Source organism: Quercus lobata, chromosome 3 (assembly GCF_001633185.2).
Source record: "Quercus lobata isolate SW786 chromosome 3, ValleyOak3.0 Primary Assembly, whole genome shotgun sequence".
NCBI lineage: Eukaryota > Viridiplantae > Streptophyta > Magnoliopsida > Fagales > Fagaceae > Quercus > Quercus lobata.
Window position 1 is genome coordinate 67,886,959 of NC_044906.1, and position 68,364 is coordinate 67,955,322.

A 68,364-nucleotide genomic window follows, 5' to 3' on the forward strand; every position below is an offset into this window, starting at 1 on the left:
ACATTTTTTTCTTTACTTTTCCTTGCTTTCTTACCATCTTTAGCCCATTGTGAGCATTGTCCAATCCATTGAAACCTAGTTTTCAGCCCACTCTTTAAAAATTCATTGTGTTGGGTTCTTTGGGCTTAAAGTCTTCTACCTTTTGGGCTTAAGAACCAAAACTTGCCCTTACAAGCATCATTTTGATTAGTACATTTGGCACATTCATTCCAAAATAACTGTTACTTGAACATCTTTCCCTTTGAACATGAGACCCCTTTGTATTTTTAATTCACTCAACTATTCTATTTTCCGAAAAAGAAAAAAAGAAAAAGGCTAACTCAAAATTAAATTATGAAAAATTTTGGAGTTAAAAAAGAATGTTTTTTAACTCCAAAATCCTGACTCACGTACACAAATACCATGGGAGTTCCTATTTTACAATCTTTTCTTCACAACTTTCACAACATCTTTTGCATGTGTAAGAAATTAAATACATACCCATCATTTCAATACACTAGAATAACTTTTACTTCACTTTTCCAAATAAAAACACCCTGAAATTAACCCCCCACAAACTTTACATGATCCAAATATTTCAAATAAATTTAATTATGAACAATATTTTTCCAAAACAAAAAAATAAGTTCCTTCTTTTTTCCTTCATTTATCCAATTAATCTTGGGCAGAAATTTACTAGTGAAGTTTGCAACTTTATCATGACCCTTCAACTAACAATATCTTAAAAAAAAAAAAAAAAAAAAAAAAAAAAAAAAAAAAAACCTATTTATACCACAAAAAAAATTCCCACCTCCCATTATCCCCTTTCTCTGATTAATACAAGTGACTAATTGAACCCAAAAACCAATCATAAAATTAATACCTTCACTTTTCATGGCTTTGCCAAGCCCATTAATTTATTTTGCAAATAAAATAAGGGTCACTTAAAGTAGCTTCAAATTCAACTATGCAGTGCAAGTAAGAAATGAGAGAGATTGTGCTCACTTCAGCAAAATACAGCAGCTGAGAGATGGGAGACCAAGAGAGCAAAGGGCTTCAAATGGAGGTTTCCAATGAAGATACCGGGCTTAAGACGAAATTCAAATTGAAAAAAAAAAAATTTATCAAAATCAAACGAAAAAATGCGAAACCCAAATTAGCATGAACAAGATGAATAATCAATTTGAAAAATCATAGAAAACTTACCGATTAAGACATAATTGGCAGTTGAGAAAATGAAGGAAAATTGCAAAATTTGAAAACCCTAATCCTCAACTTGAAATGAATAGTAGTGTCTGAGGGAGGGAGAGTTAAGAGGCTAAGAGAGGGTCTAGGATGGCTTGAATTTGGGTATTAAAAAAACCACAGCAAATTTACCGATTAAAACATGATTGGCAACTGAAAAAATGAAGGAAAATTGTAAAATTTGAAAACCCTAATTCCAATGTGAAACGATTAGCAATGTTTGAGGAGAGAGAGAGTCGAGAGGTTGAGAAAGGGGAGGGTTGGGTTGAATTTGGGTTTACTATTTTTGGGTTAAATGTGTCTAAATGGGTTTTTAGTTAAAACCCAATTATTACTAGGTCTAATTGGGTTAATGCCCATTCAACCCAAACAATAATTGGTGGGTTTGGGTTCAATTAGAATAGGTGGGTTTGGGTGGGCAAATGGGTTTGGACTTATTTTGCACCCCTAGTTAATTCCAAAAAACAAGGGTTATGTTTAAGTTGAAGTTCCCCTGTAGGTGAGTAAAATTTCATAGAGGAGACGAAACGGCAACACATATGTACTTTGATAGTTGCTTAACAATCATGAATCACTGCAACTTGATAGGTACCTTGAGGATAAAGAGAAACCTCAAATAGGCCTTCACCAACTCGGGGTTAGGGATTGGCCTAATGTATGGGTCAGTAAACCAGTGAATGAAGAAGAGAAGAGAATAATGACAAAGTATCAATGCCAGAGGTTGAATACCTTAATTAGCAAGATGGAGGGGGTTAGTTTTGGTGGGAAACCCCTTCCCCAAGACTTGCCAATTGGTACTCCCCTTAATTTGGCTAAGGGGACGTGTGTTACTATGTTAGGACAATTAATCCCAATTTGCAAGTAGACAAGATGTTGCTTAGTGAAATTAAATGTGATGGTTTGTTGTAGGGCACAATATATGTTGGTGCAATGAGGGTCAAAGGACACTTCTTTTGAGGTTTAATGTATTGACCAATTAACATATGTAGCCAACCTTAGCAGATGTCAATCAAACTACATCTTCGACAGAAGAAGTAAATAGTTGCGCTACGTTGTCTACATAAGAAGATGTTGTCCAAGCTTCGTGGATGACTCAGTAAACCTTTGGTCCTATCAAGATTGATCCCCCACGCCTATTCTTTGATTTTTGAAAAATATAGTGTCAAATAATCGAACGGTGTAAACATAGAGTTTTGTAATTTTAATGGTTATAGTTTTTAATGACCAACATTTGATAATATGCATGAATGACTTTCCTATGTTGCATGAGCTATAGAGCAATGGTATATTTGAGAAACAATAATAGAATCTTTCAACCAAACTTTTAATATCTTTGTACACAAAGATTCTCTCGTTTAAAATTCTCCAATTTTAAATGGAAAAGGAGCTTGAACCAAACTTTTATTAACTTTGTATGTAAAGATTTTCTCTCATTTATATTCTTCAATTTCTTTCAATTTTAACTAAATTTGAGACACATGATATTTTAAGAAATCCATGTAAATGCCACGTGTCTCACTTGAGTCACATTGGACTAAAAATTGATTGAATTGTAGGATTTTTAAATGGAAAGGGCACTTAAAACCTCCATTCCCCCATTCCCATTTTTACATATTCATTTGTATATAATATTTAAATAGGATATAGGTTTAGAGTCTCTCATACTAGAAGGAGTAGGCATCTTGTGAACTGAAGTAATAATTGTTGCACTAAATTCACCATGAAGCTTTGCTTGTTTGGAAGAAAGTATTATAATTTCGAGAAATGAAACAGGCATGCCTGCTTGAAAACAAAAAAATTAGATTGAAAGTTTTGCAGCTATTTATTTATGGTTGTCTGAATAAACTAATTGGCGTTAGAGATATAATTTTAGAAAAGTGATGTGATGGAACTTTATTTCGCCTGTGAAGGAGATGAAGTGATCATGCTCATCAATTATGGTTGTGGGTTGATTTAAGCAACCCAGGTTAACTTTGGTTATGATAATTGAACAACGTGCTTAGCCAAAAAAATAAATAATAAAAGTTTGTTCAGCAACTTGGGTTTTGATCTGAGATGTTATTTTAGGTTTTTTTTTTTTTTTTTTTAATTACCAATTTTGCAAGTTGAATAACACTTTTTGTACAAATTTTGCAACTTGAAAACCATAACGCCCAGTTTGAAGATATTTGGATTGCAATAGAGATACATTTGATTTGAATTATTTGGACCACATCTCAATAAGGATTTGAGACCAGCCCAATCCATCCGCTGATTTTTTTTTGAAAGAGCCCAATTAACTTGTTATTGAAGCCCAATTTTCTTTTTAAGGGTAAGCAGACATCTTGAGAAAAGTAAAATGGCAATGGAGTGCATATTTCAAATCCATTTGAAAATCCATGAATGTTTAAAAATTGAATTAGTCCAATCTAAATGCTAGGGAAATACAATTCCTAATTTCATAAAGATCTCCATAATAATTTTTATCAATACTCCCACGAATAATCGTGTTTGAGGATTTTTAGGCCAAAAACACAAAAACCATATTCAAAATCTATGTATGAAAGAGAGAAAATAGTTTGTATATTATGCTTATTTCTCACATAAACATGGAACCTATACACAAACTCGTAGTACACGAAATATACTAAACATACAGAGACTCGTATATTATGTTTACATGTAATATATTCCCATTCGACACTAAATCTCTGACCCATATATGATTAAAATAATCAATCTTGATAAGCTTGGTGAACTTTCTGATTTAATGATCAACAATTTGCTGCTAAAGATTAGGATGATCGATACCGTAGGTACCTATTATCTCAATTGACAGACAATCATGTCAATGACATGATAAACGATGCTACTTGTTCATGGTTGGATAAATGGCCCATTAAGTGAATCAGTTTGTCAAATTAAGTCAAGAACAATTGCTTTATTTTTTTTGGTAACAATTAAAATAAATTGTTCTTTTTCCTTTTGTTTTTGTAATTATGCAAATGTTTTTTTTTTTGTCACTTTGCTGTAAATGGTGTATTTTGTGCAGTTATAGTATCCCCTACCTGTTTTACTACTTTCTCTAACACGTGTTTAAATTAATTTACATAATTAATTAGGTTATGAAATTTTTTTGGGTAGGACCTTGAAAATTTTCAAGGATTAATTTCATTGAAGACTTTTCTTGCGTATCTATACATGGTTGGTAACATGCATTTTTATTCCACTATAGGTGATGTTGTTCAATAAGCATTTCCTAAGTACAATAAGAACTTGATCTCCCTCCCATTATACACTATCTACCAATTTCCTCACTAGTTGCTCTGTCACTCTGTTGCGTTAGGAGTCTACACAGGAGATCCATTTGCTACTATAGGAATTAAAGGTCCTTCCCTAAACCAGTCACAAAAAATGTGGAATGCTTGAGAAGCAGATTCTGAAACTAATCGGAGAATTTCTTGAAAGTGCTTGAGAATCACTTGGTATGAGCCATAAAGTAGCCACACAAGAACGGATACACATACAGCGAAGATGAACCATCCAAATGGAGGAACGAGGATCAGCAGCAGCAAATCACAGGCAAAAGCTCCAGAAATGAGACACACATTCTTGAAGAAAGTGAGATACCTTTGGTTGGAAATTTGAAGTACTATCATTACCAATGCTATAATGCAGACAAGTACATCTATTATTAAGAACAACATTATTGTACCATGTGTGTGGAATATAGAGACACTTGGGCTTTGATACTTCAATCCAACGAGGGTAAGTAGAAACCCAAAGAGAAGGCTGAATGCAGTAAAAAACCCAGTGAAGAAATGAAGTACTCCCTCATTCCTAGAAATAAAAGCATAGATTGCTTCAGATTACATTCAACATACAATTAAATAGTGTAAGCAAAGAATTAAAAGAACATCGTTCAAATCACATTTGCATTTTTGATGTTGAGTTTCTAACAAGTTTGTAACATGCCATGTTAGCATGTATGGTGTGAAGACAACCTCAAGTTTAATTAAAGTTTGACAAGGTTTGTAGAATCATTTCATGTTGTGCCAAAGTTTTTAATAATTGGGGTAGAAACAACACATTAAAGGATCTTAATTCAGTGAATCCCCTATATTCTAAATAATTGGAGTAATTTTACCTTGTATCATTATCATAAACTGAGTATGACTAATGCTATAAGGGGGAAATTACTAAAAGAAAGAAGAATTTAGCTTTAAAGTTGGAAGCTCTTACAAATTTATGAAAATGTGCATAAAGAATTTTGTGAATTAAGGGGTTAGCTCAGGTCCTAATAAAAAAAAATTTGGGTTGGATTTAAATTTAAAAAAAAAAAAAAAAATTGGATTGGGTTGGTGTTGGATTGGAAAAATTTGGGTTTTTTATTTTTTACCCATGCAATACATGCACCACACATGACACCTTAAGTCATAATCCTAAATTTTTATTTCCCATATCTCATTCTCAAGCCCAATACCTCAATAGTGTAAATTGCAATTATTTATTAAATAGTGAATTTAAATAGTTGAATTAACATCCAATTTTTTTATTTAAACTTTACAAAAAGCCTCAATCCAATGACTTATCTTACCAGCTGGGTTGGGCTTGCAAAGATGCCATAAGTTGGACTAGATTAGGGATTTCTTAACCTAATAAGTTTGACTCAGTCATGAGAGATACTTACATAATTCGATACATGCACATTTGGATTTGAAGATCCTTAAGGTATGGAAATCAATATTTGTTTTTATGATTTTAAATTATACATGCCTATCTCCATGATTTTGGGAAAACAAATAAAATTTTCAAGTACGCTAGCGAAAAAAGAAAGAGTAAAGGTCTTTTTTTTTTTAATTAAATTTTTTAATTTTAGGGCCAGTCCAAAGACTTACAAGTTGACCCAAAACACCCATCAATTATTGGGCCTATCTCCGACTTGCTCGCTCGTAAACTCAAGATTAAGCCCCCCCCCCCCGCCCCCCCCCCCTCTCTCTCTCTCTCTCTCTCTAATTAAAAAAAAAAAAAAAGTCATGGAATGGAATTTCTTTCCATTAGGAATGTGTGATTTTAGGAAAGAGTTGCAAAATAAACCAATTTAAAAAAAAATTATTATTCAATTATTATAATAAGTAAATGGGAAATTTGAAATATAATTTATTCTATAAAAAAAGATTTTAAAAAATCACTTACTTATAAGACTCATGACAAACCAAAATATTTTTGCTTGACATATTTGATAGTAATTTGAACAATATCAATTGATGGCACTTAAAAGCAATGTTTATTTATACATGAGGCAAATTGTTCCTGTTTGTATAATCTTTATCACGAAAATTTACTGCAATTATATGGCTTCGAACAAGCAGAATTCGTCATACAAAAGAGAAAAATGTAAATACTTAATAACATGAATATATGTCACGCTGAAACTTTTTTGTGTGGCTTTTATAAATTTTTTTAAAAAAAATTTAAAATTCTTTGTGCATTTTGATCTCTTTTCGAGGAGCAGATAGCAAAAGATGAGCCAGATCTTAGCCAAAAAAAAAAGAAAAAAAGATGTAGATTTGAAGGCATGATGAGCCAGATCTAAGATCAAATTAAATAAATAAAACATATAAAGAATAAATCTCAAATAAAATGGATATTGAAAAAATAAGGTTTACAAATAAAAATCTGAATATTATTCAGACCCACCCAAAATATATTGGGTCAGGCAGGTCAGGTTGTTCTGGTCTTGCTCAGCCGTAGGTGAGAGTCAAATCTGAATTGCACCTTAAGCTAGAAGTTGCCATGTGGCAGCTTATTTTACATATATATATATATTGCCCAAAGAGAATTTATTTATTTACAATTGTGCTATTGTATCTGGGTCGGGTTGTACGGACAATCCAAATGCTAAATGAATAACTGAACAACCCGGATCCAATTGATCTACACAAAAATTGGTTCCCGGGTTACCTGAATTTGAATCGGTTCCCAACTTACTGGAATTCAAGTGAAAACCCATAAACAAAAGTTTCTAAATATACACAGGAAATCAATACTCAAATCAACCAGTGGTTTCCAATTTCTTGAAGTCCAACACACTCACACGCACACACAGTGTCACCTATATTTATAACAAAGTTCAATGGGACAGTAATTGAAGCCACACATAATCAGTGCTTTATTTAGTACTACAACACTAAAAAGAGTTATCATTAATGACTAAGATATTGCAAGCTTGTGATAGTAAAATTAGTACATAAAAGATGGACTCGGAAGTGTAAAACTCTTAGCCAAATAGAAAAATGTAGAACAGAAACTAAAAATCAAAGAAATTTGTAATGGGTACTAACCCTTCTTGAAGACTAGAATGATTGTTGTTGTTGCTATCCATTTCCTCTGCTGCTGCCTTGTTTCTCTGAGACTCTTTGTGAGGAATTGAGGTATAGAAATGGTCTTTTCTGGTTTGTAATGGCTGTATCTATCTCATGCCATAAACTTATGGGGGGCTTTATAGAGGCTGGACAGTTGGCCTACACACTTTCTAAGAAGTTATGAAAAGTACCCAAGTCAAAAGTTCAAAGAAGGTTTAAGGTGAAAGAAAACAATGGCATTAGCATCTTATTGAAACGGGCGTATTGAACGGCCGTATTTTTCATTCATCCGGAAATGAAAAGACAAAACGTATTGTTATTGGTATAAACAATCGACTATCTGAACTAAAGAAGGGACATTGGACGTTCATATTAGTCAGCAATGAATTTCTTTTTGTTTTATGCATTCCATGATGTGCTTCACAAATCACGTCACTGTCACGGTCCCATTTTTGAATTTTGGTGCATGCTCTTATTATTCTATTAAAAATATAGAGTAATGATACTCCCATGTCTATTTTTTCACATCCATTTTCATGTTTTAAATATGAATATTTCCTTTTTGCATTTTAATATATATATATATATATATATATATTTATATATCTATATATATATAAGTGTATCAATTATAAATATTATGTAAAATAATGAAGGTAAAACTAGAGTAAAAGAATATTTTTTAAACCAATGCTAAACACACATTAAATTTATTCAAAGGGCATAGAACTACATTTTTTTTCTTATGAGTTTGCTACCTCTTCTCTTTTGTTAGCTTAAGGATATGTTGTTAAATCTTAGCAAGATTTCTCTATGCCTTTTTATCTTTTTATTTTTTTGGCTAAGTGGCAAATTAACTATATAAGGTATATATTTATGATACTTGTGTTTCTTTTTTAAGAAATAGTACTATGTATTTATGATTGGATATCTTACGGAAAGATAAATAAAGAACTTGAAAATAAATATATTTTATTAATTATTAGGGTCTTAATTAGAGTCTACCTAAATTAGTAGTTTCTCTCCAACAAAATAAATTGACTAATTCTCTTTCGTTTATTGAAAACTAAATGCCACCTATTCCTAACTACTCCTACAATATACATTATCTTAAAGTACAATAATAAATGTTTATGGTGTTCTAAATTATAAGTGATTGATCACTAAATTCAACAAAAACGAATTGCCATTGCATTTAATTTTCAATTCTAATTTTTTTTCCAAAAAAAAAAAAAAAAACTCTCAATAGCATTTAAAGTTAAATATTTATTCAACATCCAATCCTACGCTTTCCTTTATCATGTGATTAAATTGATTCGTGAATTTTGTATTTGTTTGGTGTAACACAATTCTCCTACATCTGGTTCTTGGGATCGATTTTGCAATTATGTTGAAATTATTTATTAATAATCGAAGAGTATACATTTTAAAAATAAATTGTAAGCCTTGAATTAAATCCAAAACTCCTTGAATAACATTGATTTTTGTTTTTGTTTTTGAAACAATAAAATAATTTCCTGACTCCATAAAAGCGGACTATGCGATGCATTGATTAACGAACACGAAAGCAAGTCAACTTGCATAGCCATCCTCTTGGGTCAGGTGGATTGAGTTTGGATTTAACGGGCATAAATTTGGGCCATAAATTGGCCGTCCTAGGTGATTTGTCTAATTGATGACTCTTATTCGGTCATTAGATGATTGGATCTATTATATACATTATGGCCCAAGTTAGCCCAAATTAATTGTAGGCACATGTACTTATAAGACAAGTATATTAATATTAGGTTAATTTATATTCGCTTACGGTTAGTTAAATATTCTCTAGTATATAAATCCAACAATGGGTTCATTATAATACAAGTGCCTAATCTAATATAATATAATAGGTAGTCGTCAAGGACTTTCTTACTATGGATGCAGGCTATTAGGCCGAATTACGTAGACCTTTGTGTGTACTTTCTCTTTCATGCTTTCATTCATCATTCAATCATCACTTAACAACTTTCACAAGATCAACCTAATATGGTCCATATTTTCTCACATGCCAAAAAAAATAAATAAATATATATATATATATATATATATATATATATATATATATATATATATATATATATAACTTGATAATATCTGTAGGGATAAAGGCCCAGGATAATATGTTGGGCCTTAGGCTTTTGTCCGAGGACGCTGAATGGTCCAAGAAGGGGCAAATAGTCATTTAGGGTCCCAATTTAAAGTCTCATGAGTAAGGAACGAATGAAAGGTAATCCGAGGAGGAATTACTCCTCGGATGTGGCATGTGCAGCTCAAATATGTATTCCAGCAAGTAGAATGACCCTCCAAGAAGCTGCAATGATAGGAACATGCTACATGAACATACAAGGCAGGAAGCCCAAAAATATCTAGGGGAAAGCTGCTGCCACCACATTAAATGCATGGCAGCTACTATTCTGGCTGTATTTATGTGGAAAATACCTCTAAACAATGTTATCTTGGCTACCACAACTCACAGAAAGCCAGAGAGAGTGTCTGATGGGACAGGTACTCAAGTGGAGGCTCAGATGATCAACAAGTGTAAAATCAAGATGTTCTAGAGGGAGCTATATAATGTGAGAGACCCTCCCTGAGAGGGGATGGAAAAAAAAGAGAGAAACAAGACTGTAGCAATCTAAATTGTTTTTGTATTCAATTGTGATCAATATATACAAGTGTGACATTCTCGGACTGAAAGTCTATTGATTTCAGAATCTCTTATTTAGTGTTTGACTACCATTTAATTCAGTACTAGCTGTTGTTCAACTCATTAGGGCCTAGTTCTTCGACCCACTCTCTACAAATTTATTGTATTGGGCTCACTGGTCAATATCCCATACGTTTTGGGCTTGGACTATAAATCGAGACCCTACAATATCTTTTTTGCGTCCCTTCCAATTCAAATAAAAGAAAAATAAACAAAAAAACTCAACAAAAATAAAAGCTCAATAATACATAAATTTCTAACTAATTGAAACCTTCAAATCTTGACCTTTTAAAGAAGTAATATGTGAGTCTTTATAAGAAGAAAAAAATTTAGAAAAAAAAGAGTTTTTTTTTTTTTTTTAAAGAACAAGAAGTGAAAGGTATGAAATAAGTTTACGTGTAGTCAGAAAACCAAATAAATAAATAAGGTCCAAAAAAATCCCTTTTGAAATAAAATTTGGTTCACTTAACATGACCCGCCATTTCAATGGGTCGGGTATGAGTTTATCCATTTTTCTCATAAGTCCATAAATCCCTACCCATATCCATATTTTCCTTCAAGTTATTGAACTAGTATCCAATTTGCCAAGTATAGTCATGGAAGTTTGAACTACTTTCTTCTGATCTCAAGGAAACAATAGGTTCTAGTTAAATAAATTAGTAAAGTCTTTTGTTGTCGAGTATGAGATTTGATGTTCAAACCTCACCTACATTAAAAATCAATTGTTATCTTAGCCTATTGACAATGAACAATCATTATAGAATGGAAACCATAGGTTTAAACTCTATCATATCTTCATATCTATCAAAATAAACAAAAAATAAATGTTTTCTTTTGAGCAATATGTAGGCACACCAAAATTTTCAATATTTTTTTACAACTTGTAAAAGTAGTAAGTTTAGATTGGAGTAACGTCGCTTTTACATGAGATTTTGCTAAAGACTCTAGAGAAATATTATTTTACAAGTTAATTCCATTAAACAAGGGTTATATATAAGTTGACGTCTGGTGAGCAAAATTTCGGAGAGGATACGAAACATCAACATAAACTTTGACGATAGTCAAACAGTTGTCGAGGGTGGTTTTTTGCGCGTAGTCACATGTCTCCTGCTAGAAGTGTGACTTTGCTAAACCCAGATTTGTTTTAGGGAGTTCAACCCGGAGCTCGACATTGGGCCGCATAGACCAATGGCTTTCGGTGTATTTTTAAGCCTACAAAATAGATGAAACCCAAAGTCTTAGAATCATAATAATGGTTAAAATAAATAAATAATATGCTTAGCATGATATCTTTGATTAAATGGTGAGTTGATACGTTATTATTATGTATATTAAGTAATGTCCAATATTAGAAAATAATTAATTAGGTATCAAATGTCCAATAATGGGATGAGTTCAATAGTCCATATCCAACTGCGGTTCATAGTTTATGTTCAACATAATAAGGTATGTCCGGCAATGGTCCATGTCCAAATAATATGTGTCCAATGGTAGTTCATTTCCAAAAAATGTGTCCAATGGTGGTTCATGTCCAAATAATATATGTGCGATGATTGTAAATCGATTTATTAATATGTATGTTCATTGATGAAGTATTAGTGAGATCATGTTCATTAAATAGTGAAATGATATTAAAATAACTTGCATCCAATAGTAAAATAATAATGAGTTAACATATACTTAACAATATAATTTCAAAGATGGAGAAAGTATTGACTTATCTATCGATTTATTAATGTATATGTTCATTAATGAAGTATTAGTGAGATCATGTTTATTAAATGGTGAGATGATATTAAAGTATCTAGCGGTACAATAATAATGAATTAACATGTACTTAATAATGTAATTTCAAAGATGGAAAAAGATTGACTTATCTTCATAGTTTGTAACTCCAACTGTAGAAAAGCAGTGGACTTATGACATTTCAACAGCGTGATAAAATGAGTCCAGTAGTACGATATGATATTATGAGTCCTTCGATGGTGACTTGATGATTGAATGGGAAAAATAGGTGCAACTGGAGGGAGAGAGAGTATGTATAACCGTGTGCATAGGTTGGTTGAGTCTATCCCCTTTCATCATGCACTTAAATGACTTTCTCCATGTAATGCTCTTTTAGTTTTTAGTTAAATATGAGTAATGTTGCCTTCCATGAGAATGACTTTTAGTATTATAAGTTTTTGCCTTTCATGAGAAGGGCTTTTAGCATTATAAATATATGTCTTCCATGAGAAAGAGCTTTTAGTAATAAGTTCTTGGAATAGTATTTGATATATTTTAAGATGTGTGGAGATGGTAATAAATATATATATTTTGTGAGATATGGTGTTTGTAATATGTATAGGAATTATATGTAGATACTTTGTTGGACATGGATCTTGTATATGTATACCTTGTGAGACATGGAGTTTAAAGATATATGAGAAGTATGTATGGGTATTTTGTGAGGAATGTGTTTGTAAAATATATGGAAGTGTGAGATAGATAATATGAAGGTTAAATATAGTAAATACATGGGATTATAGCTGCTGCTAGAGTGGTTTTTTGTGTTATGTCATGGGTTATGTTGCTATCTAAAAAGGGAGATTTTGTATGAGAAATAAAGAATGAAATGGAGATATGTTTTTGGGCAACAAAATGATGAAGCTTCAGAATATTAAAGTGTGAGAGAGATGGATAGTGTGTAATGGTGTGGTGTCATAGGTGTAATGTAATGATGTTATCTAAGAAGAGATATCTTTATAAGGGAGATGAAGAAGTATGGAGAAGTTTAGAGATATGTGCAGCAAGGTAAATGAAGTTTCACAATATTGAGGATGAGAGAGGGATAAATCCCCCCATGGTGTGTGGCTTGGTCCTCTTTATATAGAACCAAGCATGTAACTAGATTAGAACTAGCTGAAGGGAAATTTAGCAAATAAGGAAAAAATTTTGACAAAGTAAGTGGTTTCATTAGTGGGATTTTTTTTTTTAGCCAAAAGGAGTAAGTTTGAGACTTTAATGTTGCTGTCACAGCTGTTACAGCTGTTAGTCACAGTTGTTAGCTGTCAAATGATGTCATCTGAATGATATCTTTTGCTTGGAGGGAAAATATTTGGCATTAAATTCATGGTTTGGCTAAAAATGGTAAGATAATCTTTATGTGATCCTTCTATTTCTTTGGGTATGACAGCAAGCTGCTGGGATTGGGCATTAATGGGCAAGTGATGTCATTTTAGGACATGTGTCAACCTGCTGGAGCTACTGGAGCTGTTTATGCAGAAGCTATTGTGGCTTCTGCTGGAGCTGCTATTATTATTTTTGGCTAAGTTTCCTCTTTTGAAAAATTATATGTTTAGTCCACATATAATTTTGATAAGTAATAGACTAGTTGGTTAATATTTGATGAAGTTTTAGAGATGTAATTATGGTCTTTTTGTATTTTAACCAAATCTTGGAGAGTAAAGAGAGCATTTAATGTTAGATATGAGATATTAATATATATTTAGCCATGTGCTTGGAATTGATTTAGATGATAATAATATAATTTCTATGAAATACTATAATTACATTCTCAAACTTATATTATATGATGAACATTAATTTTTATGTAAAGAGCATGAGAGTTTTATCATTCTAAGTGTTATGTGATATGAGAGGCTTACCAAATGTTACCTATTACACACTGACCCGTTGAGTTCAGGGAATTGGGAAAGACATGCCAAGCAACATGCTTTCTTTTATCAACTTTGAACCATTGGAGCTTTACTGAACATACTTCTTGGCTTTCCAAACCATGACTCCCAAAATTCCCCCTATGGAACTCATGAGCATGGATTATGAGCCAAAAAAATGAGATGATGTGCTATGAGCTTGAACCATGGGCTTTGATGCCTTTTTGTGTAAATATGGGCTCTTTTGGGCTTTAGAAGAGATTTTCCCAAAATCCATGGTAGTGTTGACGTAGTGCAGGGCGCCATTGAAATAAAGCCATGTGATGTGAAAAATTTGTCCTCAACAATAGTCAAGAATCATTGCAACCTAATGGATACCCTATTAATAACGAGAAACCGTAGTTCGGTCCTAACCAACTCAGATGTTGGCAAGGGAGGCCTAATGGTTAAATCAATAAACTAGTTGAAGAAGAAGAGAATAATAACAACGTAACAATGCCAAAGGTTTCATACCTTATTCAACCAGAAGGAAGAGTCCTTATAAGTGTGTGAAGGTCGATTTTGACAGGGAAAACGCTTCCCCAAGACTGGCTAGTTGGTTCTCCCCTCAATATAGCTAAGGGGACATGTGTTAGAGCAATATATCCCAATTTGCAAGCAAATGGGATGTTTCTCAATGACATTAAATATAATAGTTTGTTGTAGGGCACAATATATGCTGATGCAATAAGGATCAATGGACATTTCATTTGAGGATTGATGTATCGACCAATCAACCTATGTGGCCAACCTTAATGGATGTTGGTCAACCAACATATTCAACATAAGAAGAAGCTCGCCACGCTACTTTGTCAACCCGAGAAGATGTTGGCCAAGCTTCATGCCTAACATCTGCGGTCCTGCCAAGATTGACCCCCTACACCTATTCTTTGATTTTTGAAAAATATAGTGTCAAATAATCTAATGGTGTAAACATAGAATTTTATAGTTATAATAGTTGTAGTGTTTAATTAATGATCAGTATTTGATAATATGCATGAATGACTTACCTATGTTGTATGGGCTTGGGAGCAATGGTATATTTGAGAAACACTAAAAAAATCATTCAACCAAACTTTTAATATCTTTCGTATGCAATGATTCCTTCTAGTTAAAATTTAGAATTTTTGCTATCTTTTACCCAAATTTGACAGACAATATTTTAAAAAGCTCACGTAAACCACAAAAATAAAACAAATGACTATCAAAATTTTATTTTATTTTTTAAAAATGCAACATGTCTCATATCTAACTAAAATTAGGGTTTTAAATAGAGAAGGAACTTGAACCAAACTTTTATTAACTTTGTATGTAGAGATTCTCTTTTATTTATATTCTTCAACTCTTTTTAATTTAACTAAATTTGAGACAAGATATTTTTTAAAAATCCACTTAAACCATAAAAAACCGAATGAATGACTATTGAATTTGTTTAAATCCCCCGTGTCTCACACGATTCACATTGAACTAAAAATTAGATTGAACTGTAGGATTTTAAATGGAATGGGCACTTGAACTACCCATCCCCATTGAAAAACAAAATGCCCTTTTTTAGATGTACATTTGTATATAATATTTATATTGGATATAGGTTTAAAGTCTCCCCTGCTAGAAGGATTGGGCATCTTATGAACTAAATTCACCATGAAACTTTGCTTGTTTGGAAGAAAGAATTACAATTTCTAGAAATGAAACATGCCGTGCTTGCTTGAAAAAAAAATGTGCATTGAAAGTTTTGCAGCTATTTATTTATGGTCGTATGCGTAAATTAATTGGCGTTAGGGATATAATTTTAGAAGAGTGATGTGATTGAATTATATTTGGCCTGTGAAGGAAATGAAGTGACCATACTCATCAATTATGGTTGTCGGTTGAGTTAAACAAGCCGAGTAAACCTGGTTATGTTAATTCAGCAATGTACTTAGCTAAAAAAGTAAAAATATATATATATATATATATATATATATATATATATAAAAGTTATTCAGCAACTTGGGTTTTGATTTGAAATGTTATTTTAGGTTCTTTTTGTACCAATTTTGCAACTTGAATGACACCTTTTTTGTACCAATTTTGCAACTTGAAATCCGTAACCTCCTGGTTTTGAAGATATTTGGATTGCAATAGGGATACATTTGATTTGAATGATTTGGACCACATCTTAATAAGGATTTGAGCCCAGCCCAATTCATCCACTGATTTTTTTTTTTTTTTTTTTTAAAGAGCCCATTTAACTTTTCATTGAAGCCCAATTTTCTTTTTAAGGGTAAGCAGACATCATGAGAAAGTAAAATGGCAATGGACTGCATATTTCAAATCCATTTGAGCATCCATGAATATTTAAAACTTGAATTATTCCAATCTAAATGGTAGGGAAATACAAATTGACTCCTTAATTTTGAACAGATCTCCAAAACAAGGTTATTCAGATTCATCTAATGCCAACCTTTTTTATCAATACTCCCACGAATAATTGTGTGTGAGGATTTGAAGCAAAAAACACACAAGCCATGTTCTAAATCTATGTATGAAAGAAAGAAATTATTCTATATATTATGCTTCTTTTTCACATAAACATGGAGCCATAAACAAACTCATAGTACACGAAATATACAAAACATACAGATACTCATAGTACACCAAATATACTAAGGAAAAACTATTCAACACTCTGAGATAATAATGGTGTGGTACTCTTTTCATATGAACAGTGGATCTCATTATATTATAAATTTAATTAGTGAGAGCCACATTATGTGAGAAGAGAAATTACCAAGTTATTATACTCTTAAAATATTCTATAATTATCCACGCAAGAAAGACAAAATTAAGGCGAATCTCCAATTAGACATCATTTGTCGAACCAAACACATGTTTCTCCTTCATGTTAGGAGTCGGCATCGAAGGTCCAGTAGATGCTTGGGAATGTGCTCTCCAAACTGAATGAAAACTCTGTAAGAACCATTCACATAAACTGTGGAATGCCTTAGAAGTGGAGTGCCAAATTGTTTTGAGAGTTTGTCGACAGCATCGAAGAATCTGTTTGTGTGAGCCATAAAGCAACCATACAAGAACAGATGTAGATATAATGAAGATGAGCCATCCGAGAGGAGGAATAAGGACCAACAAAACCAAGTCACATGCAAAAACTCCAGAGAAGAGAAACACATTCTTGAAGAAAGAGAGATGGGTTTTGTTGGAAGTTGGTAGTACTATTATCATTGCCAATGATATAGTGCAAGTACATACATTTAATATCACAAGCAATATGATTGCACGATGTGTGTCAAACACAGAGACACTTGGGTTTTGATACTTCCATCCGAGGAGTGTAAGCAGAAATCCAAGCAAAAAGCTAAAGGCAGCAAGCCATGCTGTGTAGGAACGGAATTCTTGCTCATTTCTGAAAAATAAAATATATAAATAGCTTCAAATTACAAGAACAGTATAAAATAAAGAAATTAAATCAACATCTGTCACATTGTATTTACATTAAAGATGCAGATATGTTATCTTATAATTGTACCAAAAAATATGGACTGAGATAATGTTACCTTCAATCAAGAATTGCATTGATCTTATGTATTGATTTTCTTAATTAAATTTGATTTTCCACTAAAAATTTTAAAGATTATACAACTTTAACTTTAAAAAGAGGTCTTTTCAAGCCAGAATATTGTCTCGGATCACAAAATCTAAGATCTGTCGGATGCTTAGATTGAAAAATATATTAAGAAAAAAAAATAGGAATTAAATATGTTTTAAAGGGAAGATAGGAAAAAGAGGATAAAAAGAACCATTGCAAATATCAATCAGAAACTCAAAGAATTATCAAAGTTACACACTTTTAATGGGTTGACTTGAGAATAAGGTTGACTCTCAAAGAATCATCCAGAATTTGATCAACCACAAATTGTAACTATTTCCCAGCTAAGAAAACATAAATCTTTATAAGATGCAAAGTTTTCCTTCAATTCCTATCTTCAACTTCTTGGTAGCCAAACAGAAAGTTTCTCCAGGTTCCCCCAAGAGAAAGAGAAATTTGGGGAAAAGACAACACTGTTCTTCATGAAGCTGTCAGATGGGTTGGAGTGTGGGGTTGTGAATAGAGAATATACGGCTTATTAAAAAATGTTCTATTCCAACCAAGACTTATTATATAAGGCTCAAATTTTAGAAGATAAAAAATGCGGTGCCGAAAATAGAAATGATGAAAAAAAAAATGAAAAACGAACAGTGGGTGAGATTGATAGACCGAATAAATAAATAAGTTATTGGTTCCGTATTATTCGTGTAAGTATGTGTCTATGTCCATCAGTTTTAATAAGCTAGAAGTTTGTCTTTATTTGAACTTTTTTTTTTTTTTGAACTTTAAATAAACTAAAAGTTTACTTTTAAAAAAAAAAAAGTAAAAGTTACCAAAATATATATAAGTCAAGATTTTTAGCAAATCCAAACCAAAAATGGACTCGGATTATTATTATTATTGTTATCTGATTTCAACACAGTCACACAAACAAAAATGGACTCGGATTATTATTAGTATTATTTTTGTTATCTGATTTCAACAGTCACACAAACAAAAGATGGAGTCCAGATTTCGTGCCAGTCTTCTTTGCTATACAGTGTTAGAAATTTTCCCACCAAACTATGCTTGAATACACAACAAAATTGGGACATTAATTTAAGGCAGGTAAAGCAATTGTTATTTATTAATGAACTAAAAAAGCAAGTAATCAGGGCACATAAGCAATGCATATGGATGTAAAACACCAAAAGAGATTAGTACCCTTCGGAGCTAAGATCAACAAATATAGAACAATTAATACTAAGCTGAATAGGACAGTAATTGAAGCCACATAATAGTGCTTATTTATACATAAATAAAAGATGGAGTTGAACACTTAGTATAACACTATATAACTCAAAGGCCAAAGAGTAAAATGCAAAACCAAAACTAAAATCAAAGAAATTTGTGCTAAGTACTAACCCTTCTGAACTCAGATTAGAAGGATTGGTGTTGCTGCTGTCCATGCCTTGTGTCTTTCTCTGAGTGAGGAATTTGAGGAAATGAACAAGTTTAGAGCTTAGAAGCTTATGTTTTCTAGTGTTGGAGGTAGTTCATTGTGGTTTCATTTTGCAGAATTATATAGGCGAGTGGGCCAGTTGCATTGGTCTTCACTTTCTTAGAAATTTATGAAAATGTTTTAAGACAAGTCCAACTCTAAAGTTTCCAAAGTTGTCTTATATTGGCGATTGGAACGCCCAGCGTACTAAACGGCTCCGTATTTTTTTGTTTAGTTCGGTTTAATGTGCGAAAGTTAAGAAACCTGAAGAGAGAAAGTGGAGCAGCGATTGTCAATTTGTCTACGCCGCATATTCTATGATGCATCACCACGTCAAAGGCCCACATTTTGAAACTTCTTTTTTTTTTTTTTTTTGGGGGGGGTCCATTTGAAACATTATTATAGTACTAATAAATCTATTCAAAGAATTTTGATGAGTTTGCTTTGCTACGCCTCTGTTGTTGGCTTTAAAGATATGTTGTTAAATCTTTTAGCAAAATTTCTTTTATGTCTAATTATTTGTTTTTGGAAAATGTTAACAGGCACTAAGAGAATTTATTAGTGAACAATTCTAACAAAGTTTTTATAGGAAAAGCCAAAGGAAAAAAAAAATTACTCTAGTACTAATATTTTGAGTTTTTATTTTATTATTTTATTTCTCATTAAAATTGTGTCAAAGCTTTTCTAAAATAGTGTGTTCACGATTGTCCTAAAAACATCCATTAGGAAAACCCTTTGTTTTTTTGGCTGTGACAAATTCACCATATTAAATATGTACTTGTGAGAGAAAGTCTTACATGGAAGATTGATGAACTTTAGAATTAACATTAAGTGATGTTCTTTGTATATTTTATTGATGTCTTAATTAAAGTCTCCATAAATTTGTTTCTCTTCAACGCACTAAAATTGACTTGGTTTCTTGGAAAATGTCACTTATCGGTTATTTCTAATATGTACATTATCTAGAAAGTAAAATAATAATAACTATTTATTGTGTTATGTAAGTGATGATTTGATCATTAAATTCAACAAAAACATATTACCATCGCATTTAATTTCCAGTACTGACATTAAAAAATAAATAAAAATCTTGATAGCATTGGCTAATTTTAATGCTATATTTATTCATGGGTTCAGTAAACGGATGTTCTTAGGACATTTGTTAATGAATTATTTTAAGAAAATTTATATACTATTTTTATCAAAAATATTAAAAAAAATGTCAAAAAAATCAATTACATTTTTCTTTTTTCAAAAAAGTTTTTTAAAATATTTTCTAAATCTATGACATTAGGTCATCCATTAACATTTCATTTTTTTTATAAGAACTTTTCCCTTTATTCATTATCCAATCCCACACTTTCCCTTATTACCTGATTAAACTAAACTGTTAATTTTGTATTTCTTTTATGTAACACAACGCTCAAACATTCAGCTTTTGGGATCCAGTTTGCACATAGGTAAAGAATTATGATTGGTTTTCAAAGAATATACATTTTAAAATAAATTGTAAGCCTCAAACTAAAAAATTTCTTTATCACTTTGATCTTTTTTTTTCAATATAATAATAAAATAAAAAAATTCCTAGCTCCATAAACCTTAAATGCATATAACAGATATTTTTAATTTTTTTTTTTTTATTTTAGCAGAACATAAAACAGGTTATGTGTTAGCAATCCAACAATCTCAAGAAATCATTTCCTTCACAAAACAAGTTACACCTGTTTCCATTGTAATTTCAAACTCAAAGTCAACTTTCGTAGCTATCCTTTCATATTGAGATTTCGCTTGATGGTTCCTCCAAGTATCAAAATGACTGTCTTTTATTTTGGGGCCTGTATAATACGGCTCCCGAATTTTTCTTTTTGATCGGGAACTACCTTACACATCATCCTTGATATAACTTTTTCTATATCATCATCGCATTAGAAAAACCATATCTATTTTTTTTCAAAAATTAAAAATAAAAAGGTTAGAGATTCATTCATTAGCTCAAAGAGTTTGTACGTGGATGTTAGAACAACAGAGAATCAAGAAGCCGAATTCTCTAGAAGCATTCATTACGAGAAATCCAAAACAATCAATCCAATTTTTATAGGCAATTGAATCGGGCCATTTTCAGTTTAAAAAAAAAAAATCTAGGTTTTTATTAATTTTGGCTACTTTCTATTGTAACGGAGACTCATTTGAAGTCTTCTTAACAAATGTTTAAGGGCATTGGTTAACAAAAGCCATTCTCTAATCATAGTGGCAATATTAGAGCATACTCTAATATGAGTTGCAAATAAAACAAACTCTATTCTCAATTTTGGTAACACTAGTTATGGTGGCACATGCTTGGTTCATAAGAAAAGTTCCATTGTATTAGAATAAATAACAGTAATTTATCATGTGGAATTTAAGGAAGATTAACTGTGATCATTAACAATGATACAATGATCAAAATTATATCATTTGGATACTTCAATGGTAATCCCAAAACATTTTTAAATGCTCCCAAAGGTAAGAATGAGTACATTATTAGCCAATTGAACTCTATAAACCAGTCCAAAAACTAACAAAGTCATAATGCAAAACCCATTGATAAAAGAATCACCAGACTTATTTAACTATAAACAATTCAAAATTAAAAGTTATTTCTTAAAAGTAAACCACTTTGCAAATGACATAATGCTTATCAATGAGTAAACTGGACTTTACACAAGGCAACTTGAGCTTTAATCTCAACTTCTTGATCTCTATGCAATCAATACGAAGGAGTGAACAGGAAATACTACACTGTGGTTTGTATATTTATGTGGTAGAACCTAAAATTGGATTCACGAATGAAAGATATAACAATCATTAAAAGCAAGGCAATTTACACAAAAGCAAAATCATAGCAATATAATTGTCTACACACACACAAAGGAAATGAAAGCGTAATTAATTTGTAAAACTTTTAAACATTTAACATCATTGTTTGAAATTTCTCTCCAAAAAAAAAAAAAAAAAAAATCATTGTTTGAAAATGTCAAATGAGTTTGAATAAAGGCTGGACAAATTGATCTATTGAGCTTGGTGGAAGTTGTGAATGCTGGATAGGTGCAATACTATGATAATTACCTTTTGTAAGACAAATACGGAAAACATAAATTCCTATTTTCTTCATTCATGTTGTTTCCTCTGTCTGGAAGAAATGGTAGAATAAAATCACTCAATTTTCTTCCTTCATGCATGCTCATCATTCTAGATTTGTATATTGTTCCCATGGTAGCTGGTACTTTTTGTTTTGATTTTTTTTTTTCCCTAGTGGGAGTGCTTGATCAAAACCAACAAAGAAGAATTCCAAGCCATGTATTCATGGCTGGTTCTCTAATGTGAGCTTCCAAGGATGGGATGTTGCTTAGTGACATTAAATACTGATGCAAGCAAGGATTGGTGTAATGACTGGTCAACCTACGTGACCAATCTTATTGGATATCTATCGATCTGTCTTCAACATAAGAAGAAGTTGGTTGTACTATATTGTCGACCCATGAAGATGTTGTTTGAGCTTCATGGATGACCTAATACACCTTATTTGCTGTAAACATAAGGTTTTATAATTATAAAAGTTATAGTTTTTAATTACAAATAGACACCCCAGTAGAATATAGGCATAGATGACTTATCTATGTTCCATGGTAGACACCCCATTTCATTCTGACCTATATCCAAGCCTCCCAGTCCCAATGACGAGAAATCAAATTGCTACCAAAATGATCAATGCCGTGTGTGGAACCCAATGAGGATGACAAGCTTAAACATGACCAAATACAGTCCAAGCTCAAGCCCAATTATGAAAATAGGTAGGAAACCCAAAGCCTAAAATACAATTTTGATCGAATTTGGTCCAAGCTTACAAAGAGTGCATATATCGGGTATATAATGTGTACGTACCCAATTTGTCGAGTACACATTCTCTGGATAGAGCCTAAAATTACTCCCTTTCCATTTTAATGAGATTATATGGTAACTAGCTTGATCAACTGGCTTCTTAAACTTGTCATCAAACCCTAGCTACCTATTTCCCCTATTAATACCCCCATTTTTAACATTCAAGAGGTCTAAAAATTAAGCCTTATCGAAACTCTACCAAAATTATCATAGAATACCAAAACCTAGAGTTTCAAGGCTAGAAGGGCAAAAGGGTTGGGCATTAGATTGATCTTCATATCCTTGTTGATTTGAAGGTAATCTCTTTCTCATCCATATTCGAATTCTAGTTTGGTTCAAGCTTGCAAATAAAATCATTTAGGGTATCCCATTTTACCCTAATCAAGTCAGACGACTCATTCTCCCACACATATAGCTATGGTAGTTGATTTCAATGAAGGGGCTATTTAAACTACATCACTATAAGTGCTACGATGAGGAGATGTGGATCTTTTCCATGACCCACATTCTCCTCCTTGATTCTTGTTTTTATTATGTCTATTGTTGTTGTTTTTAAGCCTTAAATATGTTGTTTTACATGTATATATTTTATACTATGTCTTTAATTTTGTTCATTCTGCTGTTTATGTCAAGAACATGTACGAACCCTAATCTGCTTCAAGATGCGTATACACAGGATGAAACGCATATGAGTCCATACCCCAGTGTATGCACTTTTCATGCAACTAGGGTTCTTGTTTTGGTTGTTTTTTGGAAATCTACCTTGAGTCTCAAGTGTGTATGCACCCTTCTTACAGCATACGCCAATTTGGGCCCAATCAAATTTATAGCATTTTCTGGTTTCATTTATCTTTAATGCCATGGTTTGTTATCTTGCCTTATCTACTTTTACTTGTTTTTAATGTATATTTTTTGTTTATCTTTGTTTTTGTTAGGAATATGAAATAATTTTTATAATCCCCTTAGTTAGGTAGTTAGCTAGTTGGTTGAGATTAAGTTGAGTTAGTTAGGATTTGAGCACATGTAGATCATTTAACACATGGCTTAATTCATAGAACACATGTTGAATTAACTAGCCAATTATCTTGAGCCATGTGAGCCAATAACATCAGAGCTAGTCTCCTATAAATACATGATTGTAATTCAACATTAAATATCAATTGAAGAATAACCCAACTCATTGCTTAGTGCATTTCTCTCTCTCTCAATATTTCTCTATGGAGGTTGGCTACCTCGAATTAAGTCAATTTTCCTATAATTTCCATCAATTCAACTATAATTTCTATTCATCCCCATTAGGAACCATCGGGTTCCTAACAAATGGTATCAGAGCCGTTCATCTTAAAGCTGTGGTTGAAACTAAATCTACAATACTTCTAGACGAAGCTATTTCCAACTTTGAAGAAGTTTAGAAACAACTTAGTATCATTTTGAAGAAATTATATAATGCAAAAACAAGAAAACAACAACCCCAAGCACCTCGATCCATTGAGAATTATATATCAAGCAATGCTCTAGCCATAACTTTTCCAAAATCAATCAAGGTTGATTTTCCTAGGTTCAAGGGTGAAGAACATGCTGCTTGGGTTTATAAAGCAAACCAATACTTCAACCATTACGAGACCCCATATCATGAAAAGCTTCCAATGGCCTATTTTTACATGGATGGGGAAGCATTGGTGTGGTTTGAAGATGCTGAAGATATTGGGTTATTTGTTAGTTGGATGCCTTTGTTCAAGTACTACAAGTAAGATTTGGATCTATTGCTTGTGACACTCCATTGAAGGCTACTATTCAAGAACCACTTGTTCTTATGAGTAATCCAATGCTCATTGGCGTTCGCCAAACTCATGTTTCACCAGATGGGTCTGTTCATACAATCAAGAATGAAGACGTAGACTTACCACATAATCACGTTGGGGGCCAAATCTCATTGCTTAGTGGTTGTCACAAAGCTAAGGAACTAGATGCTTCTTTTCTTGGAGATAGTTGTGGGATAAATGATGGATTCCATAGCCGAGATGATCACAATTTTTATAAGAAATTATGTTCTATATTGCTAAAGGTTAAGTTCAATACGACTATTTTGTGTTATGCTCTTATGTCATGGGCTGTGCTTTAGAGCTATTCGTGTAATCAACAGTCAAGATGCTTTGGCGTATTGGGTTAGTGGCTGGTTTCCCCTAATGAATGTGTTATTTCACAACAACACCTTGTGGGCAAGGTGTTTTCAAGGAGAAGGAAATCTTAAGAAATGAAATAATTGTTGTAATCCCTTTAGTTAGGTAGTTAGGTAGTTGGTTGAGATTAGGATGAGTTAGTTAGGATTTGAGCACATGTATCTCATTTAACACATGACTTAATTCATAGAACACATGTTGAATTAACTAGCCAATTATCTTGAGCCATATGGGCCAATGACATTAGAGCTAGTCTCCTATAAATACATAATTGTAATTCAACATTAAATATCAATTGATGAATAACCCAACTCATTGCTTAGTGCATTCTCTCTCTCTCTCTCTCTCTCTCTCTCTCTCTCTCTCAATATTTCTTTATAGAGGGTGACTACCTCAAATTAAGTCAATTTTCCTATTATTCCCAACAATTCCCTAATTCACTCTCTCTTTTCTTTCTCATCCAATCTTTAATTCTGATTCAAACTCAATAAGGCAACTAAAAGTTTTAGAAATAAATGAGGCAAACGTTTCAAATACAAAAGACTTAAATACTTTCTAAACTTAAAGTTAATAGTTATTTAGCAATTCATTGGAATCCAATTAATTATTCAAATATAAGGAAAATGTTTCAAAAGAGGCTTTAAAACAATTAAGGTAATTGATTCGATTTTAATTGGTAACATCATAAGTCAAGTCAATCAAATCCTAATCAATTAAAAATCTCTTTTAAGCTCTAAAAAGTGCAAGCTCTTAAAGTCAAATCAAGACAATTCAAGTCTAATAAAGGGAAAACAATCATCAATGAATGACGCTTTCACTTCAATTAATGACCCTTCCTCATAAGACTTAAGCACACTTTAGGAATAAGACTCACAACTTTGTTTGGTACCCACATGCATGCGCAAGGGCAAAAATCCAGTCACACATCATCGTAAACCCAATACAAAAGACTCAAATTGTATGTGTTTTTGATTTGATAGATATATATGTCATTGTAAACTATTCTGTCAATCTTCAACCCTTATTTCACTTTTTTTTCTTTTTTTTCTTTTTTACTTATTCTCTACGTTAGTCTTTTTTGTATTTTTTTACTTTTACTTTGATACTAACGTATTGTATTGCACACGCATAAATGAAATAATTTTTTTCCCTTATTAGTGTGAACTATTTGAATTGTATTTAAAATTATGAATGAGGTTTATAATTTAATATATTTGAGAAAATATGTTAATAGTTAACATGAAGTTATTTTATATGTGAAAGTTCACTTGGTGTGTAAAACACTAATGAATGTTTAGACCCCAACTTCAAAATAACCAACACAAGCTTATACTCAAACAATATATGTGCGAAATAATAAGTACAAGCTATACCCAAACAACCAAACTACTCTAAGCCATAATGTAATCACAACGCAACAGTAATTAAAAGTAAAGAGTAAGGGTTAGAGAAATCAAACACAAGATAACACCGGCACATGTTATCGAAGAGGAAACCAAAGAACTCGACAAAAAACCTCTCCGCCACCCTCCAAGCGGTAAAATGATCCATTAGAAAATCAGTTTGGATACATGAATAGCAATAGACCCTCCAAGCCTAATCTACCCGATGCACCTAAGCACTCCAAGCTTCTTGCTCCAACCGGGTTAAGCCTAACATTGTCTTCTCTAGCTTACCGAATCCCGCAATAAGCCCATTGCATCAACCAAATGAATTGGTCCCCTCTAAACTGCTTCCTAAGCACCAAATAACCTTCTCACTGATATGAATATGGTAAGGTAAGGATTTGGCTAAAGCTCCTCTCAAGAGTATGTCAATGGAGAGGGTGAGAGTAGAGAAATTTGAAGAGTCAAATGTATAAGATTGTGGATGAATCAATCTTGTTGTTCTCTAAGGTTTCTCTCTCAAAATTCTCTCTGGAAGCTTTCTACATTTCGTGAGTATAAGTGTATTTATAGTAGGGTATGTAAAGAATGTGAAAAGTCATTTTTCTGCAAAACAGGGGGTTTTGGCAATTCACTCGCGATTGGGACAAGTCACAAATTCCAGTCGCGAAATAACTAACTGGCCAGACTATCCTTTTTGTCCTGTAATGCTCCAGCTGTCATGACCCTTCAACTTCTAGCATGCTTCACACGTGTGGCACTTTAGTGAGTCATCACTCGTGAGTCACTTGTGAGTTACAGTTGTGAGAATGCTCTTGATTGCACACACACTTGAATTTTACACACTCTCTCATACACAACCCTTACATGATTCCCACCTAAATACAGGGTATCTAATTGTTGAATTATAAGCAAATTTAGCACGGAATAAAGCCAACACATGGTTGAATAAATTCAACTTTACAATCTCCCCCTTTGGCTATTGTTGGAAATAAAGAAGAGATAATACCTGAATTTTCCTTGGAAATTATACAATTTGATTTTACCAAAAGAGGTGATTGAGATGAGGCATGGACCAAGTTACTGTCTTAAGACAAATTGTGCAGTCTATGGTATATCCGATGTAGTTAGACAAATAGCTTTTGCACGTTGTCCCCAGGATACAACAGCCCAGCCACCTTTATTGATTATCCTTGCGAGCTTACACTACTCGTAGGGTATAAGCTCTCTATAGTACTTTCTTTTCCCATAAAATTTTGTAAAAGATAGAATATTTTTGTGAGTAGTAAGAAACAATAGATGGTAAGTGTTTCAGACAATAAAAAATTGTTTTTGAAAAGTCTACAACTTTTTAATTTGAAAATAAGAATTTGTGTTTTTGAAACTTTTATTTCTTTCCATATATATAAGGCCAGACCTGTTACTTGTCCTTAGCCAAAAAAAAAAAAACGTTTGCTATATTTAAAACTTTAAATGATCATAAAATTATTGAAATCAATGTGTGATCAATAGCTTTCTTTATATATATATAAATATATATATATATATATATATATATATATATATATATATAAAGTGTCAAAGGCTTCGGTACGTTGAGAACAAAAAAAGAAAAGAATCATGATGCTATGACATTAAATCTCCCATAAAGTGGCTAAAGATTAAAAGTCAAAGTGTGTAATACAATTTCAAATATGCAAAAATATTGTCATTTGCTTTTTACTTTCCTTAAACCAAATAGTAAACACTTGTGTATATATGGTAACTTATTATAACATAAAATAATTCAGTAATAGCTGTACATTTTAGTGCTAAAATATCTTCCATATATGACGTTATTATGTTATATTCAAATAAGAACATTTGAATACAAAACGTTTAGAATGGAAAGTATATATTTGTAATAAAACCAAATATGCTAGCAATTATGGTATTAATATCACGTTAATGTTCATAAATTTCCTGATTAAAATCATTGACAAAAGCTATTCAAATTTTGAATTATATTTGAATTTCAAAATTTAGCAATCAGCATATCTGACATTAAGGGATAATTAGTACACATAAATGAGTATTAAAATAAATATAATATTTTTTATAAAAATATCCAACAGCTATTCTATGACAAAACCCTAAAACAGACTTTAAACTTAAAATGTGAGTTGGGAACAGTTGCCAAAACTCACTCACACCTAACTCTAGGTTATGTGAAGCTCTTGAACCATACAAACAAGTTTTCCTAAAAACAATATCATAAGAAGTTCATTGTAAACAAAAATCTTGAAATGTATATGGAGCAAGCACAATTCAATCAAGCATGGATATGAGAATTAAACATGGCTTAACCAAACAAGAATAGTCACTATAAATAGTGACCACAATGAACATTCACATAGTGAATGAACATCCAGACATGCAAACTAATAAGCTCAATGTCCAACACTCAACCGATGCAAGAACACTAAGGTAATTGCATCAAGGATACAAGATCTAACAAGAGCACAAAAGTACTAAAGAGAATGCAAAAAACATAATCTAAAAATACTAAATAGCTACAAAAGCAAAGGTACAAAAATAAATATAGTTTAAATAGCTAAAACATTCAAGCATCCATAACACACAATATCCAAGTATTTTAAAACCAAAGTACTACTTAAAAACCAAAGTACTAAAACCATAAAGTACTAGAATAAGTGCTATGATAAACCATAAAAACTATGAAAAACTATAATAGCTATAAAAACTTATAAAAAGTTCTCCCCCTTTAGATAGGCTCCCCCTCAAGAGCTACTCTATACTACTCCCCCTTTTTGACCGAAATGGCCAAAGGGTTATTGCTGGTTTGTGAAGCCATCAAACTTAGTTGTGAGTAAGTTGATTTGGTCCTGGATGGTTGTAAGCCTGTTGAAGTGCTCAGTTTGGACATCTTTTAGGTCATCAATCCTCTCAAGAATAATCTGAAAAGTGTCCGAAGACGATGAAGCTCTGCTCCTTCCTCGACCACCACCTCTTTTGAAGAAGATGGTTATCCTTTATCTTCAGTTTCTGTGTCCGTAGGCGATGCTTGTTCAGGTTCATCTGCTTCCTCATCACTCGAAAGATGAACTCTACTCCTTAGGATTGTTTGAGAGTTGATGGAAGGAGGCACACTCATTAGGCTTATATCCTATGGAGTCTCCACACCTTTTTCATGAAGGATCCTCATAATCAAACTTGGGAGAACAAGCTTTGCCCTTGAGGTCGTCCTTGTTGCTTCGGCAATGATGATGAATACATGAGCAGCGATGTTGATGTAGATTCTCTCAGGAAGCTCCATTAGGAAGATGGCTCTAGCATTGTTGATGGTAGTCAACTTCTTTACCGGATACAAGTTGAACAATATGATGTCTGTAAGGCATCTCAAATCCGAAGGGAAAGTGGTTGTGTTAAGGCATTTTCCTTCCCTAGCACCACCAATATGGGATTATACTATTTCTATAGAGATCATCCTGTCCTAGAAAGGAGTGAAGTCATCATGATCTAGGCCTCCATGTCCAAGAACACCATCAATGTCCCCCACATCAAGAATGAATTCATGGCCTCTAACCCAACAGTCTAGGTAATTGTTTTCAAGTATGGCATTGGCATAGAATTCCCTAATTAGTGGTTCACAAACCCCATGGAGATCACCAAGGAGCTTTTCCCAACATCTTCCTTCAAAACAACTAGGGATGAAGGATTCCTTGAGTTCAACAAGATCCATAAATCGCTCCTAAATGATTGAAGCCTTCTAAAAGTGATGGTTGTATCACTCAAAATGTTGAGTGGAGCGAAACCGGCTACCATCCATTCGTTTCCTCTTGTCATCACACTGAGCAGTGATTTTTCGTGGAGCCATCTGCAAAACAAAGCAGCAAATACCACAAAACATAGCACAATACCCTGTAACAAACTTAATTAGTAACAAGTTAGTACCAAAACATAAACATTGAATTAAAAATCTAAAAATTGGAATTGAAAGAGTAATTCAAAAAAGATGACATGTGAAGATGCTAAACATCAAACCATGATTCAATCATGGCATTACACATTCATCATGTCAAAGGGTGTGTGTGTGTGTGTGTATCATATGCAAAAGTGTGCAATAAGGGCATGAATACATGCAAGGGGCAATGTGTGAAAACACATAATCATTTGATGTTTCAAAGACAAAGAAACATGATTATCCCCACAATTTTTGTATTCTCAATGGAGTCCAAAAAAACACACAAAAACATCTAAGAGACATTTTATCATGAAGATGGTATGCACAACACAACACAAATCATAGTGCAATGCATAAATACAAAGAACAGACATGTAAAACATGTATAACAAGCATTATACCAACAAAACCCATATATCAAACTCATCAAAAACCCATATTTAACAACCATATTTCAATATCTCAACATATACACAAAATCTAAGAAAACTAGGAATAGAAACTTGAAATAGAGTGAAAATAAGAGAAAACTCATACCTTTTCTTGAAGATTGATGAAGGATTGAAGAAGAAAATGGAGGTTTTGAGAGTAAGAATAGAGGTTTTGGGAGTAAGAATAGAGGTTTTGGGAGAGGGAGAGGTGGAGAAGACAAATGGTTATGCCCGTGATGCGAGAGAAAACTGAAAAATTTTTGAAAACTGTTTAATATTTAACCCTATTTATGCAAAACACGCAATTTTTGTGACTCAAATATCCCGCGAGCAAGTCACCAAAACGAGTCGCCAAAAACCCTTGTACAAAATTTTGAAAATTTTGTCTAAGTCTTTTTCGCAACTAGGGCATCCACTCGCCAGTTAGTCGCGAACCTCTCTGAGTAAACTCGCGACTGGACTTCCACTCGCGAAGTAGTCGTGAAAATGACCAAAACCCATAAATTTTGAAAAAATTTCTAAGTATTTTTCGTGACTAAAGGTCTCATTCGCCAGGGAATCACGAAACCTTCTAAGTAAGCTTGCGACTGAGGCCTCGCAACTAGCTTGACTCATGAATGAGTTGCCAAAAGTCAGAGTTGAAAATTTTTGGATTTTTGAGAAAAATTTTGAAACAAAACACTTTCCAAAAAAAACTAAAATACTCAAAAATCTTTTTGTGTTTGATCAATATATGATTGAGTATGTACAACACATTTAATCAAGTACAATCAGACAAATGAATTAGACATTCATTGAACATTAGGCATGTGTGTTGTGTGTGGGTATCAAATGTGAGGTAGTCCTTAGTCTAATATTAAACTTCAATAATCAATTCAACCAAGACATACACAATTAGCACTAAGTAGAGTGACCAATCTCAATTATAAAAATGAGCATATATGACCTCCCACAAAAACTTGATTAGATAACTTTTAAGCTTTTCATTTAGCTTCTTACATTTCATAACATTTGATCTTTTTAGAATATTACATCTCTTTTTGAGATCGATGCCTGAAAATATTAATATTTCATTTTTGAGAGTAAGCATTTAGCTTTTTGGGCATCGTACATTTTCAAAAACAAGTCGCTTTCCCTTTTTTCTAGTCAAATACTAGTATGTGCGACGGCTTTTGCAGCTCATTATCTCTTTTTGAGATTTCACATTGGTTGAGTTATAAAGCAAAAACATAAAAGAGTGGGAAGATACATAGGCACAAGTCTATGTATGTCTCAAGATCAACAAAACTATTGACTAATTATTCATGACAAGTTTGAAGATCTATTTACAACAATCACATAGATGTCAAGATTTTTCCCACAATGATACAAGTGCAAAAAGAACAAACTAAGCTCGTAAATGCACAAAACCATTAGTACAGAGGTACAAGGCTAAACATGCGTGTGACAATACACAATAATACCGATCAAACTTTTTGGATTTTCTACTTTTTATGTGTTTTTGGATTTTTGACACAAAATAAGTAAAGATTGTTCAAAAACGAAACAAACTAACATTCAAAGCTTCTTAAACAACAAAAATAGTAAAAACATGCTAGAATGATAAATATAAGCAAACAACCAACAATGTCACAACATATCAAAAGAATTAATGCATGGACATGTTATAATGCTTATGCAAGAGTACCCTCCTTCACCCACACGACACATGCGTTTGGGGTGATATCCTTAGAGAATTGGGTACTTGAGTGACGATTCTCAAACGTTAGGGTGAAGTTGGCCAAACAAGAAGTGATGGTGTCTATCATCTTCATTACATCACCAATATTAGGATCTACTTCTCGCCCTTTTGATTGCTTGTGGTTCCCTTTGCCTTTTCCTTGTCCTCTTGGCCTTTGAGAACCCGCATTCTTCAATGCTTGAAACTTGTGGCAATTTGGCCTAGTATGTTCTTGGACTCCACAATGATGACAAAAGTGTTGAGTTTGAGGACCTCTTTGTGCCTTCGGAAGAGACTTCCCTTTTGCTTTGGGTTTGGCCACAAATGGATTTGGAGGTTTTGTCAAAAACTTTTGAGTAACCACATTTGGTTTCTTCTCAACTTTCACACTTTCAACAGGAGGGGTTGTAACCACCAGTTCTTTGGCCTTAACAAACTTCATCTCCTTAAACGCATTAGTGCTTGAGCTACTTTCTCTGGTGTATCCCAAGCCACTTCTATCAGAGGAGGGCTTTTGATTGGCAAGCATCTCATCAAGCTTCTTTGAAGCAACACGCTCCACTTTAGCATTAACTTGATTAACCTTAAGTTCAAGAAACTTAATCCTAGAATAGGCATTCGTTAGCTCTTCATTCATCGTTTCAACTTCACATTTTATTTCTTTATACCTCACGAGTATGCTCTTGTAGTCCTGTTCTACTTTCTTCATTTTTCTAATGGCTGCCTTAGCCACTCTAGCATACTCTCTGGTCTTCTCAAGAAAATAATTATAGGATTTTTGCAATTCCTTTGCCCCTTTATAGATACATTCTTCATCTTCATCATCATATTCCTCTCCAACCCCCATAGACTCCACTTCAATGTGCTCACCAAGCTCTTCCACTATAGTGTTCAAATCTTCCAAAGAGTCCACGAGTGCGATGGTCACAACTTTCTTTCGAATCCGAATTGGAGCTGTCTGAGTCACTAAAAGTAGTAGCAAAGACTTTACCCTTTGCCTTCAAATAAGTGGGGCATTCTTTCTTCACATGGTCATGCCCTTTGCACTCATAGCACGTGACTGCTTGAGATGGAGAAGAATCTTTGGAATCTTTCTTCTTGAAATCTTTCTTGTCCTTCTTGAAATTTGAGAATTTTCCTTTTTCAAAAGGCTTCCCATCCTTTTTAAATTTTAAGAACTTGCGAAAGTTCTTTACAAGGTACGCCACCTCCTTTTCAACCTCATCCTCAGCCGAGGAGTCTTGAGCTTCAACTTTCTCATTGATTGTCTTAAGAGCAAGAGATTTGCTCTTCCTTTGTGATGGTAGAGATAGCTCATAAGTTTGAAGAGAACCAATGAGTTCTTGAATCTTTATCTCATCAAGGTCTTTGCTCTCTTTGATGACTATGACTTTGGCACAGAAGCTCTCCAGCAATGATCGTAGGGTCTTCCTAACAACCTTAGAGTCCTCTGTCTTTTCACTCAAGTTGAATTTTCCAATCACCACTTCATTCAACTTCCCATAAAATGCGAAGCGAGTGGTGAGCATTTGTAGCTTGGTGTCTTTCACCTTCTTGGTGCCTACATATGTGGTCTCCAAAATTTCCCATGCCTCCTTGGCAATTGTCACATGTGAAATCTTGTGAATTTCATTGAGTGAGACCATAAAATATAGCATTTAAAGCTTTACTATTAGCATTGGATGCTGCAAGGGCTACCTTATCCCAAGTAGATTTGGCAACCTATGGCCTAGTCCAACCATTCTCAACTGCATCCCATACGCTCTCATCAATAGAGCACAAGAATGCACGCATACGCACTTTCCAAAAGGTGTAATTGCTCCCATCAAAGAAGGGAGGTGCATTTAAGGATTGAGACCTATCCATCTTAGGGTCAAGGATCACACTTAGGATATAGAAATCCGTCAAAGTGTACTTGCTCTAATACCAATCGAAAGTTCATTTGGTATGTAAAATACTAGTGAATGTTTAGACCCCAATTTCAAAATAACCAACACAAGCTTATACTCAAACAATATATGTGCAGAATGATAAGTACAAGCTATACCCAAACAACCAAACTACTCTAAGCCATAATGTAATCACAACACAACAGTAATTAAAAGCAAAGAGTAAGGGTTAGAGATATGCAAACACAAGATAACATCGGCACATGTTATCAAAGAGGAAACTAAAGAACTCGGCAAAAAACCTCTTCGCCGCCCTCCAAGCGATAAAATGATCCACTAGAAAATCAGTTAGAATACATGAATAGCAATAGACCCTCCAAGCCTAATCTACCCGATGCACCTAAGCCCTCCAAACTTCTTGCTCCAACAGAGTTAAGCCTAACCTTGTCTTCTCTAGCTTACCGGATCCTGTAATAAGCCCATTGCATCAACCAAATGAATTGGTCCTCTCTAAACTGCTTCCCAAGCACTAAATAACCTTCTCACTGATATGAATATGGTGAGGTAAGGATTTGGCTAAAGCTCCTCTCAAGAGTATGTTAATGGAGAGGGTGAGGGTAGAGGAATTTGAATAGTCAAATGTATAAGATTATTGATGAATCAATCGTGTTGTTCTCTAGGGTTTCTCTCTCAAAATTCTCTCTAGAAGTTTTCTACATTTTGTGGGTATAAGGGTATTTATAGTAGGGTATGTAAGGAATGTGAAAAGTCATTTTTCTGCAAAACAGGAGGTTTTGGCGACTCACTTGCGACTGGGACAAGTTGCGAGTTCCAGTTGCAAAATAACTAACTGGTCAGATTGTCCTTTTTGTCCTATAGTACTCCAGCTGTCATGACCCTTCAACTTCCTGCATGCTTCACACCTATAGCACTTTGGCGAGTCATCAGTTGTGAGTCACTCGCGAGTTTCAGTCACAAGAATGCTCTTGATTGCACACACACTTGAATTTTGCACACTCTCTCACACACAACCCTTGCATGATTCCCACCTAAATACAGGGCATTTAATTGTTGAATTACAAAAAAAATTGGAACGGAATAAAGCCAACACATGGTTGAATAAATTCAACCTTACAATATGAATTTAAAAAATCGTACGAAATCTTTTAGATTTTTTTTTCTTTTTTCTTTAGCAAATTTCCTTATACTATATGTTTTTTTTTTTTTTGGCTGAATTTCCTTATACTATATTTGAACGCTTGGGAGTTTGCTTCACAAATCTATTAAATACTAAAAATATTTTGAATATGAACATTGAGGATAATTGCATGGATACTCTAACAAAGCTAATTAAAGAAAAGGGTATACCGTCAGTTTGGAAAGTAAGTATTTTCCTTATACCTTATTTTGCATATTGTAATTGCGATTTAGTTCCCATTTTTCTACATATTATTTTTAATATTAAATTTATAAAATGGTATGGTCTCCTAGAAATGCTTAAGAACTACACAATTTCATTCTCATATATCAATATTAGTGAACAAAAGCCAATCAATAGTTTGGAACTACTTCTAGAATAAGAAAAATTATAAATATGAATTAAGAAAAGGGAGCTTTAAAGCCTTCAACAATAGTTTAGGAAAACATAAATATTATATACAACAAAATGAATATTATATATGGATCTTAAAAAGAAAACATAAAAAATATTTTCAAATGAAATTGCAAAGTGTCTGTGCATAGCACGGGACATTATCTAGTATTAAGAATTCAAGGGACTCAATAAATCATTGTATGATGACCATGTTAGTTAGGTCCTTTGCAAAAATATGTAGTAATAAAAGCAAACCAATGAATGTTGTGTGTGATAAACCTGATATTGAAGTTGTGAAACGCATTTGTTCACTAAAGAGAAGTGAGAAGCAGATTATTGGCTTGCCAAAACATCAATGCTTCATCACATGAATGATAACATAATACCATTGTTTGAGGAGCATCAAATAGACAAGAAATTGATGAAAGCATTAGAAGCAATGGATGGGACAAGTAAATTAATGGAGGGTTGAGTGGAAAGTAGGCTGAGTATCAGAAAATTTGGAAAACTGTTGAAAGTCAATTGATCACATGAAACCTAGTTTTAACAAATAAAATTAAATAAAATAAAGCAGGGAAGAGTGAAAAAGAGAAAGTAGAAATGGAAGGAATTGGACCAATATAAACCTTTGGTTGTTCTTTGTAAAAGATATAATACATAAAATAAAGCAGGGAAGGGTGAAAAAGAGAAAGTAGAAATGGAAGGAATTGGACCAATATAAACCTTTGGTTGTTCTTTGTAATAGATATAATACATAGGGAAAATCTTCTTCCACGCATGCATGAGAGGTAAATAAAACCTGATACATATGAATTGGAAGCTAATCTCTCAATAAAAAAGAAAGAAAGAAAGGAAAAAACACTTCCATTAAAAGAGTGAGCTCGATTTGATCCATTATTTGTCTTGTAACAATTAAAATCTCTAGAAGTCCTCGAAAAGAGACATCTCGGTGGGAATCATGATTTCGAAGAGTCACTGATCAACACCATGAAATAGAAATAGAATTGCAAATTTGTAAGTTATTAGTAAATGAATTAGCCGCTTGTCAAGCATGAGACATTATGCCATGCAAGAGATATGGAATTTTATAATTTTACTTTAAAAAAAAAAAGAAAAAAGTCATAATCAGTGTACAATTTTTTTTTTTGTTAAACTTCTATTTTTTCTTAAGAGAGATAACAAGTAACTTTATCTTCAATTTTTTTTTTTTTTTTGAAAAGATTGATGCTTAAACTCCAACAATGTATCCCTTTTAATGAACGGCATGTCATCACACCAAATTCCACCATTTACACAATTTTATGACTTAAAAAAATTAAATTAATTTTAGAAAAGTTGAGTCAAGAGTCTTATAACTTAATTGACACGTTTCTATATATATAATATATTTGGGGGTCTAGTGGAAAAAAAAGTTTGAATTACAGGATTAACAGCATATTGTAAATATCTCAAAAAAAAAAAATTAGAAAAGTTGATTTAACCAAAAACACACCCCTTCTCACAAGTCACAAGGGTTCCATGTTCCTAGAATTTTTTTTTTTTTTTTTCTTTTTTGATTAGGTCCCCACCTTTACTCATATATGAAAGTGAAAAACCTGTTGTAACAAATTGTTACAACCTGCTTACTTTCTCTAAAGTAGGTACGTAAAGGAATCATTGTTACTAACAATGATTCCTTTACATTCCTTTACGTACCTACTTTAGAGAAAGTAAGCAGCAAAATGGAGTATATTACCTAAAAGAAATCATCGGCGTGCAATATTCAACATTGGCAACAACAACAAAAGACTAAAAACCGAGAGAAAATGTTAAAGAATGTCTCAAAATATTGGTTTAAAAATTACTTTTTAGACATATTTTACGAAAAAATATTAAAATAACTAATTTTGTTTATAATTTTTTATATTTATCGTAAAAGTGATATGAAAATTTTTTCTACTAAGGTTTATTAAGAATTGGCTAATTATTGACCAAACTAAAAAGAATACAGTACGTAACAGTTCAGCCATGATTCCTAAATCCTAACCATACAAAGTAAGAGATCAGGTTAAAACTTCGAAGTCCTTTCAACTTTCTGCACCACACCGCACATGAAGCACGCTGCGTGCACAGCAAAACCATGGCGGATCACAACATCGCCGACGAAGCCATTTCCAGTTCCGAAGTTTCCAGGCTCCGATGGCACGTGTTCTTAAGCTTCAGAGGCGAAGACACGCGCTACCCCTTCATAGACAAACTCTACACCTCGCTCCACAACAAAGGCATCCGAGCTTTTCGCGACGACGATGGGTTAGGCCGCGGGGACGACATCTTGCCGACTCTACTCGACGCCATCGAGGAGTCCGCGGCTTCCATCGTCGTCATCTCCCAAAACTACGCGTCGTCGAGGTCGTGCCTCGAGGAGCTTTCGAAGATATGCGAGTGTAAGAGGCTTATTCTCCCTGTGTTCTACCAAGTTGACCCTTCGGATGTTCGAAAACAAGGAGGACCCTTCTTCGGAAAACATTTCAGGGAGCATGAAGAGAAGGTAATTGAGAAGAAAATTGAGGAGGGAAAGGTAAAGAAGTGGAGGGAAGCCATGAAAACAGCTGGTGGAAAAGCTGGTTATGTTTTCCAAGACAAAGACAGGTACTTACTGTGTTAATACGTATGTATGTTTGATCCTTTTGATTGAATTGTGTTTAACTGTGTTCTAGAGTTAAACATTTTAGTAACTTCGAATCGTTTGGTGAAATGTGGCAATTTGCTTTACAATAATAGTAGCTTCTTCAGCATGATATGTCTGTGCACCTTGCAATTCTTTAATCCATCTTTAATTTTTTTTTTTTACTTATTTAAATTAGCGGACGTTTTAGCTATACATTTTTTTTAATCATTTAAGCATCTACTGAAATATATATAATATCTGCATCTTCTCCTTTACTGTCTTTTTTCTTTTTCTTTAACAACCTAGCGATAGTACCAAAATTTTGGGGTTTGTTATATATGATCAACAAACTAGTAAAGGTTGGTCACATGTACTTTTTTGCCATTCATTCTATCTAGGATACTTTCCTAATTGACATGTCATTTTTGTAATGTTTATTAATTTTATTTTTAGTTTTTCTCTTCCTTTTTTTTGGCTACTTCAACTTGAATTGATTCACTCCCTCACTTGTGCATTAATCTTTTTCCTTTGAATGTAACTACATCTCTCCTCTCTTCATCAATAGGGGCCATCCCATTTTACTTGATAAATAGTTTAATTGAATTTTAACAGTTTTTTTTTTAATCTAATTTATATTTGTTGAGTTGATCTTAAAATGAATCAAGTATTATGAGGTGCATATTATTATTAATTAACAGAAACTAGAAACTGGCTATCTCAATATTTCTATCAACAACTCAACTAAGATTGGATGTTATGCATTAAGGGAGATCCGGTGCTTCTTGCTCGCATTTACATTTTATGTCATCTAATAGTCTTTGTCCTAACAAATACTACCATGCTCTGTAGAAGCCAGTATTATGGTATCATCAATGGGGTCATTCAGCAGTTGTCAGGCTTCACTTAAGGTTTTATATACAAAATCCAAAGCATTTATGATAAAGTGATATAATATTCTAGGATAATCCTATACATTTCATTCTTACATATGATTATATTTTTATACATATAATATCTGTTTCCCAGCGGTCATCCTTTCGAAGGCCATAGAGTTTGAGGCACTTATATTTATCATCAAAATAGGCACTTGCTACTCTTTATCTATGTTTCTCTCTACCATTTGACAGTTGATGTTTTTTGTTATTAGCATCTGCCTTGCTAGTTTGTTTCCTATTGACTCATTTATGTTTATTGGCAGTAATGAGGCACAAGCAAAGTTGATTCAACTTTTAGTCAAAAGGGTGTTGGAAGAACTAGACAGTACTCCACTAAATGTGGCTCCATATACAGTTGGACTTGATTCTCGTATTGAAGAACTGATGAGCAGGTTAGATGTTAGATCCAATGGCGTTCGAGTTTTGGGATTACATGGGGCTGGTGGGGTTGGTAAGACCACACTTGCTAAAGCTCTTTACAATAAACTCGTTGGTAGCTTTCAGTGCCTTGTTTTCATGAAAAATGATAGAGAAAATTCTGAAATAGATGATGATTTAGTGTACCTTCAAAACAAACTTATCAATCATCTTTCTCCTAATAAGCCTCCTGTGTATGAGGTTGATTCTGGTATCTCTGCAATCAAAGATGTAGTTTATGAGAAGCAAGTTCTTGTTATTTTGGATGATATTCGCAATGTAAGACAGCTTGAAGTGCTAATTGGGAGAAGAGATTGGTTTTTTGAAGGAAGTAGAATTATTATTACCACTAGAAACAGAGATGCTTTACCTGAGCATCTTGTGAATGGGTTTTATGAGGTCAGAGAGTTGTCCCCCACTGGGGCGCTACAACTTTTTAGCTACCATGCGCTAAGAAGAGAGAAACCCACAGAAAGATTTATGAATCTATCCAAGCAAATGGTCTCTCTTACAGGAGGTCTACCATTGGCCCTGGAAGTATTTGGTTCTTTTTTGTTTGAAAGGTGGAGGATAGAGGAATGGAAAGATGCTCTGCACAAGTTGGAAAGGATTCGTCCACACAATCTTCAGGATGTATTAAAGATAAGTTATGATGGGTTAGATGTACAAGAACAGCGTATATTCCTTGACATTGCATGTTTATTCATTAAAATGGAAATGAAGAGAGAGGATATACTTGATGCATTGAAAGGTTGTGGTTTTAGGGCTGAGATAGCAGTTACAGTGCTCAGAGCAAGATCACTCATTAAGGTTTTTGAGGACAATTCTTTGTGGATGCACGATCAGATTAGAGATATGGGTAGACAAATTGTTCTAGATGAAAGTCCTGTAGATCCTGGTACACGAAGTAGACTGTGGGATCGTGATGAGATCATGACTGTCTTAAAGGATGAGAAGGTATGACTGATAGTGAGATAGCTCATCTTTTTTTCTTTTTTTTTCTCTGTTCCTTTTTTGTTGAATTGCTAGTTTAAAACTTTTCCAAGCGGCAAGTATAGAAAAGTACTCACATATTTCACTACATGCATCATATTGCTATGTATAATCCTCAATGGCAAATATAGAAAAATACTCATATTTCACTACATGCATCATATTGCTATGTATAATTCTCATGGGGAAAAAGGAATACTAATGTTTGTGCTCCACTTGTTGCTTCATGCACTAGTGTATCTTCAAATTTCCTTCTCACTCTCAGGGTAGAGTTCCAGTAGGTGAAGATTGATGGGAGATTGCAAAGCTTTCAGAGAGATGATAAAAGATGTTCAAGCTAACATCTTCAGTCTATACCATGGATAAGAACGGGAAGGATTAGGATCTTCTAGATTTCTATTGTATTCATAAACCAGAGGGCTTAAGATCTTCTATAATTCTATTGTATTCCACAATGAAGTTCTCTAAATCCTAATATTTCATGAATTAAAGGCTAAGATATATCATACCTATAGTTCGATTGACATGAGACCAAACAATTTGTCGATCCCTAGTAACCCTTAAATGGCATATTCATCTTGTTGTTTGATATGTTCTCCTCTTTGCTATCCTCCTCGCCCTCCAACAATTTAGATGGGTTGGTCTTTTTTGTGTTCCTTTAGTCAGGTCCTCTTCCAAGGAGGGAAAGTTCATTTTTATTCCTCTACTTACTAAACAGAGCAAAAGGGAGAGAGAATGGCTATTTATTTCTGAGTTGAAAAATTGGCAAGAAGAGATGGTTGAATCTGCCAGTTCCATATTTTACTGCCATTGAAAAATAAAAATAAAAATATCTGGATCTTACAGTTTGGCCTCATTTTAGATCCTTGGAAGTTCTAAGTTCCCAAAGGATGGATACTATTCCTATATCCTTAATTATAATTTTACAGTCTTAACTTTGATAACCATTTGTTATTGTCTCAGTTTCACTTGGCTACATTCAAATTTTTTAACTATTTTCTATATGATTGTCAATAGGGAACAAGATGTATAGAAGGAATTGTCCTAGACTTTGAAGGGAAGCCCATTGTTCAGGATCCAAGTGGTGAGAGAATTTCAAGGGAAAACCTTCAAAGAAAGCCCAATTTCACCTCTGCATTAACGTATGCAAAAGAAAAGTATAAGAAATTTCTTCAGGATAATGCAGAGAAAGAGAGAGAGGCACTACTTTGCACCAAGCCCTTTGAATCAATGGTTAATCTAAGACTTCTTCAAATCAACAATGTGAGATTGGAAGGGAAGTATAAATATCTTCCAGCTGGACTGAAGTGGCTACAATGGAAAGGATGTCCTCTGAAAGCTCTTCCTTCTGATTTTTGTCCTCGGGAACTTGCTGTCCTTGATCTTTCAAGAAGCGGAATTGAAAAAGTATGGGGTTCATATACTAGCAAGGTACGGTCCACAATTTGGATGTGACTGTAATAATGAGATTTTAATGAACTTGGTTGATGTGTTTCTTATTACTGGGAGTTACCTAAACTGACTAGAGTTTTTGTGTGTGTTCTGCTTGTTCTTCCCAACACCACCCCCTCCCCCTTTTTTTATATCAGTTCTTCATAATTCTCTTTTTTTAACAGTAAAATCTCTTGTTTGTCAGGTGGCTGAGAACTTGATGGTTATGAATCTCAGCCGTTGCTACAATCTAGCTGCTATTCCTGATTTATCTGGGAACCATGCCTTGGAAAAGCTTATTCTTGTGGGTTGCAAGAAACTGACTAAGATTCATGAATCACTTGGGAACTTGAGTACATTACTTCATTTGAACCTGAGAGAATGTTCTAACCTGATCGAATTTCCAACTGATATATCTGGGCTGAAAAATCTTGAAATCCTTATTCTCTCTGACTGCTCAAAATTGAAAGAGTTACCAACGAACATAGGAAGCATGAAATCTCTTAAAGAACTTCTTGTTGATAACACTGCAATAGCAAAGCTACCGGAGTCCATTTTCCGCCTTACAAAACTTGAAAAGATTGATCTAAATCATTGCCAACTCTTAAGAAGACTACCCAACTGCATTGGAAAACTGTCTTCTCTAAAAGAACTCTCTCTAAATGATTCTGCTATAGAAGAAATACCTGATTCGGTTGGATCTTTGTCAAACCTTGAGATATTAAGTTTAATGTGGTGTGGATCACTCACTGCCATTCCTGATTCTGTTGGCAGTCTCATATCATTGACACAACTTCTAATCAATGGTAGTGCAATCAAAGAACTGCCTATTTCTATTGGTTCATTGTCATATTTGAAGAGGTTATCAGTTGGAAACTGTAAGGATCTGAGCAAATTGCCTGATTCAATTGAAGGACTAGCTTCTTTGGTTGAACTTCAGTTAGATGGAACACCAATCACACATCTGCCAGATCAGGTAGGTGCCTTGAAAATGCTAAGGAAGCTTGAGATGAGGAATTGTAAAGATCTTAGATTTTTACCAGAATCAGTTGGAAGCATGTTGGCTCTTACTACTTTGAACTTTGTCGGCGCCAACATATCTGAATTGCCGGAATCCATAGGAATGCTGGAAAATCTTATTATATTAAGATTGAATAAGTGTACACAGCTCTGTAAGCTTCCTTCTTCAATAGGAAATTTGAAGTCCTTGCACCATTTGTGGATGGAAGAAACTGCTGTAACAGAATTACCTGAAAGCTTTGGGATGCTCTCAAGTTTAATGATACTAAAAATGGCTAAGAAGCCTTATATTGAGTTATCTGGAAACAGCATGCCTAATTCTACTGAATTTCCTACGTCTTTCTCCAATCTATGCTCGCTGATAGAATTGAATGCTTGTGCTTGGAAACTATGTGGGAAGATTCCTAATGATTTTGCAAAGTTATCATCATTGGAAAGTTTAAATCTAGGCTACAATAATATTTTCAGCCTTCCGTCCAGCTTGACGGGCCTTTTCAATCTTAAAAAGCTTTTATTGCCCTATTGCAAAGAGCTCAAGTCTCTCCCTCCACTTCCCTCAAACTTGGAGGAGGTGAACGTTGCTAACTGTACTGCATTGGAAAGTGTGTCTGATCTTTCCAACTTGGAAAGATTACAGGAGCTGAACCTTGCAAACTGTGAGAAGGTGGTGGATATTCGGGGCCTTGAATGCTTGAAGTCATTGACAAAGTTACACATGTGTGGCTGCAAAGCATTCTCTTCTATGGTTAAAAGCAGACTGTCTAAGGTTCTCTCTCTCTCTCTCTCTCTCTCTCTCTCTCTTTGTGGTTGACACGAACTAGGATTTACACACACCCACCCAAGGGTCTTGAACATACAACCTCACCCTCCACCTTATGCTTACAAACAGAGGTGTTTGAGTGAGAGTTTATTGGCTAAACCTTGAGTTTTTAATAATCCTCTTATAAAATGAATTTATTAATCTACATTTTGGTCCCTCGTTTTGCAATGTAAGCCCTAAAATATTAGGTGGTTGCTAATGTAATCCATGATTCTTTTTGCACTAATAATTGGCAATTAAATGCCACGTGAACCTTTGTTTCAGATAGAGAGGAGGAGTAGTCAAGTTGGAAGTTCCGGTAGAACTTGCACTTCTTGCTCCTATTCTTTGGAAGTAGTTCTCAAAGCAAAGGATTTTTTATTTGCTTAATTATATTTAGAATCCCTTATTTTGCCTATTTTCAATTTGATTCTCAAAGTTCAATTTCATCCCTAATCTTGCAAACTGTACGTGTTCATGTGGTAAAACAATAGTTTTGATATTTTACTTATTTTTAAGTTCTAATAAAGAAAAAAGTTTATAAAGATTCTTCTAAATAAGAAATCAAATATATGAAAAATATTTATGAAAAAATCACCAAAGAAACATCGCTACGGTTGTTGCTCGCCACCCACCATTGTAGACCAAAAACCATATTCTCCCTTGGCCAAACGATAGCCATACCCATAAGCCATCAAAAACACCAGATTTATATAGTATTTAAAAGTTGAAGTATAATATTTATTGTTACTACAGTCTTATTAAGCAACATCAGCATAGCATTTCGGTCCATTCCATCTAGTGCAGTCCATTTTCGTCCGCTCAGTCCATTTTAGTTCATTTGGTCTACTTCAGCCCTTTCCATCCAATTTGGTCCATTTCGTCTACTTCTATGATGCTTTGGGAGGAGAGTTTTGTGTAAAAAACTAAGCTGCTTCATGGACAATTATTTTACATTCTCAACGTAATATTAGTAAGTTCTTGATAAAATTACATTTTTTTTTATATTACTAAAATCTAGAATTGTTTTTTTCCTAATAGAAGTGATGGATTTACTTATATTTGCTTATTCTTTAGACTATTCAATACATATAGAGGATGAACCGTTTGAAAGAAGTTCTAAAAACAAATTCTAACCACACATTACATTATTTACAAAAAATCTCATCCTATATAATAATTGAATGTAAAATGTATTTGCTTTTTTGAAAAAAAAAAATTACTAAATTTAAAAACAATTTCAAGTAACAAATATAGATAAATTAATTTTGAAAGTTTAATATGTTGCATCTATGCTTTGTTAGAAAATAATCACATCATTTTAAGAAATGTTTGAGACTAACGCTTATAAGTTTCATCTACTATTTTCATTTTTCAATTAACCAAAAAAAAAGAAATAGCAATATAATTTCTTAGCAAAATATCTACTTGCAGGTTTGTTTGAGGAACATACGCACTCTTAGCATGCCTGGAAGCAAGATTCCAGATTGGTTTTCTCGAGAGGTGGTTAGATTTTCAGAACGCAAAAACCTTAAGATCAAAGGTGTGATAATATGTGTTGTTGTCTCTCTCGACCTTCAAATACAGGATGACTTAAGGGATCAAGACCCTATAATAGCAGGTATAGAAGCAATTCTTGTCAAGATGAATAAACCTTTGTACACTATAATGCTGGAATTAAAAGGAGTTCCAAAGACGCATGAAGACCATCTGTACTTATGTCGATTTCCGGATCATCGTCCGATAGTTTCTAAGTTGAAAGATGGTTATGAGATCAGCATTATAGAGCATGACCCACCAATCATTAAAGGGCTTAAGTTGAAGAAGTATGGGATTCATTTGGTTTATGAAGATGATGATGATTATGATGGAGATGAAGAATCATTAGACGAAAGCCAACTATCCATTTCAGAAAAGCTAAGTAAGTTTTTCAGCTCTCTGTGAGAGGAAGAGAACGCCTCTTAATCTGATTGTGAAGTCGAAAGCCAAGTGCAAGAGATCGAGGAAGAAGAAGAAAGATAAAGATCTAAGCCTGTTTGGTGGGACTTTCTGCGGCCTTTGCAAAGGTGCTTTGGCCCATAAAAAAATAAGCTACCTGCAATCCATTTCAAAAGAAACTTGGAGTTTTCAGGCAACTTTTATTGAAGCTGGCAGCTACTTCATACTCTTTATTTTCCCTATATTGTTCTTTCTATTTCAAACCTTGTCTTCTTTTTAGATGATCCAAAGGCTGAAAGATTTGGGCTGACTCATCTGCTACTAGTGCTCAGGCCAACATTACCTTTCGAGTAAAAAGCAGCTTGGATTCAAGCATTTTCACCTCCGAGCACGCATACTTTTTTATTGTGAATTTCAGGCAAGGGACTGGGTCTCCACACAATGTATAATTCAGGTCATTTACACACAAATGATTTGAATGCCAAGGTTATAAACTAATAACTGCCAAGATGTCAAGATGGGTTTGAGATAAACTAATAACTGCCAAAGAATTTGTGAAAGGCTATCGTTGTATCTATTTCCTTGTGTGTGTGTGTCAAATGAAACAAAAACAACGTACAAACTACAATGTGCAAGGTGTAAGGGAAAGTTGAAGTGATCATGAGAGCATGTGCATTGGTTGAAAGTGGAAAACCAGTTGTACTGGACCCGATCTGATGATGACGCCTATCCAAAATGTCACAATCCCAATCTAATCCACACCCAATAATTTAATGATTCCTTACTTACCTACTTTAGGGAATATAAGCAGCAAATGGATTAATGGAGTATATTATCAAAAAGAAATCCTTGGCGTGCAATATTGGCAAAAACCCAGTTTTCTAACCATACAAGTAAGAGATCAGGTGCAAAAACTAAGAACCCAGTTTTCGCACCATATATAAAGCACGCTGCGTCAAAAAGTGAAGAACACTGCACACGCAGTGAATTAACTATGGAGGATCACAACAACGAAGACGACGCCATTTCCAGTTACGAAGTTTCGAGGCTCCGATGGCACGTGTTCTTAAGCTTCAGAGGCGAAGACACGCGCTACCCCTTCATAAACAACCTCTACACCTCGCTCCACAACAAAGGCATCCGAGCTTTTCGCGACGACGATGGGTTACGCCGCGGGGACGAGATCGCGCCGACTCTACTCGACGCGATCGAGGAGTCCGCAGCTTCCATCGTCATCATCTCCCAAAACTATGCGGATTCGAGGTGGTGCCTCGAGGAGCTTTCCAAGATATGCGAGTGTAAGAGGCTCATACTCCCTGTGTTCTACCAAGTTGACCCCTCTGATGTTCGAAAACAAAGAGGACCCTTCTTCGGAAAACATTTTAGGGAGCATGAAGAGAAGGGAATTGAGAAGGAAAAGGTAATGAAGTGGAGGAAAGCCATGGAAACAGCTGGTGGAAAAGCTGGTTTTGTTTTCAAAGACAAAGACATAGACAGGTAAGTTTGTGTTTATCTGTATGTATATTCTTCACAATTATGTGCTTTGTTATTTTTGTTATTGGGATTTGTGTTCTTTTGAAGACATATTCTCAAAGGAACCTTTGATAGAAACCCTAGTGTGGTTATAATTATCATGATATCTTTTTAACAGTGGAAACAACTAATAATACCAAAACCTATTGAATCCTTTATATTTGAATTATTACATTTGGTTTTTCTTTTTTCTCTCTTTGAGATTGTTGATTGATTTGGAGACATAGTGTTAGGGCTTAATTGTGTTATTGAGTTGAAGATTAGCTTCGAATTGTTTAGTGAAATGTGGCAATTGGGTTTAAGATAATGGTTTGACAGAGTCTCTGAGATAGGGTAATTAATAGGCAGCTTTTTCGGCGTGTATGTCTGTGCACCTTGCGATTCTTTAATCCATCTTTTATTATTTCTTTGGGGGGAGTGGTTTGAACCCTTGATCTAGGGGTGCCGATTAGCCAAAACCGACTTAATCCAACTCAACTTGCCCATTTGGGTTGGTTTTTAGGAGTTGGTTGGTGGGTTAGATTGTCAAAATCTTTTTTACTTTGGGTTGGGTGTAGATTAGTAGATTCACAAATTTGCCCAACCCAACTATATTTAAAAATATATATTATATGATTTTTTTTTATTTACTCTTTTATTTATCAATTGAGTTGGGATAAAACTGTATAATAACCTACTGACTATAGAAAAATAAAACTTGTTCATGTTTATTTTGTTTCTCAACTGAGTTGAGACAGAACTATTTGATATCTTACAAATTAAATGAAATTTCATTCATTTTGATTATTTGTGTTGGTTTGATGCACTATTAAGTATTAATATAAATCTGTTGTTATTTGTATTGGTTTAAACTTTGAAGCATTAATAAAATAGTTTGTGTTAGATTGGTACTATACTTAGGTTTATTAGGTTATATATTTGTTCTTATTTGTGTTGGTGTTGTACTAATGCTCAATTAAAAAAAAAAAATGTCCAACCCATGGGTCCAACTCAATCCTAGTGGATTGGATTCTTTTCAACCCAAACATTATGGGTCAAATTGAAAAAACCTCTCAACTGAACCCATACACACCACTACCTAGATCTTTTGGAAATACATTAAGTACTAGTCGAGCACCAAGCTCTTGGTTATTGTGAGTTTTTTTTTTATTAACAGAATAACAACCAAGCCTTAGTTCTAAATTTTTGGGATTAATTATAGATGCTCAACAAACTAGTTAAGGTTGGTAACATGTATTCTTTTTGTCATTCTATCTAATCTGAAGTCATTCCCTAGGCTACTTTCCTAATTGACATGTCATTTTTTATTATATTTATTAATTTTTGGTCATCCTCTACCTTTTTCATTACTTTAACTTGAATGGATTCACTCTTTCTCATTCATGCATTAATCTCTTTCCTCTGAATATTAACTAAATCATCCCAAGCTTCTTCAGAGAGGATCTATTCACAAGCTTTAGTTCTTGCCTAAGCAGGGGCTACTCCACATGTTTCTCACGAGTTCAACTTGAAAAAAAAAATGTGTGTATATATATATATATATTTCTATACACACACACACATATATCTATATATATGAGTAATTTAACTTAAATATTTTTGCACACATTGGCTTAAATTTTCCAAAACCAAACAACAATATAAATCAGCTCATCCAAAAACCAAACAACAAAATACATATCATAAATCTCTCTCTCTCTCTCATATTTTCTTTTGGTTTTTAGATTGTTGATTGAAATGGAGAAGGGTTTAATTGTGTTCTTGAGTTGAAGATTGAGTAACTTTGAAAGATTTAGTAACTTCGAATTGTTTAGTGGGACAGAGGAGTGAAATGTGGCAATTGGCTTTAAGATAATAACTGTTCGGAGTCTTTGAAAATTGTTAATTAACAGGCAGCTTCTTTAGCGTGATATCTCCACATGTGCTCCTTGCAATTCTTTAATCCATCTTTAATTCTTCGTTTATTTAAATTAGCGGACGTTTTAGCCTTATATTTTTTTAATCATTTCAGCATCCACTGAAATATAATATCTGCACGTTCTCCTTTACTGTCCTCTTTCTTTTTCTTCTCAATTACTCTCTCTCTCGTCTCTTTGTCTATAGGGGCAACCCCATTTTACTAGATAAATTTTTTAATTGAATTTGAACCCTTTGTTAATCTAATTTATATGTTTTGAGTTGATCTTAAAATAAATAAGTCCTATGAGGTGCATTTTATTATTAACAGAAACTAGAAACTGGCTCCTCTGAACTCTCAATGATATTCATTGTAGCCGTGGATATGATGTACAGGACATTATGATTTTACCCTCTATGGGGTTTACATAGAATCATGCAATGGAAACATTGAATATAATAAAACTTTGAACCGGTCAAATATCTCAATATTTATATCAACTCAACTAAGATTGAATGTGATGCATGTAGGAGATCCAGTGCTTCTTGCTCGCTTTTACATTTTATGTTATCTAATAGTCTTTGTCTTAATTACAGGATTCACTTAAGGTTTTATTCTCAAAGTGAAATAATATTTTAGGATAATGCTATACATTTCATTCTTATCTATGATTATATTTTTTATGTACATTTATATGGGTTAAAAGTAAAAAATTGGCCAAACAAATACAAATCAACTCAAAGGCCAAAACAACAATAACATAAATTAGCCCAAACAAAGAACAAAATAAAATAATATCCTTCTCCAAACTTAATATGTGTTTCAAATTGGTAGCTTAGTAATCAATATTCAATTATCTCTCTCACAAATTGAACAGACTGAAACTGAAGTTAAAAGTGTTTTTGTAAATAATACTTGCAGGTCGTTATTCATCACAAACACCCTATGAAAAGCTTTTTCATAATCCTTCTTCTTACAATTGCCTTAAACTCTTTGGCTGTCTATGCTATACCTCTACCTTAGCAGTTAATATACCTAAATTTTAACCAAGGGCTAGTTCTTGTATCTTTCTAGGGCATCCTTACAATATTAAAGGTACAATGTTCTTCATTTAAAAACTAAACTCATTTTTATTTCAATGTTAACTTCTATGAACAAATATTTTCATTTTCCCCTCAATTTTCACCTTTTGAACACTCTACTCAATCTCGTCTTCCTCATTCCATTCCTATACCTATATCTACCTTTTCTTTTCAAGATTACTCTCCAGCTATACCACTCTCTTTAAATCCTGCATCTTCCACAGCAATCTAATTTTGTACCAACATCTACTAGTCAACCTATTGTTTTGATTATATTCCACCCACTCAACCTACTCAATCTATTCCTCCATCTCAATCTATTCCACCTATTTTAGATGTCCCACCTATAACACAAGCCTCACCTACATCAGATGCTCCATCTGAACCTGCTACACCTTCTGAACCTGCTGCACCACCTGCACTTGCTGCACCTGAACAACCCGAACCTCTTCATCCACCTCTTAGGAGATCCACTAGAAATATTCATAAACCCCCATACCTGAAATCTTATCACTGGAATTTTATCACTGCAATCAGGTTTCTGTTGCTCCATCCCCTGCTCTCTCTCCTCCACATCTCTTCAATTCTTTCTTATAACAAACTTTCCCCTAGTCACAAGAGTTTTTGCAATACAATTTCCTGTCATGTGAAACCTAAGTCTTATACTCAAGCTGTTAAAGATTCTAAGTGGAGAGAAGCAATGGTTGTTGAAATTGCAGTTTTAGGGGCCAACAGTACATGGTCTCTCACACCTCTTCCTTTTCATAAAAAACCTATTGGTTGCAAGTGGGTTTGTAAGATTAAACACAAGTCTGATAGCTCTATTGAGGTGTTCAAGGTTCGTTTGGTTGCTAAATGATTCACTCAAAAAAAGAGTTATGATTATATAGAGACCTTCTCACCTGTTGCAAAAATTTTGTCAATCAAATGTCTCCTAGGCTTCTAGCTATTGCTGCTGTGAAATGCTCACAAGTGGATAGTAATTCACGGTATTTAGAATTGTTGTTTAGTACATGGGCTAGTGGTGAGTTTAGTTGAGTTCTAAATGATGTGCGGTGTAATTTATTATTAGTTTTCTCAAATATTTCAATATTTTTTGCTAAAAATATTATAGGTTAATTAATTGACACCTCATAATTTTTATAATAGAGACAACCAAGGTTTAAATCCCCACCCCTAGCTATATATATATATATTTCAATAATTTTTCATATAAAAAATTGTAATCTTTAGTTATTTTATAGACAAAATAGAAAAACACTTAAGAGGAATGTAGTTATTTGATCATACTATATTACAAATTGAAAATTACATGATATAGTGGCTAATAGAGATAAGCATGTTTCATTCCTACTAAAAAAAAATGCAAATATCCTTCAGTTTTTTTTTTTTTTTACATTCTTGACTATATGTTACTAAATTTATTTTTATTTTTCCTTTTTTTTGGACTTGTTTCAATTGTTTTAAAAACATCTAATTTGAGTAAGAATACCATATTTAAAATAAATTATTTCTCACATTTAAAAAAAATAAAAAATTTCTCATATAAATCTTAGAAAAATGATATTAAAATTTCATTATGCATAAAATAATTAATATAAAAAAATAAACATATTTATTCTATTAGTAATCTTTCTAATTACAAAGAATAAATATTACAATGTTAGTTCCACACACACACACATTTAATTGCAAAAAATTTACAATGATAATTTTTTATGGTTTTTGTGTCAATTGTTGTCAAAAAAACTAAACATAAGAAAGAATTTCATATTCAAAATTTATTATTATTCCAACTAAAAATTATTTCTTATATAGAGTTTATAAAAGTAATCATATTAATTCATTTAATATAAATAATTAATGCACAACTATAGGTAATTAATATATGAATTTACTCTATTGGTTAATTCAATGAACTAATACTTTACTATAAATGCAAACTTTGTTAAAGTAAAAGTTTAAATAAAGAGAATCTCATAAAATGCGCCACATGACACAACCTCATGATCTCCAACATGAGATTTTTGATATGTGTGTGTGTTGTTTACTTGGTCAAAACGCCTACGACCACACCTAAACTCGCACTCAATTTCACAACTTGGATGTCATTTTTTTTATTAGATTTCAACACTTACACAAGGGACCCACACAAGAATTTAATTAAAAAAACTGAGTTCAATAATCACAAGTTTACACCTAAGCATGTTGTAGATTTGAGTGTAGAGTTGGGTGTATCCCTAGACTTTCTCTTAGTGTTTATACACTTTATTAACCGAGGTAGTGGGCTGTGGTCTAATGCAACAACAAATATTTGAGTTGAGTTGAATGGTTGATAGAATAATGTTATGGATATAACAAAATTTAAGTTTTAAGAAAAATCCTTCTTAACAGAGTAATGTTATGCATAGAACAATGATAATGCAACAAAAAATAATTATAGTTCAGTTGAATTTTCATCTTTATAGAGTAATGCTATATACACAACAAAAATTCTTAAGACATTTGTGCTTGTTATGAAAATTTTGTAGGTAAAATTTTGAAGCTATCATGCACATGAAAAATTATATAGGAAATTGTAAAACTCTATATATTTCAAGTATTTGCAAGTTTTTTTGTAATGTCACTATTTATACGTTCTTTTTTATTAAATTTTGAATAATTTGAGTTTCTTGATAACCATCCTGAAAAAAAATTTCTGGAGCTGCCACGGTCACATTATATTTGTTTCCCATATATTCTTCATAGTTGAACATCACGGTCATCCTTCGGAAGTGGTTAGAGTTTGAAGCACTTTATCATGGGCACTTGATACACTTTATCTATGTTTATCTCTACCATTTGACTGTAGATGTTTTTTGTTATTAGTATCAGCCTTCAAGTTTGTTTCCTATGGACTCATTTATGTTTATTGGCAGTAATGAGGCACAAGCAAAGTTGATTCAACTTTTAGTCAAAAGGGTGTTGGAAGAACTAGACAGTACTCCACTGGATGTGGCTCCATACACAGTTGGACTCGAGTCTCGCATTGAAGAATTGATGAGCTTGTTAGATGTTAGATCCAATGGCGTTCAAGTTTTGGGATTATATGGGGTGGGTGGGGTTGGCAAGACCACACTTGCTAAAGCTCTTTACAATAAACTTGTTGGAAGCTTTGAGTACCTCGTTTTCATGAAAAATGATAGAGAAAATTCTGAAAAAGATGATGATTTAGTGTACCTTCAAAACAAACTTATCAATCATATTTCTCCTGGTAAGCCTCCTGTGTTTGAGGTTAATTCTGGTATCTCTGCAATCAAAGAAGTAGTTCATGAGAAGCGAGTTCTTGTTATTATGGATGATATTCACAATGTAAGACAGCTTGAAGTGCTAATTGGGAGAAGAGATAGGTTTTCTGAAGGAAGTAGAATTATTATTACCACAAGAAACAGAGATGTTTTACCTGATCATCTTGTGAATGGGTTTTATGAGGTCAGAGAGTTGGCCTTCACTGAGGCACTACAACTTTTTAGCTTCCATGCACTGAGAAGAGAGAAACCCACAGAAAGATTTATGAATCTATCCAAGCAAATGGTCTCTCTTACAGGAGGTCTACCATTGGCCCTGGAAGTATTTGGTTCTTTTTTGTTTGAAAGGTGGAGAATAGAGGAATGGAAAGATGCCCTGCAAAAGTTGAGAAGGATTCGTCCACGCAATCTTCAGGATGTGTTGAAGATAAGTTATGATGGGTTAGATGTACAAGAACAGCAGATATTCCTTGACATTGCATGTTTATTCATTAAAATGGAAATTAAGAGAGAGGATATACTTGATGCATTGAAAGGTTTCGGTTTTAGAGCTGAGATAGCAGTTACAGTGCTCAGAGCAAGATCACTCATTAAGGTTTTTGAGGACAATTCTTTGTGGATGCACGATCAGATTAGAGACATGGGAAGACAAATTGTTCTAGATGAAAGTCCTGTAAATCCTGGTAAGCGAAGTAGACTGTGGGATCGTGATGAAATCATGACAGTCTTAAAGGCAAAGAAGGTAAGACAGATAGTGAGATACCTCATCTCTTCTTTTTTTCCTATTCCTTTTCTGTTGCATTGCAAGTTCAAAACTTTTCCAAGAGGCAAATATAGAAAAGTACTCACATATTTCACTACATGCATCATATTGCTATGTATAATCCTCAATGGCAATTAGCAAATATAGAAAAATACAGACATATTTCACTGCATGCATCATATTGCTATGTATAATCCTCATGGGAAAAATGGAATACTGATGTTTGTGCTCCACTTGTTGCTTCATGCATTAGTGTATCTTCAAATTTACTTCTCACTCTCAAGGTAGAGTTCCTTCTCACTCTCAGGGTAGAGATGATTAAAAATGTTCAAGCTAACATCTTCAGTCTATACCATATTAGAACAGGAAGGATTAGGATCTTCTGGACTTCTATCGTATTCACATACCAGAGACTTAGGATCTTCTACACTTCTATTTCTTTCCACAATGAAATTCTCTAAATCCTAATATTCATTGAATTATAGGCTAAGATATATCATATCTGTAGTTCAATTGACAGGAAACCAAACAATTTGTCAAACCTGATTAGCCCTTAAATGTCCTACCACACAAGCGTATTCATATTGTTGTTTCCTCTACTTACTAAACACAGAGAGAGAGAGAGAGAGAGGCTAATTATTTCTGAGTTTGAAAATTGACAAGAAGAGATGGTTGAATCAAATTCCACCAGTTCCATATTTTACTGCCAAAAAATTATTAAAAACAAAATCTGAATCTGACAGTTTGATCCCATTCGTTTGATGTTCCAAGTTCCCAAAGAATGGATAATATTCTTATGTCCATTGTAATCGTACAGTTTTAACTTGATAACTGTTTGTTTATTGTCTCTGTTTCACTTGGCTACATTCCAATTTTTAAACTGTTTTCTACATGATTGGCAATAGGGAACAGGATTTATAGAAGGAATTGTCCTAGACTTTGAAGGGAGGCCCATTGTTCAGGATCCAAGTGGTGAGAGAATTTCTAGGGAAAACCTTCAAAGAAGGCCCAATTTAACCTCTGCATTAACATACGCGAAAGAATGGTGCAAGAAATTTCTTCAGGATAATGCAGAGAATGAGAGAGAGGTAGTACTTCGCACCGAGCCCTTTGAATCAATGGATAATCTAAGACTTCTTCAAATCAACCATGTGAGATTGGAAGGGAAGTATAAATATCTTCCAGCTGGACTAAAGTGGCTACAATGGAAAGAATGTCCTCTGAAAACTCTTCCTTCTGATTTTTGTCCTGGGGAACTTGCTGTCCTCGATCTTTCAAGAAGCAGAATTGAAAAAGTATGGGGTTTGTATACTAGCAAGGTACGGTCCACAATTTGGATGTGACTGTAATAATGAGGTTTTAATGAAGTTGGCTGATGTGTTTTTGTGTGTGTTCTGCTTGTTCTTCCCAAACACAACCCCCCCCCCCCCCCCCCCCACCTTTTTTTTTTTTAAAGCAGTTCTTCATGATTCTCTTCTAACAGTAAATGTCTAGTTTTTCAGGTGGCTAAAAATTTGATGGTTATGAATCTCAGCCGTTGCTACAATCTAGCTGCTATTCCTGATTTATCTGGGAACCATGCCCTGGAAAAGCTTATTCTTGAGGGTTGCAAGAAACTTACTAAGATTCATGAATCACTTGGGAACAGGAGTACATTACTTCATTTGAATCTGAGAGAATGTTCTAACCTGATCGAATTTCCAACTGATATCTCTGGGCTGAAAAATCTTGAAATCCTTATTCTCTCTGACTGCTCAAAATTGAAAGAGTTACCGATGAACATAGGAAGCATGAAATCTCTGAAAGAACTTCTTGTTGATAAAACTGCTATAGCAATGCTACCAGAGTCCATTTTTCGCCTTACAAAACTTGAAAAGATTGATCTGAATCATTGCCAATTCTTAAGAACACTACCCAACTGCATTGGAAAGTTGTCTTCCCTGAAAGAACTCTCTCTTAATGATTCGGCTATAGAAGAAATACCTGATTCGGTTGGATCTTTGTCAAACCTTGAGATATTAAGTTTAATGTGGTGTGGATCACTCACTGCCATTCCTAATTCTGTTGGCAGGCTCATATCATTGACAAAACTTCTAATTAATGGTAGTGCAATCAAAGAACTGCCTATTTCTGTTGATTCACTGTCATATTTGAAGGAGCTATCAGTTGGAAACTGTAAGGATCTAAACAAATTGCCCGATTCAATTGAAGGACTAGCTTCCATGGTTGAGCTTCAGTTAGATGGGACACCAATCACATATCTGCCAGATCAGGTAGGGGCCTTGAAAATGCTAAGGAAACTTGAGATGAGGAATTGTAAAAAACTTAGATTTTTACCAGAATCAATTGGAAGCTTGCTCGCTCTTACTACTTTGAACCTTTTCGGTGCCAATATTTCTGAATTGCCGGAATCCATAGGGATGCTGGAAAATCTTATTTTATTAAGATTGAATAAGTGTACACAGCTCTGTAAGCTTCCTTCTTCAATAGGAAATTTGAAGTCCTTGCACCATTTGTGGATGGAAGAAACTGCTGTAATAGAATTACCTGAAAGCTTTGGGATGCTCTCAAGTTTAATGATACTAAAAATGGCTAAGAAGCCTTATATTGAGTTATCTGGAAACAGCGTGCCTAATTCTATTGAATTTCCTACTTCTTTCTCCAATCTATGCTCGCTAGTAGAATTGAATGCTCGTGCTTGGAAACTATGTGGGAAGATTCCTGATGATTTTGAAAAGTTATCATCATTGGAGAGTTTGAATTTAGGCTACAATAATTTTTTCAGCCTTCCGTCCAGCTTGACAGGTCTTTTCAATCTTAAAGAGCTTTTATTGCCCTACTGCAAAGAGCTAAAGTCTCTCCCTCCACTTCCCTCAAACTTGGAGGTGGTGAACGTTGCAAACTGTACTGCATTGGAAAGTGTGTCTGATCTTTCCAACTTGGAAAGATTACAGGAGCTAAACCTTGCAAACTGTGAGAAGGTGGTGGATATTCCGGGCCTTGAATGCTTGAAGTCATTGACAAGATTACACATGTGTGGCTGCAAAGCATGCTCTTCTACGGTTAAAAGAAGACTGTCTAAGGTTCTCTCTCTCTCTCTCTCTCTCTCTCTCTCTCTCTCTCTCGTTGACATGTACTAGGATTTACACATACCCACCCAAGGGTCTTGAACGCAGAACCTTACCCTAAACCTTATTCTTACAAAGAGAGGTGTTCGAGTTAGAATTCATTGTCTAAAAGTTGTATTTTTAATGATCCTCTTATAAAATGAATTTATTAAAATACATATTATAATCCCTAATTTTGCCTATTTTCAATTTGATTCTCAAAGGTCAATTTCGATCCATAATCTTGAAAATTGTGTTCAATGTGGTAAAACAATAGTTTTGATCTTTTCCTTATTTTTAAATTCTAATATAGAAAAAAGTTTAGAAAAATTCTTCTAAATAAGATATCAAGAAAAAAATTTATTAAAAAATCACCAAAGCAATGTCGCTATAGTTGTCACTCGCCACCCACCATTGTCAACCAAAAACCATCTTCTCCCTTTGCCAAAAGATAGCCACACCCATACTCCATCAAAAACACCAAATCAATACAATATCTAAAAGTTAAGTATTTAACTATTTATTGTTGTCACACTCCTATTAAGCCACGTTAGTGTTGCATTTCAATCCACTTTCATCCACTCAATCCATTTCGGTCCATTCCATCCATTTTGGTCCAACTGGTCCATTTATGTCCATTCGTTTCAATTTGGTCACTTCAGTCTACTTCAGTCCATATGGTCCACTTCAGTGTCCACTTCAATGATGCTTTGGGATGAGAGGTATATGTAAAAACAAGAGCTAGTTCATTGACAATTATTTCACCTTCTCAACCTAATGCTAGTAAGTTATTGATAAAATTACAAATTTTTTTTTTATGTTATTAAAGTCTTGTATTTTTTTTTTCTAATATATAATAAATTTTCTTATATCTGTTTTCTCTTTAAGTCATTCAATACGTATAAAGGATGAATGGTTTGTAAAGAGTACTAGAATCAAACTCTAATTATACATTACATCATTTACAAAATTATCACATCATCTTAAGAATAGTTTGAGACTAACACTTATAAGGTTCATCTACTATTTTCATTTTTCACTTTAAAAAAAAAAAAAACAAAACAAAACAAATTATCAAAAATTTCCATGCATCGTGCGAGTCTATAACTAGTAAATAGATAAAAGCAGCCATCAACTAACTAATACTCACCAAAGCCGCCGCAACTGTTGTCATAACCTACCATTGTTATAGATATTAAAGGTCCAATTCTAGTTTGGTCCTAATTCTATTATATTTCTAGACCGGGTTCAAAGGACTAGGACTTGTAATGCAAGCAAAATAATCCTAATCCTATTTGCAGTGTAATGTACAGTGACTAAATTCCAATCCCCCTGAAAAAAATGAAATATTCTTATTTCTTAGGAAAATATCTACTTGCAGGTTTGTTTGAGGAACATACGCACTCTTAGCATGCCTGGAAGCAGAATTCCAGATTGGTTTCGAGAGGGGGTTAGATTTTCAGAACGCAAAAACCTTAAGATCAAAGGTGTGATAATATGTGTTGTTGTCTCTCTCGACCATCAAATACTGGATGACTTAAGAGATCAACTCCCTATAATAGCAGGTATAGAAGCAATTCTTGTCAAAATGAATAAACCTTTATTCTCTACAATGCTGAAATTAGAGGGAGTTCCAAAGACGCATGAAGATCATCTGTACTTATGTCGGTTTCCAGATTGTCATCCGATAGTTTCTAAGTTGAAAGATGGTTATGAGATCAATGTTATAGAGCATGACCCACCAATGATTAAAGGGCTTCAGTTGAAAAGGTCTGGGATTTATTTGGTTTTTGAAGGCGATGATGATTATGAAGGAGATGAAGAATCATTAGACGAAAGCCAACTATCTATTTCAGAAAAGCTATCAAAGTTTTTCAGCTGTCTGGAAGAGGAAGATCACACCTCTCAATCTGATTGTGTAGTTGAAAGCCAAGTGCAAGCGATTGAGGAAGAAGAAGAAGAAAGAGAAATATCTGAGCCTGTTTGGTGGGACTTTCTGCGGCCTTTGCAAAGGTGTTTTTGCCTATAAAAAAGAGAAGCTACCTGCAATCCTTGACTCATCTGCTACTAGTGCTACAAGGCCAACATTACCTTTCAGGTAAAATGCAGCTTGGATTCAAGCATTTTGACCTCCAAGCACGCATGCTTCTGCTTGTGAATTTCAGGCAAGGGACTGGGTCTTCTCCACACAATGTATAATTCCGGCCATTTACACAGCAATGATTTGAATGGCAATGTTATACACTCTGCTTTCCCTGTCAAGATGGGGTTTGAGATAAACTATAACTACAAAAGAAATTTGTGAAAGGCTACTGTTGTATCTATTTCTGTGTGTGTAAAATATAACAAAAATACTAGGTACCCTATTTGGGACTTTCTCCAAGAACTCATATTTTGTTTTGATTTTCATTTTTTGTATCTATTTTCTGAATTTGAGAACCAAAAGCACTAGGTACCGTATTTAGGTCTTGATTCTTAAATATGAAAAAGACCTACAATTTTCATTGATAAGCTCGCAACCTTTTTCCACAATTTTCAGTTATTTACAAAAATGCCACCGAACATGGTTTGCTAAAAATGAAAATGCCAAAAAGCTGCTTTCATATTCTGTTTTCATTCTCACTACTTTTTTTTTTTTTTGGTATTGAAAATGAAAATAAGAACAAAAAAAAAATGCAAACTCAAATAAATTTTCACTGGTGAGTTCCACAAAAAACAAAAAATGAAAACAGAATACACCCTGTTTTCAAAAGAACCAAACATGGTACGTGGATTCTTGTTTAAAAGTATTTCCTGAAGTGTTTTCAATTGGCATTAGACAAGAATGCTTACACAACATCCTAATTAGATGGTGAAGACATGATATGGACTTGGAATTTGTGATTAATTTCTTTAACTTGTAATCTAACTTCTAGTCTTCTAGACATGGGAGGTATTGCAAGTTTTGGAAACTTTCTGAATTAGGGAAGTTTGACGTCCGATCTTGACTTCTTTTTTTGATGTTTAGAAGGGTAATTTTGCTTTGAAAAGCATCTAGGCGTTAAGGTGCTTCAGAAGGTCTCATTCTTTGCTTGGATAGCTAACGTTGGAAAAACTCAAAAATATCATCTTTGGAACTAAAATATATTGATTACTTTCTCAGGAAAAAAAAAAAAGGATTTTCCACTTACGGGGTTTTTTATTTTACTTTTTTTTTTAAATTTGATTATCAACTAGTGTTGAATATGCAAAAATAGCACAAAATTTATTAGATCTTCGTTTGCTTCATTGTACAGTGGCAGGAGATATACGGATACGATTGCTTCTTTAAAATGTCTGTTTGAGTGAAGGATGCTATTTCTTGGAGTTCTTACATAGCTTTGCTTTTGGCTTTGTGACTTGCAATCTCCCTTTGCCCAAAGTCTTGTATTATGTAAGGAAAACTCTACTATTTTGGTCCATGTTAATGTTTACACTAAGTCAATTTGGTCTCTAATGTTTTAAATGTGTAAATTTAGTTCTTAATCTTTTGGTGTTATGTCAAACATAGTTTATATCATTAAGTGATGAATAAAAAACTATGGATAATGATAAAAAAAAAAAATGAAAATTACTTTTATGCCACCTAGGACGCTTGTGGACTGCCACATGGCCTAAAAAAAGAAGTTCAAATTATAATTGGGATCTTAAAATCCCAAAAATCATTAAGGAATCCGTGAGAAGAATGGAGAGAACAGGGCACACAAATATAACAAATTGATTTGATTATACTGTTTCATAAAGCTTTTCAAATTTTGCATAAGCACTCAATATCTTGAAATAGATTATTGGGGGCAGGCTCCTCATTTGTAAAGAAAATCTAGTATTGTACTTCTCTCTAATTTTATTATATTAAGGAGGTGTGTTGTTTCCCTAGTAATTATTTATACATAATTTATACATAAATCTTGGATTCAGTAGCCTTCTCACAAAGTTTTGAAATAATTTTTCATCCTTGATAGAAAAATTAAGTTAGGGACCAAAATGATAATTTACCCTATTATGTATTTTCTCGTTTGCTTTGAATAAAGGCATTTATTAATTAACTACTAAAAAAAAGTAACTTAAAACTCTCATCTACTATCTAAGAGTGACCAAAAGTACACAACCTTCTACTTTTGGGGGGAGGGGACACCACTACTTCACATAATAAAAACAAAACTTCCTCTTCAATCAATATACAACATCAGGTTGGAAACTAAATCAACTTGAACAGACCAAAAATTGCTCATTTGTATTTGTTAGATCAAGTACATGTACATCTGTAGCAACCCTGATAACCAAGAATCTGTACACGTGTCCTCGCGTGTGGGGCCTACACTTCCGGTCAGAGCCAGGTCGATAACCTCGTGTGGGCTCAAAGACACTACCCCATAAAGTGGGCCCTAACGAGGACGTTAGGGATTTAAGTGGGGGAGATTGTGATGCCCCAATTTGATTAATTGTGTGATGTGTGGGTGTGTGATAAGTCCCATATCGGGTAATTACTGGGTTGAACTGGGTTTTATTAACAACTACAAAGAGTCTCAATTGTGACTAGTCCTTTTGAGGTATAGCGCAAATGTGACTAGCACTTTTCCTTGGGTCATTACATATGGTATCAAAGCCATGCCCTAACCGGAAGTGTAGGCCCCACACGCGAGGACACGTGTGCCCATAAGGGGGGTGGATTGTAGTGACTCAAAAAGGGGGGTCTTGCTTTCCATGGAATCCCACATTACCTAGGGAAGCACATGGGAATGTGTTTATAAGGAATGACCTCCCTTCAATGTGTAGAGGCCTTTTCCCCAGCGCAACCTGGGGAAGAACAAAACCGTGAGAGGCATGAGCCCCAAAGTGGACAATATCTACACAGTTGGGGTGGGGTCGTTACAGATAGTATCAAAGTTGGCCCGGTAATCCAATGTGGGCTCAGAGACACTACCTTACAAAGTGGGCCCTAACGAGGACGTTAGGGATTTAAGTGAAGGAGATTGTGATGCCCCAATTTGATTGATTTTGTGATGTGTATGGGTGTGTGATGAGTCCCACATCGGATATTTATTGGGTTGAACTGGGTTTTATTAACAACTACAAGGAGTATCAACTGTGACTAATCCTTTTGAGGTATAGCGTAAATATGGCTAGCATTTTTCCTTGGGTCGTTACACACACACTAAACAAAATGAACACAAACTGCAACATAAAAATAAAGATGTTCAAATGCAAAGTATTTATATATATTTATAAAAGGGTTTACACAAGGGATGCAAGAGCACACACAAAGCACGAAATGGGATGGAAGCTAGAACTTAGCTATATATGCTATATGCATGTAAGTCTGTGATCTTAAGTTTCATTCTATACTAGGGGTGGCAAAATAAGTCTAAACCCATTTGCCTGTCCAAAAACATTTGCCTATCCAAACCTACAGCCAAAATGGGAAATTAACATTAATTTTTAAACAGTATAATTAGTAGTAACAGTTTTCAAATTATATTTTTTACTAGCATCTCAAGTCTAAGAGACTCGATTTAGGACCTATAAATTGAGTATTTGAGACTCGATTTTCATAGGTTGATCACGTCTGATGTACATCTGATGTGGCATTTTTTCCACGTGGTGTCCACATAAAAATCAAGTCTCTAACACTCGATTTATAAACCCTTTATGTATTGTTTTAAGCACACCAGCCTTTACACCTCTCATTTCATCAGAGAAAAAAAAATAAAAATAAAAAATAAAAAACAGAGATCAAATCGACGTGGGCCGTGTGTGGTCGTGGGGCGTGGGTGGCCGTCGATGGTAGTCGGTGGTTGTCAATGCTCATGGCTAGCCGTGAGTCGGGTTCAAATCGCCGTCGAAACTTAACCAACCATCAAAAAATCACCCACAGCCACGCCGATCTCGCCGCCACCGTCACCACCCAAATCCGACCGAAACACCGGAAACCCATGCCCAACGGTGATCTCCACATCCCACGTCCAACGCCGATCTCCACATCCCACGCTCAACGCCAATCACCACACCCAACGCTAATCTCCACCCCACACTGATCTGCAATGAGAGAGAGAAGAGAAATAATGAGTTTGCTTGGTTTAACCTCTCTGATGTGTTTTTCTTGGTGAGTTTTTCTCTGTAACATTGTTGGCTTGGTTTCTCTATAACTTTGTTTTTTTTCAAAAATTTTCTTGTTGAGTTTTGTTGGGTGTTGTGCGTGTTATAAATGGCTTATAAATCAAGTCTTAGAAACTCGATTTCCAAGTGGTCGCCATGTGGAAAAAATGCCACATCAAACATGATCATCCCATGAAAATCGAGTCTCAAAGACTCGATTTATAAGCCCTAAATCAAGTTTCTTAAACTCAAGATACTAGTAAAAAATATAGTTTGAAAACTGTTACTACTAATTATATTGTTTAAAAATTAATGTTAATTTCCCATTTTGGCCCAAACCTACCCACTTTAATTAAACCAAAACCCACCCAATTATTAGTTGAGTTAAATGGGCATCAATCTAATTAAGCTTGCTCTATCTTTATTCGGGTAGGGACACCTTCACCGTACACCACCTAAGCTCTAATGCTATTTGTTGTGAAGATAATACCTTGGAGAAACTATTTGAGTAGTTAATATAATATATAGAGACACACTTAACCCAAAAGGTAAGTCAACTAGGTATGAGCACAACTATATTATATTAACCAATTCTCCTCATCATTATTCAATGTGAGACATCAATAACACATGTATACCTAACAGGACGAACACATCATTACATCATAATGATTGGTTTTTGTCGGGTCTAGTCATAATGGTTGTGAAGGATGTTTTATTTCTATGTAATTAGTATTTCAAAATCTAAACGTTCAATCTACTCATTTGAGATGCAAATGTTAAACTTTAAATGAATCTTATTGATTTGTTTGTTGCAAATGTACACTTTTATAAAAGATATCATTTATTTATTTGTAAACTAAAAATAATCAGATTCACCGACCCGAAGTTCTTTTAATAAGAGTGCATGCGAAAATATTAAGAATTAAGTGTTCGGAATACTTTGTTTCCTTCAAACATCAAGAAATAAGAATTCAAAGGACTCAATAAATCATTGTATGATGACCATGCGGGTTAGGTCCTTTGCAAAAAGATGCAGTAATAAAAGCAAAACCAATAAATATGTTAGTAAACCTGATATTGAAGTTGTGAAATGCGTTTGTTTTTTTGAGAAGGAAATAGTGAAGTTTGTATTAAACTAAGCCATCTAAATCGGCTTGAACAACAAAATGAAATTGTGGTGGAATATCCTCCATCCACACTAAATAATCTGATATGTTAACAGCATATCTAGCCAGACTATGAGCAACAGAATTACCCTCTCTCCTAGTATGAGAGTAAAGTAATTAATTAAAATTCCTAGAGAGCACCTTAGCATCATTAACTAACAAACCATAAGAAGTTAGAGCAGGTTCTTCATATGTCAAAGCTTTGAAAACTTCCCAAGAGTCACCCTCAAGGATAGCACGTGAGAAACCAATATCCAAAGCAAATGAGAGAGCCATTGCCGCTGCCAAGGATTCCACTTCAACAGCCCTGTATGCCTTAGGTAGCTTCCTTAAGTACGAGGCTAACACCAGACCATGGGCATCTCGAATAACAACCCCGACACCAAACTGATTTGTACTGGAAAAAACTGCTCCATCGAAATTGATTTTCACCAATTGTGTTGAGGGCGGAGGTTTCCAGTTGCACCTGTTCCTTTCTGCAGATCGTGGTTGGGCATTTGGGGATACTTGGTAGGATAGAAACTGTAGGAGCCGATCCTTACATAATTGAGGCAACTAATGGAGAGCTTGGGCCGGCTTTTGGAGTCGGACCTGGTTCCGTTGTGTCCAGACAGCCCATACCATGTAAGAAAAAAGCTCAACATCTCTACCCCGTGTCATCATCCAAGATAGCAACTCTCTAAAATCCTGGAATGCTATAGACCCTCTAAAACCCCAGAGTGTTGCATCTGCCCAAACACCATCAAGCTCAGTGCACAGCCATAATGCATGTAATGGAGATTCTGGTGATTGATGGCACCGGTCACAGAATGGATTGTCAATGATGGTTCGTCGAACAAGGTTTTCCTTCGCCGGCATGGCATTACGACTAGCTCGCCATAGCAGATTCTTCAATTTTTGTGGTACCTTCAGAGCCCACAAATTTTTCCGAAGCTGCTTTCTTGGCTTGCGATTTGTTGAACAAGCTCCAGGTCAGGTTCTTCTTTAAGGAATCTATAACCGAACTTGCAATTGTAATTACCATCACTCGAGTAAGGCCAGATCAGGATGTCCTCAACAGCTCCACGTGCTAAAGGCATATTTTTGATCATCTCTGCCTCTTTAGGTACAAACATTCCATCCACAACCTCCGTATTCCATTGCCTTGAGCTTGGATCTATTAACAAATCCACAGTAGCATCTTGAAAGGAATCAATGGGGCTAGAGATTACCAATGGGGGGTGTTTCCTTGGCAGCCAATGATGCTGCCAAATCCTTATTTTCTCCCTATTTCCCACCCGCCACCGTGCACCCCGTTGTAGGACGTCTCTCCCTTTTAGAATGCTTCTCCATGCATAAGAACCCATTCTTGATTCGGCTGCCTCCATAATAGAAGAGTTGGGGAAGAAACGAGCTTTGAACACCTTGTAGAAAAGGGATGTTTTATTATGCAATAATCTCCAAGCTTGCTTTGCTAAGAGAGTATCGTTAAATAAGGAAATGTCTCTAAAGCCCATCCCTCCACTCGACTTTGGTTTTGTTATCTCTTCCCATTTTAGCCAATGGATCTTCCTACGATCACCCCTTTGTCCCCACCAAAATTTTTTGATCAAAAACTCAATTTCATGGCATAGACCCAAGGGAATTTTGAAGCACCCCATAGAGTAAGTTGGGATAGCTTGGATTACAGATTTTATCAACACCTCTCTACCAGCTTGAGAGAGTAGCTTCCCTTCCCAACCTTGCAATTTCCTCCACACCCTTTCTTTTATGAAACTGAAGCTCGCCTTTTTACCTTTCCCAACTAGAGATAGTCCCAGGTATTTGTCATATTGTAATATCTCCTGCACACCCAAAGCTACTTTGATGGAGGATCGCATTTCAGCAGAAGTGGATTTGCTGAAAAATATGGATGTTTTGCTCCTATTCACCTTTTGCCCCAAAGACCCTTCATACAAATTCAGAATCTCCAAAACCTTATTGCATTCCTCCATGTTTGCCCTGCAAAAAAGAAGACTATCATCTGCAAAAAGCAGATAGGTTAGTTTTGGGCCCCTTCTACACAAGGAAAAACCATGAATTTTACCTTCCTCATCAGCCTTTTTTATCAACCCATTCAACCCTTCAATAAAAAGCAGGAAAAGGAAAGGAGAAAGTGGGTCTCCTTGCCTAATCCCCCTTGTAGGTTGGATCATGCCACATGGTTCCCCCCATTCACCAAAATAGAGTAGGTCACTGACTTGACACAAACCATCACCAAATTAATCCATCTTTCATTAAAGCCCATTTTTCGCATTACTTCCTCAAGGAAAGGCCACTCAACACAGTCATAAGCCTTACTCATATCTAGTTTCAAAGCCATAAAACCATGGGTTTTGGAATTATATTTTTGTAAGCAATGTAAGGTCTCAAAAGCTACTAAAATATTATTCGAAATCAACCTATCCTTAGTAAAAGCAGATTGATGTTCAGTAATAATTTTAGGGAGGATTTTTTTTAAACGATTGGCAAGGACTTTGTAGAAAAATTTATACAGCACATTGCAAAGGCTTATGGGTCAAAATTGATGAACATATTCTGGTGATTTTGTCTTGGGAATAAGAGTGATAAAAGTATAATTTAGGGGGATGGTAAGGTACCTGAATTCAACCAAGATAAGATGGAGGAAGTAACATCATTATTGATTGAACCCCAAAAGTGCTAAAAGAAGAGAGGAGGCATGCCATTCGGACTGGGTGCTTTGAGAAGGGACATTTGGTGTAGAGCAGCCCCAACTTCACTCTCCAAAAAATTGGCACATAGCATGTTATTCATCTCCTCATTGATAACATTTGGAATACACTCCAAAACACTGGATGAGACTTGCTGCCTTGTGGAAGAGAAGAGGTCTTGATAATAACCGATCAAAATGGAGGCAATGTCATCTGATTGATCATGCCACCTATCCTGGTCATCTCTAATGCCACAATTAGATTTCTCCTATACCTTTTAGTTGCTTGACTATGGAAGTATTTGTATTTTTGTCTCCATCCCTTGCCCACAACAACCTAGACCATTGAGACCACATCGTTGCTTCCCTATCCAAAAGCACATTAATATC

The 68,364-nt window shown here is 34.2% G+C and overlaps 2 protein-coding genes across 2 annotated transcripts; both read left to right on the forward strand.

Moving 5' to 3' along the window:
- Nucleotides 1-38,156: 38,156 nt before the first annotated feature.
- Nucleotides 38,157-46,362, forward strand: LOC115978685 (TMV resistance protein N-like). The gene is made up of 5 exons (XM_031100529.1): nt 38,157-38,781; nt 39,999-41,109; nt 42,163-42,576; nt 42,782-44,362; nt 45,830-46,362. The coding sequence occupies exons 1-5, from the start codon at nt 38,273-38,275 to the stop codon at nt 46,337-46,339; spliced, it is 4,125 nt and encodes a 1,374-aa protein (XP_030956389.1). The 5' UTR covers nt 38,157-38,272; the 3' UTR covers nt 46,340-46,362.
- A 942-nt stretch (nt 46,363-47,304) lies between these two features.
- On the forward strand, nt 47,305-60,451 carry LOC115978684 (disease resistance protein TAO1-like). Its single transcript, XM_031100528.1, has 5 exons — nt 47,305-47,830; nt 53,764-54,874; nt 55,801-56,214; nt 56,398-57,978; nt 59,384-60,451. Exons 1-5 carry the CDS (start codon nt 47,328-47,330, stop codon nt 60,029-60,031), a joined length of 4,257 nt encoding a protein of 1,418 aa, XP_030956388.1. The 5' UTR covers nt 47,305-47,327; the 3' UTR covers nt 60,032-60,451.
- The last annotated feature ends 7,913 nt before the right edge of the window (nt 60,452-68,364 follow it).

Bases quoted from the DNA above. Each gene is read 5' to 3' on its own strand.
- LOC115978685 (XM_031100529.1), top strand. From the start codon at position 38,273: ATGGCGGATCACAACATCGCCGACGAAGCCATTTCCAGTTCCGAAGTT. The intron at 38,782-39,998 runs GTACTTACTGTG...GTTTATTGGCAG, and splicing joins GTTTTCCAAGACAAAGACAG to TAATGAGGCACAAGCAAAGT. The intron at 44,363-45,829 runs GTTCTCTCTCTC...ATCTACTTGCAG, and splicing joins TTAAAAGCAGACTGTCTAAG to GTTTGTTTGAGGAACATACG.
- LOC115978684 (XM_031100528.1), top strand. From the start codon at position 47,328: ATGGAGGATCACAACAACGAAGACGACGCCATTTCCAGTTACGAAGTT. The intron at 47,831-53,763 runs GTAAGTTTGTGT...GTTTATTGGCAG, and splicing joins AAAGACAAAGACATAGACAG to TAATGAGGCACAAGCAAAGT. The intron at 57,979-59,383 runs GTTCTCTCTCTC...ATCTACTTGCAG, and splicing joins TTAAAAGAAGACTGTCTAAG to GTTTGTTTGAGGAACATACG.